We start from the raw sequence: 65,000 nt of genomic DNA on the forward strand, positions 1-65,000 counted from the left end.
CATATACAAACACCATGTGCCTCACCAGAACATATACAAACACCACGTGCCTCACCAGAACATATACAAACACCACGTGCCTCACCAGAACATATATAAACACCACGTGCCTCACCAGAACATATACAAACACCATGTGCCTCACCAGAACATAATACAAACACCATGTGTCTCACCAGAACATAATACAAACACCATGTGCCTCACCAGAACATAATACAAACACCATGCACCTCACCAGAACATATACAAACACCACGTGCCTCACCAGAACATATACAAACACCACGCGCCTCACCAGAACATATACAAACACCAGGTGCCTCACCAGAGCATATACAAACACCACGCGCCTCACCAGAACATATACAAACACCACGCGCCTCACCAGAACATATACAAACACCAGGTGCCTCACCAGAGCATATACAAACACCACGTGCCTCACCAGAACATATACAAACACCACGCGCCTCACCAGAACATATACAAACACCACGTGCCTCACCAGAACATATACAAACACCACGTGCCTCACCAGAGCATATACAAACACCAGGTGCCTCACCAGAGCATATACAAACACCACGCGCCTCACCAGAACATATACAAACACCACGTGCCTCACCAGAACATATACAAACACCACGTGCCTCACCAGAACATATACAAACACCACGTGCCTCACCAGAACATATACAAACACCACGTGCCTCACCAGAACATATACAAACACCACGTGCCTCACCAGAACATACAAACACCATGTGCCTCACCAGAACATAAACACCACGTGCCTCACCAGAACATATACAAACACCACGTGCCTCACCAGAACATATACAAACACCACGTGCCTCACCAGAACATATACAAACACCACGTGCCTCACCAGAACATATACAAACACCACGTGCCTCACCAGAACATATACAAACACCACGTGCCTCACCAGAACATATACAAACACCACGTGCCTCACCAGAACATATACAAACACCACATGCCTCACCAGAACATAAACACCACGTGCCTCACCAGAACATATACAAACACCACGTGCCTCACCAGAACATATACAAACACCACGTGCCTCACCAGAACATATACAAACACCATGTGCCTCACCAGAACATATACAAACACCACGTGCCTCACCAGAACATATACAAACACCACGTGCCTCACCAGAACATATACAAACACCACATGCCTCACCAGAACATAAACACCACGTGCCTCACCAGAACATATACAAACACCATGTGCCTCACCAGAACATATACAAACACCACGTGCCTCACCAGAACATATACAAACACCATGCGCCTCACCAGAACATATACAAACACCACGTGCCTCACCAGAACATATACAAACACCATGTGCCTCACCAGAACGCGCCAAGCATTTGTGCACAGCACAGAAAGTGTTTGTGTGTGTGTGTGTGTGTGTGTGTGTGTGTGTGTGTGTGTGTGGGCGTGTGCGTGTGTGTGTGTGCCAATGCTCCATCTTGGAGCCACAAAGCAGAGCAGAAAGTCAGGAGGAGGAGTGAGAAGAGTGGGGGGGATGAGTTGTGGCCAACCAAAAATCCTTCTCTCCTCTCATCCATTTGACCCCACCCCCTCCTCTGTAAGAGACTAAAAAGCCTTGAGGAAAAGGCCAGAGAAAAGTGTTATTTACCAAGATGAGCTGGGACAGAGACCACTTCCAAATCTGCTCCTACTTTGCGCACGCACCCACACCCACACACACACACACACACACACACACACACACACACACACACACACACCAACTTGTACGACTGTCGTTTCACCATGGTTTGAAAGGCAGAGGCAGAACCATATGAATAATAGATCAGCTCATACACCAGCAGATCTCATGTAGTTTGATTTCAGGGGAGAAAAATGAAAGCCCGTCAAACATAACGTAATTTTCTGATCATCAACAACACAGTAGTGAGTTATATCTAGACAAATCTATTCCAAATCTACCGGAAGGGCGAGCAAAAAACGTGTCAGTAACGTGTGGTACATGTACAACTTGCACAAGCCAGTTTGTTGGAGGCCAAATCCCGCCTTACATGAGACGTCCATGCAGTGCCCTGACCAGGTCACCTGGAGCACTCAGGACCAGCCTGACCAGGTCAGCCTGACCAGGTCACCTGGAGCACTCAGGACCAGCCTGACCAGGTCACCTGGAGCACTCAGGACCAGCCTGACCAGGTCACCTGGCGCTCTCAGGACCAGCCTGACCAGGTCACCTGGAGCACTCAGGACCAGCCTGACCAGGTCACCTGGAGCACTCAGGACCAGCCTGACCAGGTCACCTGGCGCACTCAGGACAAGCCTGACCAGGTCACCTGGCGCTCTCAGGACCAGCCTGACCAGGTCACCTGGAGCACTCTGGAGCAGCCTGACCAGGTCAGCTGGAGGGCTCTGGACCAGCCTGACCAGGTCAGCTGGAGCACTCTGGAGCAGCCTGACCAGGTCAGCTGGAGGGCTCTGGACCAGCCTGACCAGATCAGCTGGAGGGCTCTGGACGAGCCCTGGTGTGCGTGTGTGAGTGTGTTGATGTGAGTGTGTTGGTGTGATTGTGTTGGTGTGAGTGTGTTGGTGTGAGTGTGTTGGTGTGAGTGTGTGAGTGTGTTGGTGAGTGTGTGAGTGTGTTGGTGTGAGTGTGTTGGTGTGAGTGTGTTGGTGTGAGTGTGTGAGTGTGTGAGTGTGTTGGTGTGAGTGTGTTGGTGTGAGTGTGTGATTGTGTTGGTGTGCGGTTGTGTGCTGCAGAGAGGCAGCATGCTGGGTTTCATAGGGGACCCAGGGATCACCTTTAGCCCCCGTCATCAGTCAGACCTGTCATAATGAACAGGGGGAGGGGGTGAAGAGAAGGAACCGTCCACAAGGAGAAAAAAGGAAGAACAAATAAAATAAAAACAGAACAAGCAGTGATGCGACTTCTGATGATTCCCAGGTTAGTGTGTCACCCCTATGTGTGCAATATATGTGCATATCGGTATGCATTTGTCTATGTTTTTACATACAATATGAGTGTGTGCGCTACGCTCATAACGTGTGTGTGTGTGTGTGTGTGCGTGTGTGTGTGTGTGTGTGTGTGTGTGTGTGTGTGTGTGTGTGTGAACTATACACAGTGCCAGCATGTGTACACACAGCAGGTCTCATTTCCTGATTTCCCCGGGCAGACGCTGGTTTCTCTTTGAGACGCAAGCTCACAATGACATCAGCTTCCGCCAACACAGCAGCCGTCGCCATGGCACCGCACAAAGACGTGTGTGAGCCAGAGGGAGGGGGAGCATCATGTTTGACACTTTACCCATTATAGGAGGGATGGGTGCCCTGCTCGCCTCTCCTCTCCTCGCCCACCCCTCTTCTCTCCTCTCTCTCAATTGGTGTTTGTACAGCCGCCTGCACTGTTTACCAGATCATCAAAGAGCTTGCCTGACTCCCATGGTTGTAGCTCCACGGCCCTGGCCTGGCCTGCTCTCTACATCTGTTCACAGCATCTCTCTACCTCACTCTCTCTTCCCACTAATGGCTGCTGCCGTTCATCCAGGCCATTTGAAATCTGTCTTCCTCAGTCTTCTCTTTCTCCCTCCTCCCCTCTCTCTCTCCTCCCCTCTCTCCTCCCCTCTCCCTCCTCCCCTCTCTTTCCTCCCCTCTCCTCTCTCTCTCCTCCCCTCTCCTCTCCTCCCGTCTCTCTCCTCCCCTCTCTCTCCTCCCCTCTCTCTCCTCCTCTCCCTCCTCCCCTCTCCTCTCTCTCCTCTCTCTCTCCTCCCCTCTCCCTCCTCCCCTCTCTCTCCTCCCCTCTCCCTCCTCCCCTCTCTCTCCTCCCCTCTCCCTCCTCCCCTCTCTCTCCTCCCCTCTCCTCTCTCTCTCCTCTCTCTCCTCCCCTCTCCCTCCTCCCCTCTCTCTCCTCCCCTCTCCCTCCTCCCCTCTCCTCTCTCTCTCCTCTCTCTCTCCTCCCCTCACCCTCCTCCCCTCTCTCCTCCCCTCTCCTCTCTCTCTCCTCCCCTCTCCCTCCTCCCCTTTCTCTCCTCCCCTCTCTCTCCTCCCCTCTCCCTCCTCCCCTCTCCCTCCTCCCCTCTCTCCTCCCCTCTCCTCTCTCTCTCCTATCTCTCTCCTCCCCTCTCCCTCCTCCCCTCTCTCTCCTCCCCTCTCCTCTCTCTCTCCTCCCCTCTCCCTCCTCCCCTCTCCTCTCTCTCCTCCCCTCTCTCCCCTGCCGTCTCTCTCCTCCCCTCTCTCTCCTCCCCTCTCCCTCTCCCTCCTCCCCTCTCTCTCCTCCCCTCTCTCTCCTCTCCTCCCCTCTCCTCTCCTCTCCCTCCTCCCCTCTCTCTCCTCCTCTCCCTCCTCCCCTCTCTCTCCTCCCCTCTCCTTCCTCCCCTCTCCTCTCTCTCTCCTCCCCTCTCCCTCCTCCCCTCCCGTCTCTCTCCTCCCCTCTCTCTCCTCCCGTCTCCCTGTCAAATGGAGCCATGACTCCAAGGGCAAAATGCCCAGGAAAGAAGTGACCACCCACTGTGCTTTGTCTCACTCTCTGTGCCCTAACGGACAGAAGGTGTGTGTGTGTGTGTGTGTGTGTGTGTGTGTGTGTGTGTGTGTGTGTGTGTGTTACGGTACGTGCACATCTACAATGGCAAATTCGCTTTTCCGCTGTGTCGCAGCGTTTTGTGGGCGTGCAAACCAGCTTCCAGCTTGGAGCTGTAGCCTGTAGAAACGTTGTACACAGGAGGGTGCGGGGAGGAAATGTGTAAGAAGAGCTGTCATTGGGTAGCTTCAACGAAAGGTCCCGCCCTAGTCCCGCCCCGCGAGCGTGAAGCCGCTCGGAGACAAGCCGCCTCTAGTCTGCGACAGTGAAACGCTGAAACGCTGGGGGCGGTTCCAGCGCGATGTTGAAATGGACCAATCAGAATCGAGAATACAGCAAGACAGCCTATCAAGATGCAGCGTCAAAACGGCTTTTTCAGCAGGCAAGCCGCTGTGCCATTGTAGATGTGCACGTACCGTTAGAGAGACAGACAGACAGACAGACAGACAGACAGACAGACAGACAGACAGACAGACAGACAGACAGAAAGAAAGAGAGAAACAGATAGGCAGACCAACTGATGGAACATGTCTGGAGTATGATGGGTAGGGGAAAAGTACAGACAGTAGGGCTGTACTTTCAGCCCCACTGAGGCCCCACGATAGAAGATGATATCACTAGGGATGCACCGATATGAGAATTTTGGGCGATACGATAACCAATATTAACATTGCTGTTATGGCCGATAACTGATATTTACCGATATCGATATGATCTGTATAAAAACACGTCTATGATAATTAAAAAAAAATGCACATGCTGAAAAACACAAGTAAACACTGAATTTGAAAAAGTAATGCATTTCTTAAAACATTTGGAAATAGATTCACCACCTTGTTTCCTCTCAATGTGTACATTTTGGCCAATACCGATAACCAAGATTACCATTGCAGCATTGGACCGATGCCGATATATAAAAAAATGACTAATATCGGCCGATACTAATATGATTGCAGATATATCGTGCATCCCTAATTATCACCATACTTAAAGGAACAGTAGAAAAGTAGATATGCCTGCTAGTTACTGTAGCTTAGCACAAATGACTGGTAGTCTGCAGTATCGGGCTAACCTTCCCCCATTAAGTCACCAAATACACATTCCAACAGCGCCAAAACACTCATGTTCTCACATGTAGGTACATGACATGTTACTCGTGCATTCAGCACTTTATGAAATAATACCGTAAAATTACGAGATATTGTAATTTACAAAGAAATGAAGGAAGTACTTTCCTTAAGGAAACCAGAAGCTCTGGCTATGTATTTTGCTCAGTAAATTACAATGTCTTGTAATCTCACGTTATTATTTCATAACGTGGTGAATGCATCAGTCACATGTACATAAGAGTATGTTGGAGAAAAATATAAGTTCCATGCCATTTCCTAATCAATATTTCCTAATCAATAAGCTATAAGCTATAATTGCATACACATTATGACATGACTGCTCTGACCCATAGCACACTGACTTCTCCCCCAGCCCCATAGAGAGGACTTCTCCTTTTGCTTGCTGAGACCTTGTCCAGTGCATCGTGTACCATAACAATTGATACAGACAGGAGCCTGCACGGCACACACCCCCCCCTCTCTGCCTTTTTCCTCCTCTGCCTATAAATCTATGTTACACTGTCGGCCATATTGCTGAATATTTGACTCTGTATGACATATCAGAATTGTGTACATTGAGGTTCAGCCCTCTGTCAATATACATGTATTGCAGAGAATGTAAGCTATTAAATATACTTTTGTGTTAAACAGTCCTGGACTCAAGGCTCAATTCATTTGGTATTAGATAAGCTGTGATATACATTTACATATACATTTAAGCGGATGTATAGAATTCTATTCTCTATCAATTGGCGTGTCACGAACAGGATATCTACGGCAGAGCGGGTAAGTCTGAATTAATTTCATAATTCATTACTGAGCTGTCGTCTGATATCTAAAAGAATCTGAAATGTTTGCATGTTGTGGGTGTGTCAAAATGACATTGTATATAACTGTAAATATGTATATTAACCTAAGTTAGTATTTTGTGGGCTTCTTGAGACAAAGGAGGGACGCCCCAATGTAAATAATACAGATGACCTCAGGACCATTACAAACTCTCTTGACCGGCTGTATTTTGCAGTGACCAGGATGGTCCAGTGTTAAGCTGCACAGCAAGAGAGCCTGAGAAGCGTTATCACATATTGCCTGGAAAGGCCATAAGGCTGCATTAGCAGCGACTATTATAGTCCAGTGGGAAACTGCGGTGATTCTAGGCATATGCTTGATACGGTCTATAAGAACCACACGACATACTAAATAAAACCAAAAGATCTCCCCATAACATACCACTCACTCGAGGGATGTGTGTAGCCCCATGAAGCAATCATAGTTGTCTAACCAATATGGTTGAGATGTTTTTGAAATACCTACAATGTGTAACAAGCATGTAACAAACAAACAAACAAAAATAAGCAGCTGTTTCACTGTAAAACAAAACAATTTCTTAAGAAGCCTATTTTAAAGGAGTTGAACAGGAAGTTTGCAAAAAGTGTATTTTAGCCAATCCCAAAATACAGAATCAATTGTCCATCGAACAAATTGATCTGTCACCAAATTTGTAAATTCCAGATACCCCACACACGGACGGAACTGGTCAACAGGAGAACCGTCCCTCTGTCACCAGAGACCCCACATCGACTAAAAGGTAAAGTGTTGAAAATTACTTTACACACACGGACACTATCGAAGATCACAAGTAAGTGATAAACAAAAACAGTAGTTCTCTCTCTTAGTTCTCTCTCTCTCTAAAATACAGGTTTATTACTTTAGGTCAGTTTACTTCCAGAGTTTTGCCTTCACCTGAGAGGTCAGTTTACCTCCAGAGTTTTGAGTTCACCTGAGATGTGTGTTTACCTCCAGAGTTTTGAGTTGACCTGAGATGTGTGTTTACCTCCAGAGTTTTGAGTTCACCTGAGATGTGTGTTTTACCTCCAGAGTTTTGAGTTGACCTGAGATGTGTGTTTACCTCCAGAGTTTTTCCTGAGAGGTCAGTTTACCTAATCAGTGATTTGCCTTCTGCCAAAGAGAGAGAGAGAGAGAGACGTAACAGAATTGATCAAAACAACGGCTCACCGAGTCGTGTGTAAACTAAAACAAATACTGTAGATAAGCCTAGGCCTGCTCAGTTGTCTTTTCATACTGTAAGGAAGCCATCTGGTTCTGCTCTCTGAAAAAGCTATCATAATGGACGCTGAAGGGCTTTGTAGAAGGCCGGAGTGTGAAGGAGCCAGAGAGACAATTAGACAGCTTGAGATGGTTATCAGACAGTATGGAGATGAGCCCGTAAAATTTGACACAGGTACCGAACAAAGTGTTTTAAATATGGCCAAGCAGATACCTGTGAACATACAAACAGACCCAAATCATTTGCCACATCAGATGGTTCAGCATTCTATATCAGCTGACCACATGCCAGTACGCATAGACAATTCAGGAAGTTCCCCATATCAGTACACCATGCATGTGCCTCGAAACCACACTCGTTATAAAGGCTACGATAAATGCAACTACTGCGGAAAGAGAGGACATTACGTAAAAGATTGTAGATATAAAAAACGGGAGCAGCGAGTGGACAAACAGCCATCTTGTTGATTCAATTGGCCCAAGTAGCGATGGTCAATCTTCCCCTATAGCTGGCCCAATGTGATGGAACATAGCAGGCTGAAATAATTTGTTTATGTTCCCTTGGAACAGCCAGTCTTCCAACAAGGTTAAACTTAGCCAGAAACAATTGGATCCCCAAAACCTTTGAGCAAACAGTGAGCCAGCCACCGCATTTTTCTAGGTCAGAGAGATAAGCCCTGTATCACGGGTTCAAACCCCACAGTATTACACATTATGAAATTGAATGTCGAAACAAGCCCCAGGTTCAAACCCCACAGTATGTGATTGAATGAAATGTTTTTTGTTATGAATCAATAGAGTGAAGTAAGCTCTGCATTATTTAAAGTGCAGTAAGCAAATTTGAAAATCAATTAGAGTAAATAGACTGTTGATTATTATTTTGAAAATAAATCATAATAGAATGTGTTGTGAAGGGTGAAGACTTCCTGTGTACGATAATCTGAATCTGAAGTATTTTCTTAAACAGAAAAATGCACATTTATCAACCACCAATTGGGTGGATGAGAAATAAAATTAAGTGGGCAAACCAACATTTAACTTTTGGTTTGATATACACATAAGCAAAATTTACACTTAAGTACGGTGAGATGTTTTCAAAAGTATCTATAGATAAGCCAATGGCCTCTGAGGACGAGATTACACTTGAGTTTGCGTTTAGAGTATTGTTGTTTTGCCTCAGTCTGGGGACTGACCCACCCCAATAAGCTAGCTCTTAAAGCAGTTTTTTTTGGGAATTCATCCAGCCCACTCTCAAGACAAGTCCACGAAATCTGTAAACTTGAAAGGCAGACTCAAGGAGCCATCTTGTGTATGAGGTTCATTGCAAACAAATTATAAAATAAACAATTGAATATGTACTCACAGAGTATCTCAAAACATTATCTGCCGTATGTACGTACTTGTTGTACTAATAACTTGTAATGAAGTTATTTTGTCTAAAATACAGGCACATTGTGAAATCTAATGTTTATAGTTACAGGTTGTACGTCACAGAAAACCTTCAACACCAGCACAAATCTGTACTTTGAGTACTGTGCTCCCTAGTTTAGTAAACTACTGGAGAGAGTACGTTTAACTGTGCTCACTAGAGTAAAGAAAATTATTTCTATTTTTCAATATAAAATGAAGTGTTTTAAAGTATCATTTTAAGAATAATCAGTTATATGATACTGTGATTATGTTTTAATGAATATGATTAATCAATGTTATGAATGTTTTGCATTTTAGAAAGTTTCAGTTCATTATTCCAAACAAACCAATATTAAAGTAAACTAGAAATAGAATTTTATTCTAATAAAATAGTTCCCAAAAAGAAATTAAACCACTGCATGGAGATGGGCTATTAAATAGTTTTTAATAACAACAATTACAACAACAGCACCAGGAACAAACAAATAAATGAATGAACTAGAGTCATCACATGAATGATGAGAAAATATTGTTGTTGTTGTGAATACTTTGAAAATAACATGATTCCTTTTAGAGGAAGGTCCGAAGGACTCGAGCGTTGAATAAAGTGAAATTATACAAGTATATAAGAAGCTTCTTTTACAATAGTGGAAAAGATTTAAGTGTGATTTGGAACACACTGAATATTAAGTTCAATGCATTATATTATTATTAATTAGACTGTTTGCATTGAACCATATAGAGTTAACATTAAGGCCCACTCCTATATATTATAGCAGCAGTGGTGATGTAATTTTGTCATTATATTACTAAAATCTGTTTTCTCTTTCCAATAGATAATGGAGATGCTGTGATATGAGCTGAGACTGCGCTGGACTGCATATTGATCAAAAATTCTGTGTTCTTTCAAGTGTTTAATGTTTCCTATGTTTTCAAAACCCTGCCCCCCCCCCCGGCCCACAATTAAGTACAGATACAAGCATTATATTGAATAGTGAACTTAAATTTTGTTATTTATTGTTATAGTTGATGAACATAACAATTGGGTGGATTGTTGGAGAAAAATATAAGTTCCATGCCATTTCCTAATCAATATTTCCTAATCAATAAGCTATAAGCTATAATTGCATACACATTATGACATGACTGCTCTGACCCATAGCACACTGACTTCTCCCCCAGCCCCATAGAGAGGACTTCTCCTTTTGCTTGCTGAGACCTTGTCCAGTGCATCGTGTACCATAACAATTGATACAGACAGGAGCCTGCACGGCACACACCCCCCCCTCTCTGCCTTTTTCCTCCTCTGCCTATAAATCTATGTTACACTGTCGGCCATATTGCTGAATATTTGACTCTGTATGACATATCAGAATTGTGTACATTGAGGTTCAGCCCTCTGTCAATATACATGTATTGCAGAGAATGTAAGCTATTAAATATACTTTTGTGTTAAACAGTCCTGGACTCAAGGCTCAATTCATTTGGTATTAGATAAGCTGTGATATACATTTACATATACATTTAAGCGGATGTATAGAATTCTATTCTCTATCAGAGTACATGAGGACATTTTGGCACTGTTGGAATGTGTATTTTTGGTGAATTAACGGGGGTAGCATTCCCTTGACTACCAGTCATTATGCTAAGCTAACTAGCAGGATGGTCGCGTCACACTTTCTATCTTCTCATCTTACTATCGGGAATATGGCAAATAGGCGAATCACCCAAAATGTTGGAGTGTTCCTTTAAGTCACAATACAATAGTATTGCAATATGCTAGTATTGCAATATATTGAGTATTGCAATATTGTAGGCCACTGTCAACACTACAACCACTGCCATATCATTATTATTATTATTATTATCATAATAATTGGGTCACTTAATTGGCTTGGCCAAGGCAGTTTAGATGAATATGAATATGTCACAAGATATATTTAAGGCTTAAAAAGGCTGAACTTTACAAGGTCTTGCAGTGCTTCAGAGTTCAGATTTTGTGGGTTCCGTAATAATATGTAGCTATAGTCAATGATAATAACACAAAGTTGAGAAAGAGAGACATAAAAGGGATTGGGAAAGATCAATATATCATCTTCAGCATAATGTTGTAGGCTAAAATTTGGTGTCTTGAAATTAGCCCCAGCCCCCCCAACCCTTTGGCAACTGCAAACTGGTGTTGGCTCGACACGTGGGTAGGCTATTATTTGTGGCTACATCACATCACCACACGGCCATCTTGGTAGGAAAATAACAGGTGATTGTAATCAATTAACAGGTGATTACAAGTGAGTCGTGACAAACAGCTAATGAGCTGTGTGTATGGTGGCACCATATTGGTAGAAAAATGCTTGTGACATAATTGGGATACTATGAATTAGCTAACGCAAAAGAAAATCTGAAGCGGGTTTGGAGGACGTTTTGGAATGTTAGAGAAAGGCGCTAACGTTATGTGTCTAAACAAATTCCCCAGGTGTAGCCTATTAACCGCCTCTAAAATGTAAGATAGTTCTGTTTCTCCAACCGTCCTCAAACTCAAGCATTAACGTTACGCATTGTGCAGACAACGACACTGTACTACGTAGAGTGTATACATCTTAATCATGTCTCGAAGCAAAAACCGTGGCTTTACCTGCTTTGTGTTGTTCCTCCTCATCTTCTTTGTATACAACTTGAATTACCCCTCGTGCTGTTTGTTGCTGGTTGTCTGAGAGGTTTCTGCTCTGTCAAACTCTCGCCCTCTATAGTGGCTGCAAGTGGAACAACGACCTCCACCTCGATTGGAGATGATGTCATCTCTTGTGCAGGATTTCTCACTTTATTAGGGGTTCAAGCTAGCCTGGTATCCAGCCCCTATGAATCACAGTTTTCAGCACTCTTGGAATTTGCATGGCGATTCATATGATGAGATTATGAATCGCCATTCAAATTGCAAGAGTGCTGAAAACTGCTAGGTTGGAGTGAACTGAAACCCTCTTTGTTTTTGTGCTGGTTTATTATTGTATCTCGAACCCACACGTCACAATGCCTGAGTAGGCATAAACATGTTTATTCTGCATCCCTCGGGGCTCAAACTCGCAACCTTTGTCACCAATGGCAAGTCGTGATCTAGTTGAGCTACCTGATAAGAAGTGAGAAGATCATAGGAGGCTTCACACTATGATTTAGCCAACCACCAGCATGCAGATTTCAAACTAGTGTCAAATATTCTGTATTTAAGACAAACTTCTGAGAACTTGCATACTTCATCTAGACAACATGTCAAGATATCAGATTTTCACTTATGGAGCAATCAATCATTGATTGCTCCATAAAAAATGAAAATCCATGAAAATCTGATGTTTAAAGATGTTCTATTCCCATCGACTGCAATAGTATAGGTTACATTAGGGCAGAATTCAAAATACTGTCAACAAGTTTGTGAGATAAAATTCTGACATTTTACATAGTTCATCTAGGCTACCTAAATTTGTCATTTTTCTTCATGAACATTGGAGATTTATTTAGTGAGAATTTGCAGTAGATGGTTACAGTACTGTTTACAGTAAAAACATTTTGATGCACTGTGGGCTAAATTTCTGATGATTCAAAAATCTGTTTTTAGCATTTGTGTGGGACAATCTGAGAATGCAGATGAGATGCAAAAGTTTGGTGTCATCTGAACAAAAACTGATGTACATTTTGGTGAAAGTAGCACATACGACTCATTTGTTATGAATTTTCAAAGTGTAGAATTTAGAGCAGTAACTTTATCAAACTTTTTCACGTCAAGGACCCCTAAACTGACACAAATTAGATCACAGACCCCCATCTGATAAGATTTTAGCTTTTGTGATGACCCTCCACTCTGGCCATGTCTTGCAGGAACCTGGTGTTGGGATCGTTAGGCTGACAGAATGTAGCCTGGGTAAACCCAGGCTAGACAGAATGCACCTGGGCCCGGTGTACTCATTGGGCCTTAAGAAGACCTTCAGACCAGTCACTCTCTCCCTCCTCACTGATGCACCTATCGTTCTGCTTCTTTGCTTAATGTAGTTTGTATTGTCCAGTTATATCCCCTTAGTTTTAGTTAATAAATGATTGTTTTAACTTTGGTATGACTACCCAGTACCCTCCACTTTCAGAATCACTGCTTTAGACGGTTGCTGTAGCGCCACCATCAGGACTAATGGCCCCCAATTCCTGTTGAGTAAGTTTGGCATGGGACTGGACCTACAGTATGTGCAAAGTTTCATGCATGGGAAGTTAGATTTCCTCGGAAGAAGAAAAATGGCAAATACAAGCGGGCTACCCGGCCCCTACAGTAACAAAGCATAGGGGATAGACCTTATAATTCTATGACCCACTGCTGCTGCTACATGCAGGGAGAAATAAGAAATCATAACTCATTCGTACTGGTAAATCCATTTAAAAGAGTACAGCAATGGTTTTCACGAGTCGCATATCTCTTACAAGGCAGTCCTTCCGATATGAACGTTTTTCTTCTGGGATTATTCATACCAAAAGTGCTGGACTTTGCAGATGCTTTTCTGAGAGGTTGCTGAGCCATTAGCAATATTAGAAGTGAACACAAAAAGCTGTAGCTAACAGGAGATATGCATTTTCTATGAACAAGGACGATGCCATCCCCTTCATATCAACCCAGGCTGAACGAGCCGAGGCCCCAAAATAACCACCATCACTACCTTCAATAGTCACACATTGTTTTCTTGTCACAACATGCAAATTCAGACAGAATCACCAGCGCTGTGCCTTGGTATAGTAGTTCCTCGCACCCTTCCCACCTCACTCCCACCCTGCCAGCGTCCCCACAGTAGTGATCCAGCTCGCCCGGGGTCCAAGGTGAGGTGACACATTTCAAGCCAGCTTGACAGCCCCCAGGAAGGTGGCGTCTCCTCCTAGGAACACTTTGGCTGTGGAGCGGGGGATGAGCAGCTCCAGGCGGTCCCCGACACCCAGCTTTACAATACCTGAAGAGGAGGAGGGTTGGGGGGGGGGGGTGCAACAACACTTGAGACATTGAACTGACTTTTATATATTAGAGTCATACATTAGAGAACATTTACCAACCCCATCATAGACATATACAACTATCTCACAGGTGGCCATACACACTTTAGAGTGTAACTACAGGGGGTAACACACAGATTGACCTTCTGTAGCAGCTGTGGTAAAAAAAAGGGCGATCATTGGACACAGTAACACGGGCTCACCGCCTGTGTAGCAGGTGTTGAAAGGGTAGACAGGGTTCATGTTCTGGATGCAGCGGAACAGTTCAACATTGGGAGGGTCGCCCCCTACCACGTTCCTCTTCCTCCAGAACACCACGTGACCCATGGCAAAGGTGGGGTCCGTGTAGTACACCTGAACACAGACGGGGCCCAGCCATCAGAAACATGATCGAGGTGTGTGTGACTCTGACATGGCTTGCCTTTTACTGTAACATACTCTGGACCTACAGTAGCCTGGTATCCAGCCCCTAATGAGTCCTTCACCGACCAGCCAATCAGGCGTCTCGGACAGTATCCGAAATAACTGCCAGTGAATAATAGAGACAGTCGGCATGTCTGGGAATGCCCACAAAATGTTATACGGCTAAGCGCGCGAGTGGGGTAAAACCGCCCATATATCTCAATAGGCTGACTCACAAACGGAAGGTACTGCAGCTCTAAACTACAGGATTGGGGATATAGAGCAGGCAGGGCCGTAGCCAGGGATTTCGGGCCCCATGAAAGGATATCACATCGGGCCCACGGATGCCGCCGTCCTAAGGGCGGCGGCGGAAAGTTTTGGCCATTTGGGGCCCCTGTCAGTCAAGGGCCCTTGGAATCGTCCACACTGTCCCCCCCCCTGGCTACGGCCCTGAGAGCAGGTACATAGATGTCTGTTCAGATGTGCGTTTACTGCAGTGGTTAAATCCCCAATCGTGTCTGCCTGGGCTGGGCTAACTTTGCTGAATGGATAGAACGGGGGATTTACCCCACCCTGACCACGCCCCCAGCCAGCTAACCCAGCATCTATGACGAGACATCGCCTCAGCCTATATAGGCTTGCGTCCAGACCCATATGAATCGCTATGCAAATTCAAAGAGTGCAGGCTGGAAACAATGTTTATCATCAAATACAGTTCAGTTGGGTGATATAGTGCAAATCAAGTTTAATTCAATACGTATACATGAATCGCCTCTTTTTGACCTTTATTTAACTGACATCATCCTTTGAAGGTCTATCAGCGGGCTGCAAGCATGGATAGAGCACACCCTGCACTGCACATGTTCCTCTCCTATGTCAAAAAGGGGGGGGGGGGCGCTGGTGGTTGGCATGCAAGCCAGCAGCGCCCCCTTGTGTAAAGACCATGAAATGACAGCAGAGGCACCCACCTGACTGTAGACAAAGTAGAAGCCGTCCTCTCTGACTAGCATGCTGTCCCCCTCTGCCTCCAGTGCAGAGCCTCTCGTCAGTCCTGCCTGCCAGGGGATGCCTGTGTACTCCTGCGAGTCAAGTTCTAAACAAACACATGACATTATATTAATTAGCTAACAAGTCAAAGCACCCAAAGTCAACCATCTGACCCAAGAGTTGGCCTCTTTTTTTAATATAAATTATATATACTCATCATTACATTTGTTGCTGCTTCGGGTTTCTGGACACATTTTAATAGAAGTTCTTAATGTGGGACTGTGGGATATATTCTGATTTTCTAGGAGCCGAAAACGTAGCTACAGAAAAAGGGGCAGGAATGGAGGATTTTTGATGAAGGGTGATGAAAAATGCAAAAACTGGCAAAAACCCATCTGAAAATTTAGTCTGAAACTGAAGTCAAATCTACACGGCCATGCAAATCGCTAAACAATTATAACCCTGCTGATGGATACGGTACCTTTGTTGAATGTTTTCCTGCTGCCGTTTGCCAACATCTGCAGGCAAGGCTGAGATACTAGGAGAAAATAACAGAAAAGTTTAGAGGTGTTGAAAGAGCACGGTCAGCAGTTCTCCAAGGTTCTTTACAATGGGACTTTTGTTCATTCCATGGCTTCTTCTGACTTCTTCTCCTCCAACCTTCCCTTTCTGTATGATTTATAGAAGTTGTCAGCAGGAATATATTGGTCCCTGAACACCCTGAAGATTGCTAGAGATGAGTGTTGTTGTTCTGATGGTGTGCATCTTCACAACATCCATCCAGCTAATCATGCACTGTACTGTAGTATTATCATAGCCCACCGTCTGGACACGTCAAACAGCTGTCGGCAAATATACCCCAGACAAATTAAACATAGCCTCTGACATATGACTTGCTTATCACCGCGGGCTGAAGATACTTTCATTATTGGTTCTCTGTTCCAGCTGGGCACAGTGGTATGAGAAACATAATAGCAATAGGAAGTTGGGTTATGAGACTGGAGTCATGTTGTTTAAAATGGAAACAATCACTTTGTTGGGATCACTGTCTTGTCGCAATGGAAACAATGGTATTGCCCTCAGAGTGCAAACAATTGTACTCCAGGCAGACAGGTAATAACTGCTGCATTGCTTCTTACCTGACCTCTCTGTTTCACATACAACTCTCCTCTTCCTCGTCAGGGGAATAGCAGTCTGAGACTCCGGTCGGTCCGGGGGGGATCTGGGCTGCTTCTCATCTGCTCCAAAGTCTGGACAAGCAGAACAGTCCTCAGAAAAACAAAGAAAGGGGAAAAAACAGTACAGGTCTGCTGGCGCATGTTATGAATGAAATGCTGGAAGTCCTGTGCTACAGCCAGGTGTGGTGTTTGTTGTTGTGTCCCCAGGGGCCTACTCGTGCCTCACCTGCTCTCCGTGCCTAGCCTCTTGTCGCTCCGCTCTCCTGCGACAGACGTCCGATTTGAGCGCCTCCACCTCAGCCCTGAGAGCCAGCAGCTGGTACAGGGACAGGGCTGAAAGGGAGGAGGAGGTGACAGCAGCCAGGGTCAGCAGCAACACTAGCCATGACAGCCTCCCTTCACCTGGCTTGTGCCCAGTCCCAGGCTCCACACCTGCCATCACTGGGCCCATGCAGTCTCGCGCCAACTCACCCCGACAGCATGAGCGGGCCTGCTCCTCCACTACACAGCCTCTCCTCTGACACACTGGGTCCTGGGCTGGCAATGCTGGACGTTTGCTTTTCTTCATGGATGTTTGTCATAGATCCAGTTTGATCTTAATTCCTGCCTCTAGCCTCCACTCATTTCCTTCACTTTCGTTTTTGTCTTTCTGTGCCCTGTTCCACAGTTTAGTCAAGAGTGACTGCACACACAATAGAGAGGCAAAGTGACCGCCTACTTCCTGCTTCAGCACTGTACCAGAGATTTTCATCTGCCATTTATTTTCCCATAGACATTTCGTAAAATGCTTATAAAAAATAGTTTTGCTTGTTCAAATTAAACGGTTCAGATATATTTAGAATCGGGAGAGACCGTAGTAGACCATTTCACTCGGACCAAAACTTAAAAAAACAACATAGAAAAAATATTTTCTTTAAATGCGCAGTTTTTTACATGTTGGCCTGAGTGAAGTGTTATGCGCTCTCTCCTGTTTCTAAATATATCTGAACCGTTTGGTTTGACCAAGTAAAACTATTTTTATAAGCATTTTACAAAATGTCTATGGGACAATAAATGGCGGATGAAAATCTCTGGTACAGTGCTGAAGCAGGAAGTGACGTTTCACTTTGGCTCTCTATACAGTACAAAAAAGGGAAAAGCAGCTTCCGCCGTAACGTTCCTCTCAGCTAACCGCACAGTTTCCTGCTTGACCGGCGGCCCAGACAAGCCTCTCTCTCCTAACGTGTGCTCCTTTGAAAAGCATGCAGTAGTTACACCAAAGTCACAGTGGGTACAGCAGAGACAGAGGCTACACAATAACTCTGATATGAAAGTGGCATTCTCAAAGAGAAGTACAAGGCGAGATGTCACACTGAAGGAGGAATAGATTACCATTATTAACGAAACTGCTGCATTTGTATTAGACAGCAAGCGAAGGCATATTGAAAGAAGGAAGTGCAAAAATTTCCAAATGTCAAGAGCGACATAACAACGCAAAGCAAACACAAAATTACCAGAATATGAAAAGTGAAGTGGTGGTTATGATCAAATTTAGCACTACATGACTAATTGTTTTTAACTAGACAAATTGTAGATAAAATAAGCTTGTGTGTAAAATAAAATAAATAAAACAAAACAAGATAGCTGCATTTAATGTATTAATTTATTGCAGGTTACTGTACACAAAATAGAAAGTGAAAATGTGTGCTTAGAAAAGAAGTTGACATTGTTTGGAAATAGAAAAGAAACGCATAGATTCTGACATAAGTATGGAAAATGACTAAAACGGATTTCTTCATACTGAAGAGCACGAGTGACCCTTCAGTGTGGAGTGCAAGTTCTCGTGCCATTCTCTGATTGGTCGTGATGACATATTGCTATCAAGCTAGAGACAGTGTATCAAAATGGACTGACAGGTCACTGTGGATCTACACGCATTATGTCAACACTGTAGCGGATCATTAAATAATTAAGTAATGTATTTGCCAACACGATTACATGCCACCTTGCAAAATGCAAATCATGTCATCACACTCCAGCCCCTAGTTCTTAATAAGAGCATTCATTCCACTCCATTCACAAACGTGAACAAATATGTGCCATGGTTCATTTGCACCATAACCAGTCAAATTATTTTCTTTATGAAAAATAGGACACGCAAGACACATTCAGTTCAGCCTATTTTTTTTCTACAACAGGGTCTAGGAGATTAAAAATGTATTTAGCTATGACAAAAATCCAGTATTCTATCAAGAAAGTATTATCCATTTTGTTTTTCGGTTGCCCGTCAAGTGAGAGCGAGATGGTGCAATGCAAGCTAATGTCAGAAGAGAAGAGTGTGTAAAAGAAAACGTGCAACATTTTGAAAATCTGCATACACTCAACATGGCCAGTTTCAGACTCTACATTGAGCATTACCAATGCATGGGAGGTGGAAAACAAAGAAAATGTAATGTATGATCTGATCTCTGTTAATGCATTTGATATCACATACAGTGGAAAAGCCTAAAACTGCTCAAGGTGCTGTTGGTTCAGACTATAGACTGAAAAACTGTGTTGGCTCAGACTATAGATTGAAAACTGTGCCACCAGTGAATTAAGTCACAGGAGAAATGGAAAAGGACAATCTATACTACATTTCTCATAAAGCACATTGGTTAATTTGTACCCACACTGTACATTCATGTAGTAGCCTTTATACTGTATTTTAAATCGCTATTACATAACAAAAAAAATATTTGGTCTAAGTGTGTTTGTTGCATTTTGTTTAGCATACACGACTACAGTATCAAATATGTCTGCTGATGCTAAGCAAATCACCATTGGGTGTGACTGAATGGCTTAAGAGGCAGGCCACTGCAGTGCAGTGTGCTGCATTTGGAGAGTGAGAGCAGATAACAGTGTTTTACAGTGTGCTGCATTTGGAGAGTGAGAGCAGATAACAGTGTTTTGTTCCTCCAACTCTGCTCCACCCCCTGGAAGACATGCAGGAAAGGGCAATCAGCACATTAAAAGCCCTCCAAGTGAGTAAAGCCATTTTGCCACATAAGCATGGGGTGAGAGGACAACCTAGCATCATTGAATTAACAATCATTAACTTAATGATGATGCTGATGATAATAGTTAACAAATAACCCTGGCATTTTGGGGGGGAAAACACAGCTTAAAGCCGTAACTACAAACCACACAGTGCTAGTTCACAGCTGCCAACACTTTTCTTCGCGGGGGTCTCCCTATTTTTAACCCTTTGTCCTGCTGTGCTCTTGATTGGTAAAGCATTTCTCCCATTCATGTCCCGTTTTCAATCAAATGGCCGTAGCAGGTTCAGTTTTAAAGCCAGAGTGAAGTCTCGTCTCGGATAGATGAAACTAGATGACCCAAAATGTTGGCAAGGTAAAAACTGGCATGGCCATTTGCAAACGGGTCTCTTGACCTCTCACCTCAAGATATCAGAATGAAAATTGGTTGTATGGATACACAAGTTTCCCCTTTACATATAGGGGGTAACATGAAAATTTTTCGAATTTTGCAGTGTAAATTGACAGAACAACAGATCACATTTCTGACGGATCCGATTTTTTTCTGTGGCATTTGCCGATACCGGCCCAGATAATCTCACTCTTTTTCACAGCCTAATGTCAGCAGGTATGAATGCTCCATGCCAGATTCATTGGGGAGGTGAATATCCTCAAAGCAAATCCAGCCTGTGGCAAGAGTTAAGACCAGGTGGTTGGCTAACTGTTTTGTCAGAAGACGGTACTTCCAATAAGAGAGAATAAAAGGCAGATAGGATAAGAACTCAAGACATAACTTAATATGAATTGTCATAACCCAATTTCAAACAGTCTAGAGAACAAATGAAGTTTGCTATGGTATCAATAGAAATTACTACATTTTCAAGACATGCCAAGCTGTTGCAGGTATGCAATATCAGCAGGGGGGGGTGGGATCTGATATTTGCAAAGCTCAAATATCTTCTTAGCCGACATGACTGAACCTGAAACACTATAGTGCAATGCACACAAAATACATCAGTTATCATCACATAAGTCTTTGATTTTCATCTTTTTAGCTGACAAGTACTGCTTTCATTGAAATACTGCAGGTCCACATTACATGAGCAAATGTTTTAATGGTTTTAATTACGTTCAGTAAACCTTCTACAGCAAATTATTTTGTGGTGTTAAGAGTGTGAGTGTGTATTGTATGTGCCTGCGTCATCGTTCCTAAAAGGCCATAGATACATGCATTCGTAGCTGCAACACACACAAAAAACAATGAAGGCAATGTTACCCTCTCAAAACCTCAAATTATCCTTAATCTGTCCTTTCTGTTCAATATGATAGATTTACAGAAAGGTAAAAATAGTGAAATAAAATGCAAATGCAAACCCAGACAAATGCTTAAAAAATGTACATTCTGCCCTGCCCAAACTCAATTAAGTCCATCCAATTAATGTCAGTGACAGCCTTCACTCTTTCCAGCCCATAACCTCGTCAAGAGAATGATTTCCTTGACTCGTTCTTAGATAATGGTGACGCTGGCAGAGGACTGGACACTCTCCTCATGGACGTGGCTCTTCAGCAGCTCTTTGATAAACTGCTCCAGGCCAGCGAAGTAGCCCTGACACTGCCAGGTGTCATTGTGTGTGCCCTCGGGGAAGATGGCCAGCCGTTTAGTCCGCGCAGGCGATAGCTCATACAGCTGTTTCATCATTACTGGTGGGATGAGCTGGTCTGACAGACCAGACACAAACAGAGAGGGCATGCGGCACAGCGCCACCTGCCGGTAGGACAGGAATTGGTTCCTGTAGCACCACAAGGGCAGCAGGCGCATGGGCAGGAAGGAGAAGAGTGTGGATGCCATGTGAGGGATGCTGAGGAAGGTGTTTTCTACGATAATGGCCGCTACACGGTGAGGGTTGGCTGATGCCAACCGCACTGCCACAGCTCCACCTAGTGAGCGGCCAAATAGCACCACCTTGGTCTTGTCCAGATCCGGACGGGTCATAACATAGTCCAGTGTGGCCTCCGCATCTAGGTACAGCCCATCCTCACTGGGCTCACCGTCACTCTTCCCATAGCCACGGTAGTCCACCAGCACCACATTGGCTTTCAGGTTGACTAGCATCAGCAGGGCGTTGGGCACCCTGTGCCCAATATTGCCTGCATTACCATGGAAATAAAGGATAGTGGGTGGAGCACAGGAGGTGGGGGTGGTTTGATTGCCAGGGGTGACTCCAGGTGGGTTGTCCCCTCCTGTGTAGCGAAGCAAAATGAGGTTGAGTTTCACACCATCCTTGGTGCGAATATACACATTCTCATGTGGGATTCCTGTTGGCATGGGAACATAGAGGCGAGAGGAGGAGGGTTGGTCTGGGAAGTAGAGGAGCACATCCTGGAACTTGTAGAGGATGCCTGCCACGGAGGCCAGGATGAGAGCCAGGAGAAAGAATCCTCCATGGAGATGGTAGGTGAGGATGAAGGCCAGGAGGGAGATGCGACAGGCACCCCAGGACCAGGAGGCCAGAGCCAGGGTGCAGCGCTCCACTGCCCCCCAAAGCCTCCAGGGCTTTTCCATGGATACACACACTGAGAGCTGAATCACACCACACACACTCTGTAGGAAGGACAGGAAATATGCAGAGTACAAGGAAGAGAAGAGAATGGTGGTGGGAAATGGACATGAATGAATGCAGTTTTAGCAAGAAAAACCAACCAGTTTCAGTGGTTCTAATAACCCTGATTTAACAACATGTTGATGGAGAGGAAACACTGAAATTAGACCTTTTTATTAATTAACTTGTCTGAGCGCCATTCTTATCTGAACAAACAAGTAGTATATCAATGAAACGGACTGAGCTTCGGTTTCGAATCCTTCTTCTTTGTTAAAATTGGCTAAGTGGTGTCTGTGGCGGCAATGTTTGTCACTATTGCGATGTCATGATTGTGATGTCATCAGTGATGTCACTCGAGCAACTGCGGCACAGTTGCACGATGACGCCTAGGTGGGTGGGCGGTGTCTGTCAGTCACAATTTTGGGAGCTCGCGGAGCGGGCGATTTCCATAACTGCACCCATGGCGCATCATCTCCAGAGTCTCCACTCTCCACCCTAGGAATTGAGCGAACGTAGTATTACAAAAGACCCCAGTAATTCATAATTAAGAGGCATAAACCTGGTCATGTTATAGCAGTTGGGCGCCCTTAGACAACAGTAAACTGACAGGTTATTTTGTATTGAGTTTGGCATGATGCATAGGAGAGCGATGCTAGCGTGGGTGCTCGTTGCTAAGCAACAAGCCAGAAGTTGTCCCCAAGAATGGCAAGCACACAAGAAAAAGAGGGAGAGTATATTCGCTCCCTCTTGGGATCAACGCATAAATGTCTAATATCAACAGCCCCCTGAATCGAATCGTATCAAAATCGTATCTTGCAGATTTTGTGATATTGACAAATATAGCCAATGAATCATATCGTATCACGATCAAATTGTGATTCACACCCCCACTAGACAGCCATAAATCTTTAAACATCCTTATTCAGGCTTGAATCAAACGCTACTCAGTTATTACTCTGCGGTGTAGTGGTTGACTCTAGCCCTCCGTTCAGATAATAGAAAAGGGTGCATTTCCATCCTGTGTTATTATTTAATTGGCCTTAATCTATCCCTATAAACGGATTAAGACGAAACACTACACAACACTGTGCCCAAGTCTAACGACACGTTAGCCTGCTATTACTAGCTAGTTAACTGTGCAGGAGGAAGGAAGACTTCATAACTATCATTGGGGGTAGAAGAATGTCTCTCGACCCCACCTACAACGAAATGATAGTGCCAGCCTAAAGCAAAGCACAGTGGGGCGGGCTAGGGATGCTAGCTGTTACTGTTAGCTTGCGTAAATCGACGTAACGACATTAAAAACAAGCTGCCGAAACCGTTATGGCTAAGCTATCTTGCTGCCAGAGAAGCAATTGTTAATGTTACTAAAACCGAACGAAACCCACTTATATTTAACGTTGTGGGTCAGCTCAGAAACCGAGGCGGCTCGCTACGCTAGCTATCAAGCTAGCCTTTGCTATGCCTGCTGACATGTTCAAGCCAGCTGTCTCATCAAGCAAGCTAGCCACTTACCCTCCTGTCATTTTAGCGCTTCAGCTCAGCTGCGTACAAAGAACGAAAACAGTGACTCAGATGGCTCCGTCGCTGTCATTCAGCTGTGTAACGATTACCTGAATTACAGAGATAATTAGCTAGGTGGTGAGCATCCAAGCTGAAAGATGGCTGTTAGCGAGAACCCGGCGAAGCTAGGTGCTGCTAGCCTAGCAGCATTGTTGGTGTATCCGTGAGAAGTTCCGTCTTGAGCTCGGTAGTCGGTACAGAAAACATCGTTCCGGCCTGGACATCATTTTCCGTACAGCTGAGCACACTGGCGTGGTAACTGACAGCACCACTAACGACCACATATTTAGCTATATTATGTAATTCGCAGTATCCATGCTTCATAAATACAGCGGTCTTATCTACTGTCCACCACCACAACAAGTCCAGTTAGTTAACACACCACTGTCACTGACAACTATTATTTTTGCCCACCAGGTGCTGCTCTCAGAATGAACATCCAACAAGGCTCACCATCTGGACATTTATTTTACATGGTAAGTAAACAAGTCCCTGAGAAGTAACATTGCTCAAATCAGAATACTATTGATGCAAACACCTTCCTTCCTTCCTTCCTTCCTTCCTTCCTTCCTTCCTTCCACCCTTCCTTCCTCCATTCATTCATTCATTCATTCATTCATTCATTCATTCATTCTTTCCCTAACCCCTGATCCAAACCTGACAGAATTATTGATAATATGTGCTTAACCTTAACCCAGTGATTCCCAACAAGGGGTACAAGTACTTGAGCATCTTGCATCTCGTGGAATGATTGGGGATTACAATTTATTTCCAAAATGATAAAAAAAAATATTCAAAGTCATTTCATAAGCCCATTGCTAAAATCGTACATGCATGCGCAGACTGCGCACCGCAACTAGTTCCAGAGGGGTCATGTTCACGCATGTCAAAACTGCACACAAACCAACTAGCAAGCACACATGGATACATGGCTCAAATAATATAGCCTTAAGTGTCCCCCCCCCCCCACCCACTGATTACTGATAGCTGAGAAAACAAATAAACGTGACAGCTTTGATATCAGGGAGTTTGTGAAGAAAGGAAAAAATTATATAATATTTTTTATAGTGCTTCATGGTGGTGTGTGTGTGTGTGTGTGTGCGGGGGGGGGGGGGGGAGATTTACCTGTACATCCGTGGATCAACCGCAGCTACAGTGTTGAGGTGAGGGGGTACTATAGACATGGCAAAACAGCTCAAGGGGTAGGCTACATAGTCATAAGACAAATAAGGTTGGGAACCACTGCACAAACTGACACAAATTAGACTACAGACCCCCATTATTGTTAAAATTGTACAAAAAAAAAAAAAAAAAAAAAACTTGTACAGTTTAACCTTTGAACTATGTTTGTACTTCACCAATAAAATTGCTTTTACATGGCTACATCTATCTATATTTTTATTATAATTAAGTCAAGTCAAGTCAAGTCAAGTTTATTTGTATAGCCCTAATTCACAAGCATGTCTCAGAGGACCTCACAGAAAATATGTCTAGCTAAATCTAGCTGACACAACAGTAGCAATTACAGTAGTAATAATAACAAGATTGAACAATCATATGATAGAGAAAGGGGAGAAAATGGGGGTGGAATGTGGGGGAGGAGGGAACAGGGAAGGGAGGAGATGGGGAGGCTAATGGGAATGTGGGGGAGGGGAGAGCAGGGAATTAGAGAAGTGTCCGTGTGTGTGTGTGTGTGTGTGTGTGTGTGTGTGTGAGTGAGTGAGTGAGTGAGTGAGTGAGCAGAATCTTGGCCGGCCACGGCTATGCCGTTTTAAGTACGATCGGGCTGAAACTTTCAGGGGGTGTAAAGACCACCCCTGCGGGGGACCTGATGGAGCCAGGTTTTTTAATTAGGTGATTGCCCTAATTACCTAATGATGTGATGTCATCAGTGATGTCAGTGATGATGTCATTAGTGATGTCATCCTTCCTGGCTGAGGCTAATAAGTTCAGTGATGATGTCATCAGTGATGTTATCAGTAGGGGTGCTCCGATCCGGCTAAGCTCCGATCCGATCCGATTCCGATTCCTGGGGTCACGATCCGATTCCAGAATTGATTCTCGATTCCAACGATTCTCGATTCCAGAATCTAGAACCGATTCTCAATTATGTAGTTTTATATTGCAATAACACACAAAGGTAAATATAAGACAAAAAATGACAAATGTCTTAATGCTGAACTTCAAATTCAATTTCTGTATTACAGTCAGGGCCTAAATTCATTTTGCAAACTAGGGGGGAATTCCCCCCTTATGTTCTTCAGATAAGATGGATTTATAGGCTGGGGGGGATCTGTAGACTTTGAGAAGGATTTATAGATTTTGGGGGGAATACACTAACCAGAGTTCTTAAGTGCAAGAGGTTGTGGCACCGTGGCAGTACAGTACACAAATGACATGAACATTTGGACACTTATTCAGCCGGTATCTTGCATGTTGCGTTCAGGTGCACTGTAAAAAAGATTTTTTTTTTTTTTTTTTTTTTACAATTTTAAGAATCGATTCTTGGGAGTTTGGAATAGATCCAAGAATCGTGGCATTAAGAATCGCGATCCTTTCAGAATCGATTTTTTTGGAGCACCCCTAGTTATCAGTGATGATGTCATGTTCCAGACCAGGGGGGGCCCAACTCACGGGTCCACTAGTATATAAAAGGGAGCTAGGGCTCTGTTTATTTGTCTGTTTGTCTGTCTGTCCCACTTATGACAGCATCAATGATGTCATAAATTCACTCACACACACACAAAGTCCCAGTGATAATGTCATAAATTGTGACATCATCAGTGACGTCAGAGGCATTGGTACATCATCATTGATGTCATAAGAGGTTTGATGTCATCAGTGATGTCATAAGAGCGAAATCAAGTCCCAGGGGCAGACACTGAAAGAAGTGGGAGTCTGCTGATGGACATGATCTCTGTTATACAGATGGAGAGACTCAGGTCCCTGAGGACCAACTCGCTTTGAAGGTTCTTCTCAACTATCTGGGACCCTTTTTTGGTCTACTTTGACGAGGTTAAGAATGACGAGTGACTGAGGTTGGGGGTAGTGCTGCACGTTTTGGGGCAAAGGTGCGATTAGCGATTATGGTGGACAATATTGCGATTTGCGATTGTGATTGCGATATAATAAACAAATGGTATCTAGGGATGTGCGGGCATGAGTTTTTGACGGTATGATAACCTTGGACAAAAATACCACGGTTTCACATATCACAGACTAAAATACATGAAATATGTTACAATTTAAAATATATTAAAACTAAAAAAATAAAACAATATGAAATAAAATTATCTTTACAAAAAAATAAAACATTTTGAGACATTTGCCTGTCCCAAACATGTAAAAAAGAAACACCAGACAAATAGAAACTGCACTGTGTTACAGCACATAGAAGATGGCTCAGCAAAGTTGCAGTTAGTTACATGTCTGTCCAGTAATACCAATGATACACCCCGTTTATTTCTTTTGTAGTGACAGATGGCCTTAAACGCCACACTCAAGTGACGCTTCTTGAGAGAGAGGTGAGGTAACGTGCATCTGCAGACTTTATCGAGGGACCATGAAGGCGTCATATGACGTCAGGCTAGCTAGGAGCCTGGAGAGGTGCTGCTGGCAGCTGCAACAGTGTTTTGCTGCTATCAACCTGGTTAATCTCGTTATATTCTTCATCACAGCGAGTCATCCCCACTGTGCACTTAATCGTGCACTAGTTCTGCATAAGCACCTGCAGCTCTCCTTATTTTACTGACGTTCTCACTAATCACACGGCTGTTTACATGCGTTTCTGAACGGCTAGCTAGTAGCTAGTTATTAGCATAGCTTGCTGTTAGCGATCATGAATGTTCTCTCTCTCCCTCTCGGTAAGATTATGTAACCTTGCTGCACATAACATTACTTATTTGCGGGAGTGCATGGGAGAAGTCTCCCGCTAGTGTTGATGCCCAGTGTGATGGCAGAGAAACGTGTGTTTGCTGCGTCACGTGTAACGTTAGTTTAGAGGAGGCTCTCACACACACACACACACACTCAAAAAGACGTGAAAAAAATAATAATCGCACACTTTTGCGGTTATGTAATCGCACGTGCTGACATCGCGATTGCGATTCGATTAATCGTGCAGCACTAGTTGGGGGTGACGGATTGTTCGCCCGGCTGGTATCTCATGGACCCCTTGCGTGGGATCCCATGCACATTATCTCTTGAATCACATATAAGCACCTTATGCGGCTGATAGCATCATGTTGTAATGTTGAATGTTGATCTTTTTTTACTTTTTCTTTTCTTGTGTCTGAGCCTGTTTGTCTTGTTCGTATATTGTTGTATACAAAATAGAAATAGAAAATATATTAAAAAAGAAAAAATAAGTGGGAGTCTGGCTTCAGACCCCCGTCTTCAGCCATGGACAGCTGTATGTTGCCAGCTCCAGGACAGGTGATCCAGCATCCCTGAAGTATGCCATCAAGTAGCAGCCAGGGCGAGCATATGCGAGCTGCAGGGCCAGCTTGGCGAGCTGCAGGGCGGGCGAGCCCGTGCAGCGGGCGAGCCTAGGAATCGAGTGCGCATAGCACGTGAGGTGCCTAGTCAACAAAAAGGGAACTGTAGCAAAATAACAGAGAATTTGACCTGGTTGATTTGATTGCACTTACCAACCGTGACGATGAATGTATTAGCATTCAAATGATGATCTAGTAAAATACACTGAAGCAATCAGAGAAAAACATGACAGGAAGAATAGGTTGCTAAAGACATATGATTAATAATACACATTTTAATATAGCTAATTGTGTGTTGAGGTTTTCCCTTCTTCCCAGGTAGCCTTTGTGGCATTGCTGTATTTAACATCTTGCACCCACTCAGTGTGACCTTGGAGGAGACAGACTATGTGCAGACCGGCACAGCTGGTGGCCACTCAGCTCTGTCCTTGAGCTTGGGTGATTTGATTCTGTGGTGTTGAAGTCGGCATCAAAACCTTTAAATGTGCCATGTTGTTCTCTTCTGTTGTGACAACTGTATGCAGTAAAATAATTCAGTTACCGTAAGGAGGCGCGAGTATAAAAATGTACGTTCACATAAACGATTCAAATACAGTTAGGTTATATAATTGTCCCTGAGACAGAAAGCAGTGGCTGGTGCTTGGTGAGGGGGAGTTTGGAGGAGGTGGACAATCTGACCCTGCCATCCAATATATGCATATGCCAGGCATTGAATTATTGAATGTACATGTACTTCCGGCATGAATGTATTTATACGCCATTTCCGCCTGCAGCACAACGCTGATGAAGGCCTCGTGCTGAAACGCGTCCATACCATTGTCTGTCCCAGATGCCTATTAAATATTGAAAGGACAGGACATCTAGAGTGCTGGCCTGTTCCTTTACTCATGATTTGTTTTGGCCTTGCACCTAAGTTGAACATTTGGATCGAGTGTGCTGTGCTCGCTATTGGTGAGTTGTGAAACAGGTAGGCCATTCAACGTGGTCAAATGCCTTCTCGGCACAACGGTGATGCAGCAGGCCCGAGGCTTCAGCCGAGGTCCATACGGATCACTGAACTGCCAATAACCACGGTAAAGTACACCCTTGAGTGTAATATTGCAATTATACAACAGTTACCAACAAAATACAAGCTATAAACAAAAGGTGTTCATATTTTGGGGCCATTTGCTCTCAAAATAACGTTTTTGCCGAGTGTGTTAGTCCGAGACAATAAATAGTCCCCGTTGAATCAACCAGACGTCAGCCAGCCGATATGCTCATCACATTAGTTAACTGTAACAAACACCTGTGCAGAAACCAGCATCTAGCTTACAGCGTTGATGCAACATTGATTGTTTTGTTGTTAATTTTAATTTATTTGGCGGACTTACTGTTGATGAATGTTTGGAAGAAGAGATCAACAAACAAGCTGCTGGTTTCATCTGGCAGTCAGGTTAAGACGGTAACGTATCAGACTGAAAATAATACTGCCTGTCTGAGATGAAAGAGGGTTGAGAGGCGGGCCATAGCGTGTCCCAAATCGAGTGTGTTCTGGCGCTAAAGTGAATGGGTTCCGGGACAACCAGGCTCTCTGGCACACGCCAGTTACAGTACGTTAACTTTAGGAGCAGTGTGGTAAATACAATATTCCTGAAATGCGAGTTTAACGAACCAGTTGCATGTCTTATGCATTCTACATCAAATGAAGACATTACTTTGTTTTATTTTGTATGTTACATACTTATTGGCCAAGTTATTAGTTAGTTTATGGGCTAGAAATTCTGTGGGGTTACAGGCAATATAGGCGGCCATGTTGCCTGCAGAACTTTGGCCGCTGCTGTTCTCTGCTGAACAGCTGAACAAATATCACAGATGAGGCCGTTCTCAAATGTTCTGCTGTTATGCTAATTTGAGAACGGTCCTTGACCAATCAGATTGCTTGGTCGGAATTACATGTTGTATAATGGACGAGGGATCCCACACAAGGGGTCCATAAGATACCAGCTGGGCGAGCCATCCGTCCGTCACCCCTAACCTCAGTCACTGGTCATTCTTAACCAGACCATCTATTAACTGTATTGTGTCTACTAACCTGCGCATGTTGTTATGTGAATTACAATCTTTAATAAAAGGAGCACTGGAAAGTTGCATTTTTCACTGAAAGCTGAAACAGTTATGTTTGTCTCATTTGTCAAGAGACTGCACTGTTATGGAAGAGTTCAAGGCAAGGCAAGTGTATTTGTGGAGACAAAAAAACTGGAGATGAGACTGGAGATGGTTAGTCTCCCCAGACTCAAATGTTACGTTGAATCGCTGCGCTCCGCATACTACATAAGTGAGTCTGTGCCAGTTAACAGCCACTGCTGGTTTTGAAGGCGGGTTGAAATTGAATGAGTGACAGGTTGTAGCACCGATGAGAGAGCGGTTCGAAAAATGGGCTGCGCCTCCCGTGTTGTCTGATCGCAAAGTCGTTACTGATTGGAGAGGACTGAAGCCATCACTGGCATATGACTGGCCAAGTGAACGGTTCCCTCCCATAAGCCCTCTGAGGGAAAGTGTCCCAGACACAGAGAGAGCTCTGCAGCATGCAGTAACGTAGTGTATCAGCGTAAGAACTCTCATGGGTCTGGCCTTGAGACTAGGAGATGATGTGCCATGCTCTGCGGGGTCCCAAAATCGTGACTGACAGACAGACAGACGGACAACTCCCACCCACCTAGGCCATCGTGCAATGTGCGCCATCAGCTCATCACAGTTGCTTGAGGGACATCACTGATGACATCACAATTGCTCAAGTGACATCACTGATGACATCTCAATCGTGACTGACACCACCACCGACACCGCTGCCACCCCACTTAGCCAAATGGCTTTACAGTATATAAAAATTAAAGAGCAGGGTGTTACAAGGTAAAAATGTCACAGCGCAAACATTATTTTTTCAATGTTCAATGTGAAGAGACATTACAAGACTTCATACCAGCGATTGTCCGGCAGTGAACGGGTGGATAAAACGAAACCTAATGAACTATTGATTTAAGCTAATATTATAGTGCTGGAAAAAAAAACTTTGAGTGCAATTATATTGTATAATTTTTTTTTAAATAACCCATATGAGGCTGGCCCCCAGGTAGTTTCACATTATCTAATCTAGCCCCCATTCAAAAAAAGTTCCATTCACACGCATGGCATATGCTAATTACCATAGGTGGGTAAATAAACTCTGTTACCCCCAGAGAAGGCTGTGTGTATAATCTGTATACTGGGATTGCACTATAGTGCCTGCAAGCCGTACAGACAATCTAGCAGTCAAACTGCTGGATTTGATGCGTAGGCATATCATGCCTGTCGGTGTTTAGTTGAATTTTGACATTGCTGACATTGAGCTCAAACCCGTCAGCCCTTTCTTCTGGAGTGACAGCTGATAAGCTGGCCCAGCCCAGGGACCTCATTGCACTATTGTTTACTGTATATCAAAGTAGGGTTGGACAAAATAGCAATATTATATAGATTCTGTGATATGAGACTAGATATCGTCTTATATTTTGGATATCGTAGTATGGTGATGTGGCATACGTATTGTCTTTTCCTTGGGAAAAGCATGGGGAAAGCATGGTGATGTGATGTGTAGTGATGTGCCATGATCGTATCCGTCTCGTAGCAATCAGTGCCACAGCCACACCAGGTGTCTGTGTTTGTCTCGCGGCCCGTCACCGGCTCCAACACGCTAACACGAGACCAGATATTCACCTTAAGTAGCCCTGCCCACTTGACCCATTGTGTCACGACTTCCTGTTCAAAACGCAGACTGTTTTACCTGCTCAAACTAGTCTGACTCACCTGGTCAAACCTAGTTTGGCTCACATATGAGTCAGACTAGGTTTATGAGTCACAGGAAGTGTAAACACAATTGGAACTTCCAATTGTGTTTAAACTTCCTGTTAGTCTCTCAATCCAGACTGTCTCTTCTACATAAGGTTCCTAGCTCCACCTATACCTGGATCCCCACACTACCCATCATTTTTCTCATGCTAGAAAGAAAAACACCTGTCAACGGCACCTGCCCTTGGAACTATAGAGGGAATGCACCGACGCCACGCCCCCTCCCGAACACGTCCCCTCAGCCGGACTGAGCAGCACTGAGTGTCAAATTTCCAAAACAAACGTGGCTTCCGCCAGGGGTAGTAGCGAAACCACGGCTAATATAAACGATTATCTGCTTAAATTAAAGGCAGTTGGACTCGAATGTGACCCTTACAGCTTGCCAAAGAACCAGTGGTCCATGGACGTAGACATGTGGCCAGGAATAGGGTTTCCTGACATTTATATGTACTTAATACCGACGCCGGGGAAATACACAAACCAAAGCATGAAAGCATACAAGAGCCTGGACGCGTGGTCGTACTTCAAGGCTGGATTTGTTGGCGACATTAAAGTAACGAGGACAGCAATGGATATTCTGGTTGTATGTGGAGAGGTAAATATTTATTTTATTACAACTTTTATTAAGAAAAATATAGCATACGCTGTCACTAACACACGCTAGCTTTGTTCATAGTGAACACTGTCACTCATGTAACGTTATATCTGTGCAGGTAAAACACAGCCAGAGAATGAATGAGCCCTCATTGAAACCCTGGATAGCTGCAGAGAAGACCGGGACCGTTTCATTAGCTTTCGGCAGGCTGTAAAAAGATACCTCCGACGCCTTGTTGAATCTATTTTTACAGTCAATGGCACAACAGCACTTTCCCATTTTCGTTGTTTTCTCGCGGAAGCTGAACGCTAAACACCGTGACCCGGCGGCGCCACCTGGCTTGTTTAGACGTTTTGACACTCACCGCAGCTGAGTGGGCGTACCCGCACTGACTGTCGCGTCCGTGACGTCACGTGCATTCCCTCTATACTTAAGCTGTATAGCACAGTCCACTGTACAGTCCTGTCAGTGCTGTATAGGCTGGTTGTTGCAGCAAAACTGATTATGTAATGCAGTCTATATGAATGGTTCTATTGCTTGTTTGTGGCATTGCTGTGTATGTGGCACTGTTTGTTTACATGACATAAACCATTAATGTGTCTGATATAGCACATTTTTGTAACTTGTGACTATAAACTTGATTTACCATCTAGAATTGTGTGCTTCAGCTCATTGAAGCACACGCATGTAAATGTTGGGTTGGGGATTTGGCTCTCAATGGAAAAACAGTGCCCCTCCTTTTGTAGCAGTATAGCCTAATTCACACCCTATGCCTATCATATTATTCAAATTTTTATATTCTATGGGATTAATCTATATAATTAATACCATGTTTAATTTATTACTTTATTTCTATTTCACTGATTGTTGTTATTGTCACTGATAGCCCATTGCTAAAATCGTACATGCATGCGCAGTCAGACTGCGCACCGCAACTAGTTCCAGAGGGGTCATGTTCACAAACCAACTAGCAAGCACACATGGATACATGGCTCAAATAATATAGCCTTAAGTGTCCCCCCCCACTCACTGATTACTGATAGCTGAGAAAACAAATAAACGTGACAGCTTTGATATCAGGGGGTTTGTGAAGAAAGGAAAAAATTATATATATTTTTTTATAGTGCTTCATGGTGGTGTGTGTGTGTGTGTGTGTGGGGGGGGGGCGCAAATCAAATCTTGCCTAGGGCATCAATATGAATAGAGCCGGCCCTGACTACAGATCCTACCCCAAGGCATGTTGTAACAACGTGAATGCAAGGTGTGCACACACACACACACACACACACACACACACACACACACACACACACACACACACACACACACACACACACGTGTCTCTCTGGGTGATAGGGCATGCTGCATTGTGATGGATTCATCGTATATGAGACTGACAGCTGGGCGAGTTCACTCTCTCTCAGCTACGACTCACTGTCAGTCAAAACATCTATTACACACACACCCGCACGCACTCCCTCACTCGCACATGCACACGCACACACCCACACATACATGCAAACCACTCACCCACACATTCACGTGCACACGCACACACTCCTCACTTCACTCTTGCATCCCACGACTCAATTACTTGAGTTGTGGCAGTCTAAACAGCCGGAGGGCCCCAGCTCAATAACACAGTCAGCCTCTATAGGACGAGGAGTGACTGTGATGGCCCAGGCCCATCACGCCCAGGCACATGCTTGTCATTCACCTCATGCCACTCTGCACAGCCAGTGGCCTCATAGGGACATCAGACTGATAGAGCAGGATCCTAACCAGGGAAAGGAGACCTGTGACAAATGAGAAACATACTGTACTTATGCAAAAGCCAAGTCACTGATATACCAATCTGGGAACCCATTGGTAAAAAAAAATATATTTTTTTTTTTTTCTCTCACCTCTGGGGGCAGCCTCAACAGGAACTCGAGGGGCTCTGCCGGCAGCGGAAGAAAATCCCTTTCTGCTCCCTGCAAGCTCTGCCATTGGCTCCAACCGACCGGCTCTGACCATTTATGGATTTCCTTTCCGCTCCCTGCGTGTCGCTCTCAAATCCGTCCGTCGCTATGAAACAACAATAACAACTCTAGCTCGTTGCTAGTAGCAAGTAGCAACTTGGCTACAAGCTGAAAATGGTAAGTTTTTACTACACACTCGGTCACGTCCACTCCATTTTGATCGGGTAAGGCGCAGCATGCAAGCCTGCACCAGCTTTTCATGGCACTTGCCGACAGATTTTCGATGCAAGTCGAAAGTCTGTCTCGAGAGATTACTGTTATACCTACACACACATCTGTTGTCACCGGTCCGACGACTTTCTCTCTTTCTTTTTTTAAAGATTTATTTTGAGGGGGGAAGGGGGGATTTTTGCCTTTATTCGACTGGACAGTGGGTGGACACACAGATTGAAACCTGGGTCGGCTGCGTGAAAGGCTGGGCCTTTGTGATACGCGCTCTACCAGGTGGGTTTGTGGAACACATAGTTGAGTTTGTCTGACATGGTTGCAGGCAGTGCCTCTTTGATTTGCACGTCAGTGAATGCTACGTGCAAGGTGATAGATGTGGTGTCCATGACTACAGTACAATGAATGTGTCACATTGGAGACAGAGAGCATAGAGGATGGATGCATACTAGACGTCTCATTTTAAAGCCCCATTATGTAGTTTTTTTTTACCTTACTGTAACAGCTTTTTAACCATTTTGAGGGTACAGTGACTTCTAATATAAAAAGATTGGAAACCTGTATTGTAAACCTGTGTGCTGTTACTGTATCCTCAGTATTGTATCTTATCTATATGAAAGTCTGTTCATTTCCCTTTACAACGCTGTCTCATCTGTAAGGATAGAGACACTGCATGAAATAGGCCACGCCCATCATGGGGGAAAAGCTCCGTTCATTTCCACACACCAGCGTCATTTTCCTTGAATTAAACATAGCTAAAAGCTGTTGTGTGGTGGGCTGCGCAGACAACAAATGTAAGAAATCGCCAGTTAAAGTTTTTTTGTACTCCTGAGCAAAACAAGGAAGCCATTGAGAATTGGCGAGAAGAAAAATGGGATCTAGCTGTCAAGAAGTAAGTTGGAGTGTTCATCTTCCGTATATACAATCTTTTTGTGCAACACGCAACCATGCACGTGACATAGGAGAACACCAGGATTGGAGGGGGGGTTTCCGTTTTCCCCCGTCTTGGGCGTGGCTTCTGAATGATGACACATTACGCAGTGTCTCTATCCTGCTTTTGTAGGATGAGCCGCACATCTGATTATGCGAGTAGCACCAAATTCACAAGTGACAAATTGGCCTGCCAATGTCAAACAGTGTGTCCTCCTGTTGGTATTGACTCTATTGTTTTGAATTGTTTGGGGGATTGGATGATTGAACTCTCTATCAGTAACAAGGAACAAACAAACAAGGCATATTGGCAATTTTACACTTTATTCATTGAACACAGTCCGGAGGCTCAGTAGCGAGTGGAAGAACAACAGTCTGGCACCTCCTCCTTCTCATGCTGGTCACCAGCCTGGTCACACGTTGCTGTGGGATGGAGTTTGGAGATGGTACCACATCTTACTCCAAATAATGCTGCAACTTGCTTCTGGGGAACACCAGCTTGAACCTGCTCTATAGCACGGGCCTGGAGCAGACACCAAATAAAATGACCACTTTGGTAGAGAGCAGCACGCAGCAGGATGCTCCAGCTGCTGCCAACCAGGCCCCATTTAAGCAAACAGGATGCTCTAGGTCAGTGGTTCCCAAACTGTGGTCCGTGGACCACCCGCGCGGGGCTCTGGCTGGTACTAACCTATCACAACATCATCTCTCAGGAACACTGCTAATGGTTAAGTCAAGTCAAGTCAGGTTTATTTGTATAGAGTTCAAGGCAAAGCACAAACCATCTATTTCAGACATAGAAAAACAACAACAACACACACGCGCGCACGCACGCACGCACACACACACACAGGGCCAAACAGGCAAATGACGCAGGCCCGCCTGGCTCCACAGTTATGTTTTTCTCATTTGCCAAGAGGTCAACGCAAGTCAAGTCAAGTCAAGTCAAGTTTATTTGTATAGCACATTTCATACACAGAGGCAATTCAAAGTGCTTCACATAAAATGGTTGACAGGAAAATAAAATAAAAGAAGAGAGTAAAACGGACATTTAAAAGCATCACAACAAAACTTAAAAAAAAGAGTATAAAAAGTGTATTACAGGAAAATAAACCAAAAGAAGAAATAAAATGGACATTTAAAAGCATCACAAAAAAACTTTAAAAAAAAAGTATAAAAAAGTGCAATAGGCAGCAGGCGCAGCAGTTGCAGAAAGAGCTAAAACTTATAGAGGACTCATTGGGTTTGCATAGTAGCTGTCAGCAGTTAAAGGCGACGGTAAACATAAAAGTCTTTAGTCTATTTTTAAAAGTAAGTAAGGTTGGGGCAGATCTGAGGTCTTCAGGCAATTTGTTCCAGCTAGCAGAAGCATAGTGGGTAAATGCAGCCTTCCCGTGATTTGATTTGATCCTAGGGACAGTTAATAAGCTGGACCCTGTTGACCTAAGAGTTCTAGATGGTTCGTAGCGTGGGAGCAATTCAGCTATGTATTTTGGGCCTAGGCCATTGAGTGATTTATAGACTAATAACAGTATTTTAAAATCTATTCTCTGACACACTGGCAACCAATGTAAGGACTTAAGAACTGGAGTGATATGATCAGCTTTCTTAGTCTTCGTTAGTACTCTAGCAGCAGCATTCTGAATGAGTTGAAGTTGCCTAAGTTCTTTTTTGGAGAGACCAGAAAAAAGGCTATTGCAGTAGTCTAACCTACTATAAATGAAGGCGTGAATTAGTTTTTCTAGATCCTGTCTGGACATGTATCCCCTAATTCTTGCTATATTTTTAAGATGATAAAAAGCAGATTTTCTAATTGACTTGCAAGGCCAATTTTGTTTATTTGTATGGCACATGTCATACACAGAAGCAATTCTTTATATAAACTGGATCAGAAAAGAGCAGAGTGTTTACGAGGTAAAAAGGTCACAGTGCAAAATTATCAAACAATTTTCAGTGTTCAATGTGAAGAGACATTACGAGACTTCATGATTTTCGGGGTAGTGAATCGGTGGATGAAGCGAAACAGCCTATTGAACGCAGTGGCGAACCGGGCCTATCAGAACCGGGCCTTCTATGCGGTAACCCCCCCCCCCCACACACACACACACACACACACACACACACAATATATAGCCTACTGTACGTGCAAGTCTGAGGTCTCTGCGCGCTCCGTGTGTCTTTTTACGCATTGATGAGGGCGGACTATTATGAGTTGTCTCCACAGCCAGGTTCTTTAGGTCGCTGTATCGTTACAGTCTGTCAGTAACACAACCACAGTTTAACAATTAGCTCAATACACAGAAAGACTCCGAAATTACAAGCACAACTAAAACCCGCGGACAGGTCCAAAACTCCCCCTGCCCACCGACATCAGCTGCCCCAGCCCCCAGCGCCACCAGCAATAAAATAAATGTTTTTAACTTACCAATGACGTTCACTTGATGACAAAACCCATTGTCTTGAAAAGCAACAAGCAAGCCCTCCAAGCTAGCCTGGAAATGGCAAAAATATAGCTTGACAGCACCAGATTAAATCCTTTGAAAACTACCGCTGCACGTCCATTTCCTTATCACAACCCCATCAGAACCCCTCCCTCCTTGTCGTCTGTCTCGTGTCCTGGTTGGCTTGGATTCGCGAATCCCTCGACATATCCCACCCACAACTCAACTAATTGTGATTGTCTAACGCCACAACTAAATGATATTCTGATTGGTTAAGACACCTGTCATCAAAATTGTCATCCTCATCATGTCATGACTAGAGTCGGTCTTCGCGAAGGGTTGCTGTCAATCAATACCATTTGCGGTGGAGGCTGGTCCAAATATTTAACCCCATATTTGCTGAAACAAAGTGAGTCTAAGATCTGAACAATTTAGCGACAATATTACTGTTATTTCAGTTAATACAAACTAATAAATAACAAATACAAATAATTTATTAGGGGGAAATTCTTTTCTTTTCTTTTCATTTTTTCATTAATTGTTTTATTCTTGGGTATTCAGTGAACCTAGAAGGCCCTGACGGTTCGCCACTGATTGAACGATTGATTTAAGTTAATACTATGGTGCTGAAAAATAATAATTTGAGTACAATATATGCTAGCGGGGGCTAGCTCCAAATTTAAGGTACATTTTGCCCCCCTCACAATTTTTAACTGCCCCCTCAGTCACTTCATCCTGAAGCCGGCCCTGAAATGATGTAAGCTACCTGTCAGGGCAGTGGGGTGGAGAGTTATTTTCTCTCCAATTAATGCAGATTCATAATTAAGAAAGTGAGATCCGTTGTGGCCAGGAAATTGCTGTATGTCTCAGGCAGCAATTAGGAGGCAGACATTAACTAATAAAGGCCACATGTTCCTCATTTCCCTTGCAAATGACCCCCCCCTTTCACACTCATTTTTTTAACCTGCATGTGTGTGTGTGTGTGTGTGTGTGTGTGTGTGTGTGTGCGTGCGTGTGCGTGCATGCGTGTGCGTGTGCGTGCGTGCGTGTGTGTGTGTGTGTGTGTGTAAAGTTTGAGGGTCTTAATAAAGTGCAGGGGACTGATAGGATCTAGTGACCCTCAGGTCAAATAAGCCACTACCAAACTTTTAATGTCTCATTTGCTGCATTTGCATGTATCTCTGTATGATGTCTCACTGAACTTCTTTCCTTAACTGCAGTAACGGTGTAATAATAATGATGCCAATGGTGAAGGAAGGACGGCCATGTTTATGGGACAGCGTTCCCCTAACTGAGCTGGATTTGAGTCATGTGATTAATGGGCTGCTTGCTGGGGATGGTGTAGTGGTGAGCAGAGTGCCACACTCACAGCTTCACTGGACTCTGCCTCTGCTCACGTGCCTGTCTCATTTGAGCACACATTATCACCATGATAGGTGGGACATTTGTGAGCAACAGAGAGTCCACACTCTCCATGAAAATTATACAATGATTATCTCTGGCATCTTTGGAGTGTGAGTGGTGTTATCCCAACCCGTCACTGCGATCTCTCCCTGTCTCTCCCCAACTTCATCTGACGGTAAAGATCGATATCTACTAATTAGCACATTTAGTAGCCATTGGGCCAAAGATATAGATGAAAGGGGTTTCAAATCAATTACTTTTAGAGAAGGGTTTCTTTGACTCCCCAGACACTTGAACAGCCTCCATAATAACGTCTTGCCAGAGCAGTTAAATCAAACGCCCCCGAGTTGTTTCAAATATTTGTAACTCATCCAAGTGTTGTTTGTTTTCTCACATTGATTTTAGGCCATTCGACAGACCGGCATTTGTTATTTACCATTTTGTGATTTGGTACAACCATCACAATGTTAAAGTTAGTTACTACCACCACCACCACCACCACCACCACCAGAATCATCATCATCATTAATGTAAAAGAATTGAACCATCAGCCCCTTAATCATTCACTTAAATACATACACATGGCCTAATACCTTCATATAAACATCTCTCCTTAACATTCACACACTTTTTCAACTCACTGTACACACCATTCATTTCACATGTCCAACTGAATCCTAATCTATCACGAACTGTCCTGATGTCCTGCCATGTCAGTAATGTGTGTCTCATCACACGTGACATGCACTCTCTGTACCACAGCTTACTGTGTACTGTGCAATGGCCCTGTGTGGTGTATCTGTGCATCACCGCAGCACATCACATGCTGTATCAATCCTTTCCTCTTTGCAGAACTGTATCCGTGCACCCTTGATGCTTGTTACACCTCTTCCTCTCATGAGACCTTCAATCATATCAAATATATTCAAGTACTCCGAACTTCGGACTCAAGAACTTTGACTTTCATTATTTTACATCAATCATCATCATCATCATCATCATCACTATAAGAACAGACTCCCAAGTGTTGGAAGTCTGTCCTGTTTTGGGAAAAGCCAAAACGTGTCCTTCTCTGAAGGGCATCCCTCCCTTTAGAGGAGACGGGGGCTAGAAATACTGTGAGAAGCAAACCCTGTTCGAAAACCCCCAATTTCAAGGGCGTGCTGTAATTACAATGTGTTCAGTTTAGCCTGTGGACACTTGACTCTCTCTGCAGAGGAACAGAACCCACTGCCCTTGTGAAAGACAGCCCTGCAGTGTCTGAGTGCAGTTGAGGTGTTTCTCAAGGTAGGGTAAATAAACTGTGGGAACTTTAAATCATATAGGGTCATATTGGTTACGGCTATCCATGTAAAGGGCAGACTCACTCTATTTAGAGAGGGCACAGTCACTTTCCGAAGGTCAGTCAGCCCAGTAATAAGTGCTTGTTTGAGTTGTTTTGCGAGATCACTCCACAACTGAGCTGATTCCAGAGGACACACAGACTCTGGTCACTGGTAGAAACATACTGTACAGGGTTGTGGTCCAGACTAAAGGCTACTGTTTTATCCTGTGGATAAAGAAAGTCCATCTTGCTCATTTCATAGTGTGTGTCTGTGTGTTCTGTGTGTCTGTGTTGTGCAGGGGGATGACAGGCTATTATAGGACATGGGGGGTGGGGGTACAGTGTCTGTGTTGTGCAGGGGGATGACAGGCTATTATAGGACATGGGGGGTGGGGGTACAGTGTCTGTGTTGTGCAGGGGGATGACAGGCTATATAGGACAAGGGGGGGTGGGGGTACGGGGACGTTCCAAAATGAGATATCTGCCATTTTGAATCAGTCTCCCCTGGACACCATAACCTTAACACTAAGACCAACTCCTTCTGGACGATGAGCCCGACGGCGTACTTGACCTTTGCCTGAACCCACAGGTGCGGAGTGGTGCGTTACATCAAATGCAAAAGGCACGTGACAAAGAGGTGCTCTGGGACGAGTTCGTGAGAATGTGTTGGATACCCGCACTGAGCTGTGGAAGGAAGGGAGCAGTTACATTTGATTAAAATGGTCACTGTGAACTGACTATGGAGTGCGATGATATTATAGGAACTAGAAATGTTGTGTGCTTGGTGCACTGAAATTATTTTCAAGTGTGTGTGTGTGTGTATGTGTCATGGACTGATGACATACTGATAATATCACAATTGCTCAAGTGACATCACTGATGACATAATCACTGATGACATCACAATTGCTCGGGTGACATCACTCATAACTGATGACATCACAGTGCATCATATACGATTGGGCTGAAACTTTCAGGAAGTGTAAAGAGCACACGTGCGGGTGACCTGACGGAGCCGGATTTTAGTAATTGCCCTAATTACCTATTGATGTGATGTCATCAGTGAGATAAATGTACATAATTGGTGATTGGTTACCAGTGATGTCACTGATGACATCATCATCGAGTGCTCGTGTGACATCACTGGTGAATCCCCAATTCTATACAAACATTCTCAAACTATTTTTGAGCTCAGCAGTCCCAACCTTAACGTAGACATGGGAGGAAACGAAGGAGCAGGAGACAGGTGGAGCTTCTTTAGAACCCGGCCTGTGGTGCAGAATTCCCCCACTCACCACGGCTCTGATAGGAGCACAGGCGTCAATCTGCAGAAGGCCAGCACCATGGAGGACATCAAGACACAGGTCAACCACAAGGTGGAGGACCCTCCCAAATTCAAGCCCCCCAAGATCGAGACCTCGGGCATCGATGCCAAGCGGGCATGGCCACACAAACTCAAACCCCGGGACATGAATATTCTGACACCTTGGGGCTTCTGATGCCACCCCAGCCCTTAAGTCACCCCTCTATACCTCATCCTCACTCATTTCTGCCTGCCTGACAGCAACCTCCCCAACACAGAGAAGATAGAGCACCAACAAAGCATTAGTTCTTGCCCCTGGACTTGTCAACCACAACAGCTGGCGTTGGAAGAGGAGGATCTCTGATATGATGAGTTCACATTGGCTCCGACTTGCCGGATTGCCCCCCTCATGCTCAAATCATTGTTAATGGGGGTAGTGCGGTAATGCTCCGGTGCTGGGCGTTGCAGGGGGTCCTGTAAAAAAAGGGAGCGACCATCCTGATTTCTGATTACCGTATACATTATTTCTACTTGTGCTACAATTAGCATGGCTATCAAATGCTAGCAGCATGAATGACCATGAATGACCAAAACCCAACGGCGTGTTAAAGTTCACAACATGACGTCACACAGAACAGTTGTAGTGTGGGTGGGGGAACCCCGAATAATGCAATAAAAGGGTCTGATTTGTGTACCAATTATTTCAGATATTGTATCAAATATATCTGTCCAGAAATAAGTAAATGGGCAACACCAAAACAAGTGAACATGATTTGAATTAAGTCAATTAAACTTTTAATTGCAAGTGAAGACAGTGTGCGGGAATCCTCCATTTCAATTCAGTCGGCTCTTGCCCTTCCGACGCACCTGTCGTTTTTTAGGTGTGCAAATGCTCTCCTCCTTCCGCTACTGTATATAAATATAAAATTGATTGGTTGGTTGGTTGATTGATTGATTCATCAATGATGTCATAAATCCTTCCCTACTGAGGTTATTGGGTGATTTATTGTGCTGCTGTGAACACAGTCTTTGTGAGACATTACATGCTTCAAACAAGGGATCTCATTTGGGCATTGCTAGTCACGGGGGGGCCATTTTGTGTCGAAAACGCAGGGTAAACACAGGTGCAAGCAAAACTAATGAGGGTTTCCAACTTCCATGATTGGAATTTGGAAACCCTCAGTGTTTTGCTTGCACCTGTGTTTATTCAGCCTTTTCGACACAAAATGGCCCCCCTGAAAAGGCTCTATGCAGCCACACTCCAGGTGGAAATCATCACGACACAAGCTGAGGAAGTCAGCTCAGCCCGAATGTGTTCGTGGAACCTAAGATCACCTACCTGAATAACCAGACTGCCATAGTGCTGGAGGAAGTCACACTGACCTGTGCACCCTCAGGCGTCCTGATGCCCCCCATCGCCTGGAGTTTTGGATGCAGGGTTTTCACAGGAGAGCAGACCGTGGATGGAAACATGGTGCGCAGCCACGCAGGAGTGTCCAATCTCACCTTAGAGTCCCTCCAGGTCACCGATGCCGGCCAGTATCTCTGCACCGCTCACAACTCCATTGGTCAGGACAGCCAGCAGATATACCTGGAAGTCCTCTATGCTCCTTATGCTCCAGGGTGATGTGAAGGTGTACGCCTGGGAGGGAAACCCAGCCAATTTCAGCTGTGAGGTGCTGGCCCAGCCAGGAGGAGCCTCTGTGCTTTGGTTCAGAGATGGCCAACAGCCAGCAACATTAAGATCTACAACACGCCAACCATCAGCTACACCTGCAGATCACTCCAGGTATGAAAAGAACACGGACTGTATGTGCAAAGACCTTAATAGCCTGGTAGGGGGGGAATAAGCCAACTAACTGCAGACATTGCTTCTAAAACCATTAAGCTGATTCATTTGTTGAGGTTGTTGATGTTGGTGACAGTGGCGCTTTAACGACAAAGAAACAGAACATGCAGTGACTGAACTCAGACTGAACTCGAGAGATGAGTGACTGACTATTCAAGCTGCTCAACCAAACGGAATAATGATAATAATAATAATAATAATAATAAATTCAATGAATTTAGCACACTTTAAAATCATGCATGATAAAAGCAATCAAGGAAAAAATAAAAACAGCTACTAAAAGGATAAAAAGATCAAAACATAACACGTGTAAAGAGAGAGGGAGGACCCTAGGAGAAAGCTAAAATAAATAAGTGGGTCACCCATGCTTGCCAGTTTGGTCCTAGGGACAGAAAGGAGGTTGAGCTGCGGTTGTTAACCATTCGCCATCCAATTAGGACCCTCAGGCAAACAAATAACTGGAGCAACTGACCAATGAGAAGTAACATGAAATAAACCCCCATAAAGTACACAGCCAATCACAGAAGCTTCTGCTTAATAAATACAGAGGAAATGACTTGGGCCTGAGAGTCAGACAGCAGACAGCACTGCACAGCGTGTGTGTTTCACAGAGTGACATGTTCACAGTCAGGCCTCAGGCGAGAACTGGCTACATATAAAGAAGGGCTGGTGGTGTCGGGGAAGGAGAGAGATAGTGTGAAAAGTGATCTCGGGAAGAGAGTGGGAGAGGGGGAGAATGATGAAGTGAAGAGAGGAAGGGCCAACTTAGACGGTTTTCACGGAATTGTGTTGCTAGGGAACAGTTTTTCCCCCCTGCCAGCTATTTTACTAGCAAACTTTTTTTTTTTTTTTTTTTATACAGGGGGGGTCTCACTGAGAGCAATGCTCTCTTTTTCAGGAGTGCCCTGTTCACATTCACACACACGTTCATACCTGGAAGCTGACCAGTACAACCACAGTCTGATCTGCTGGCCACTGATCAGCTCCACTGGAGCAGTTGGGGTTTGCTCAAGGGCACCTCAGTGTTGGTAATGAGGGAGGGGCAAGCGCTGCCTTTTCACTTTCCCCACCCAGATTTATCCTGCCGGCCCCGGGGATTGAACCGACGACCTTCCGGTCACAAGCTCGCTTCTCTAACCATTGGGCCACCACTGCCCCTTGAAGTGCAACAGGAAGTAAGCTAGGGCCCGGCAATCTAGAATGTTCATAATTGTCAAGTTAAAACGGTCTATCCACCTTATTTCTAGCTGTCATGATGCCTTACGTGAAATATGGGTGCTTCTTCCGGTGCTCCTCCCACAATCCAACCCGTCTGTAAACGATGTTTCAAAGCTGCAGGCAGGCAAACGGAGCAAAGCGCATCCAGCTTGGCCAAGAATCTCGCCGATAAATATCCCGAGTTGTTCAAAGAGCAACAGAAATAGCGGATGTGATAGATAATATTATTACATTCCCTCAAATAAGTCGTCAAACAAGTGTTATTTATTGTGACAAGCAACTTTTTTCCCCAGCATCGGAGTTTTGAGGAAATGCGCCAGCTGCAACAATCAGTCAGGTTCTAGACCGGACCTTGCACCCATCATTATTTGACAGCGGGACATTAAAAAATAAGGTGGATAGGTCCTCCATAGCGATCCATTCTCTTATCACCTGACCTAATTGCATAGTGATATATCTGGCGTCCTACATCTCTGACTCTCTGCCGCCATATGACCCCGTAGTACGTCAGTGTAATAGCTGTTGCCCTGGGAACCATGTGATTTAAAGACTAAAGACTCTAAACCTATAAGGATCTGGATGATATACGTATCACTGCCTCACCTCCTCATCCATTTCTCCTCGCTTTGCTCTGGGTTTGTCTGTTTCAAGCTGTTCTGTTGTTCCTTTTCTCCGTCTGTGTTTGTCGCGCACACAAACAGACACACACTCCCAGACACCTCTCCTCTTCGCCCCTGAGGCTTGCACAGTGAGAGCGTAATGAAAAGGTACTTTGCACTGGCTGCTGTGCACTATAGGGAGACATCTTTTAAATGTCACTGTTGATGGGAGGTATCAGCAGAGTGCAGAATGATGAGTCTGTGTGTGAACGTGTGTGCCCTGATGACAGCGTGCATTAGGCTACCTTGTTATGGGGGGAATTTGAGCTAAATGAGTTTTAGTTTACTTATTGCGGCGTGTGTGTGTGTGTGTGTGTGTGTGTGTGTGTGTTATCACCGCTCAGCGGTATATAGCAGCAGTTCATGCGGTTGATTCATGTCCTCCAGGTCTCCCCTCACCGGACCCTGGCTTGATTACAGTCTCACTGCTGCAATGACCATGACCCCGCCGTGACCCCATAAATTAGCCCTGCTGCATGATGGGAGCTCGCAAAGTCAGATGATGCCGATCTTCCCTGGCTGATTGATTTAAGTACAGACATACTTTCATCATTTATTCTCCTCTAGTCTCCTTCCTGCAAATCGAGCCTCTCGGTGGTGTAATGCATCACAGCGCCAGCGAGCCCAGAGGACCATGGTGAGTGGGATTGATGCTTTTCCAGGGAACATTGCTATGGGGGTCTTTTTAATGGTTATGCTAGTGGGGTACATGCTTAGCGGAAAGGTGTTAGAAAAATAAATGTGTATCATGCTGTTCTCTAGCGGGTCAACTCAGCTAGGGCCCACTTGAAAATCTAAATTTTTTTCGGGGCCCACGCCTGGCCCCATAAAAACATACGAAGGCCAAATAATACGTTCTCAGAGCACCTTTTATTTTATTTCCCACAGACACAGCATCTTGCAATACCTCTGCGGACCACCAGAGGGCCGCGGCCCACAGGTTGGGAATCCCTGCCATGTTTACCTTATACTGTATGAGGGATCAGCATGTTGGTAAATGCTAAACAAAAGGGCAATACTTCCAGGTGGAAACAGGGGTTACGCGCAGAGTGAGGAGCGGAAGTCGCCGCCATGACAGTCCCACCGCATCGATACAAATTTTATTTTAGAGCCACAATATTGTTATAAATATCAACAACTAGCCAGATATCAACGCTGGTGGGCTTTATGGAAAGAGCATGACTCGAACTGGTTGACTGTTATATCAAACCGGTCATTCAGTGGCGTTTTACTGCCACACAACTAGCGTTAGCTCAGAGCTAACAGCTATAGCTAACAGCTATGTTCCAGCTCTGAGCCCCATGGATGGTGCGGATGCATGTATTTACATAGGGGGGGACACGCATGTACAGGGGGGTGGATTTGCTCCCTGCTCCACCCGGGAGTCAGGTGTTTGTTATCGTCGTGACGTCACACTGATTCCTCGTATTGTCTCAGCTTAGGAAACCGTAATACAGTGAGGTTGAACGCCGGGCACTCCCTTGTGCTAAGCTTTTTCACTGAGCCACAGAGTAGACAGGACCAAAATCTGAATTTATTCCTTTTGACCTTTTTCCAAACTTTACTCAGTCTGCAGAAGATATTTACTGGGCCTCACAGAGGGGGGCGGGGCATGACTGATGGAGGGAGAGGGATGATGAATGTCCGAGAGAGAGAGAGAGAGAGAGAGAGAGAGAGAGAGAGAGAGAGAGAGAGAGAGAGAGAGAGAGAGAGAGAGAGAGAGAGAGAGAGAGAGAGAGAGAGAGAGAGAGAGAGAGAGAGAGAGAGAGAGAGAGAGAGAGAGAGAGAGAGAGAGAGAGAGAGAGAGTGTGACTTCGCCCGAGGGAAGGCAAGCCTCATTCACATCACAGCTACATTTAGAACAGCAGTTAGGAGCATCACCAGAGATGCACAGCAGGTAGCAACACAATTCACAATGACACAATCTTTATTATTTAACATGGTCCCAGGTCAAAGGAATTGCTAGCCTTGTGCCTAAAAAACAACTTGTGAGAACTAGACAATGGTTTTGCACTTGTCCTGTGATTGTCTCGCTCAGCCGTACGTTAGAGCCAGTACAGTCGTGTGTTGTGATCAGAAGTAGAGCAGAGCGCTACAGGGGGAGAGGGAGAGGTTTGCACGTGACTGGTAGACTGCAGCTTAGACTGCAGCGTGTGTCTGCAAAGTCATCTGAGGTCTGTGATGAGATAGATGATGCAGAGCAAGGACCTGAGCTGAGCACAGCATAATGCCACACAGGCACTGGCTCACACAGAGAGAGCACACTGCCCTGCATACCGGATCACACAGCTATTGAACCTTGGCTTTCTTTGCAAAGAGAGAAGCGAGCGAGGCGCTAAGCTACAGTAAATGCTAAATATAAGCAGGCAGGCTGTTCAAAAAGAGCAAACAATGGGAAGTAGCAGGCTGCCAAAAATGTTGCTATAGCACATGTTGATGTACAGTATATCAACACACATCATCAGATCATTTCTCACAAGGACAACATGGAGAGAGGACACTGAGGATAACAATGAAAAGGAGATTGTAGAGGAGGGAGGAAGTGCCATGGACCACTGCCCCACACACACACACACACAGAGACCCACCAACACCCCCTCATTCCATATTCCATTTTCTTCCAGATGGTGGGAGCAGACCCCTGGTAACATTCACTTGAACCCCAGTGTAAACAGTGGTAGGAGGCAGGATCTTCAGGAGCTCCGGGGCTGAGGCTCCACACTCCAGTGGAGAGAGTTGAAGCCCAGCCGGAGGCTCTCATCACCCTGCACACCTACTGACAGCAGTAGCCTGGTCTGGGCCAGCCAATAGGAGAGCATCATACAAACAGTGGGCATGAACTTGGCCAAACATAAGCACAGACAGGCACTCTATGGCATTCACGTTGTTACGACATGCCTTGGGGTAGGATCTGTAGTCAGGGCCAGCTCTATTCATATTGGTGCCGTAGGCAAGATTTGATTTGCGCCCCCCCCACACACACACACACACCACCATGAAGCACTATAAAACATATATAATTTTTTCCTTTCTTCACAAACTCCCTGATATCAAAGCTGTCAGGTTTATTTGTTTTCTCAACTATCAGTAATCTCTCTCCCCTTCTCTCTCGCTCTCCCTCCCTCCCAATTCAATTCAAGGAGCTAAATCAATCAATCTATCTATCTATCTATCTATCTATCTATCTATCTATCTATCTATCTGTCTGTCTGTCTGTCTGTCTGTCTGTCTGTCTGTCTGTCTGTCTGTCTGTCTCTCTGTCTGTCTGTCTGTCTGTCTGTATGTCTGTCTGTCTGTCTATCTATTTATCTATCTATCTGTCTGTCTGTCTGTCTGTCTGTCTGTCTGTCTGTCTGTCTGTCTGTCTGTCTGTCTGTCTCTCTATCTATCTATCTATATATCTATCTGTCTGTCTCTTTCTTATTCTTTCTATGCTCCCTCTTTGTATTTTATTTCTTTACATTTAATCCCACTGAATTATAACTATAACAGGTGGCAAATAGAAACGTTGTTTCCCCTCTGCGCCTGCATAAGCCTGTTGGTATCACGTGTGCATTGCAGTCCTCCATAATGTGAACAAAGCATTGAAAGCAAAGCATGGTATATAAGAGCTCAGTGTGTGAGCAGCGAAAAGGAGCCTGGTGTTTCTAAAAGCATTTGCCTCTCACACTAATCTGTGCTGTCAGAGAAAAGCACGTCCTGATGAGAGGGATCTGTCTGCCCCTGGATCCAGCAGGAAAGTGGGGGGGAATTGTAGTGCAGCCTTTAGAACTGGGAGTCAAATCCAGGCTAGCACAGTTTCTGAGCCGAGACCCAGCCCCTCCCTCAGTAGTAGGAGTGCAGGTTCGCAGGAATAAACATACAGCTAGTTCCCAAATGGTACTTAAGCCAGTGCTGGAGTGAAGCCAGCACAGTCTGCTTCAATCCCCCAGCCTCGTCTCTCCTCTCTCCTCTCCTCTCCTCTCCTCTCCTCTCCTCTCCTCTCCTCTCCTCTCCTCTCCTCTCCTCTCCTCTCCTCTCCTCTCCTCTCCCCTCCTCTCCCCTCCGCTCCGCTCCGGTCCTCTCCTCCCCTCTCTCTTCTCCTCTCTCTTCTCATCTCCCCTCTCTCTCCTCTCCTGTGAGAAAATCAGCTTCACTCATGGGGCAGCCAGAGAGTTAGATCAGATTGTGCAATATAATACATAATCTCTACTATACAAAATGCCACTTGTTTATTGTGTCCTGTGCCTCTCCCTTTTCCTACTTATCATCATTAACATCATCATCATCAGTGATGATTATATCAGCATAAATATGGCATCAACAAACCCACCATAGCAGAAGGATAAGTCTGAGTTTTCTGTCCCATGTTTATACACATGTGGCGCAGACAGCATCCTTCTTGGTGCTCAGAGAAGCAAAGCCTCTCCAAGGTTATATAACGCTAATGAAAGTAAGAAGAGTCAAAAGAGTTAAACCCACTGTTTGATTCTCCCAGCAGTCATTTCAACATGCAGCCGTCTGGACCCTCTGGACCTTTTCCACAGAGAGCAAGGATTCTCTCCGTGCAAGAGATTGTGTAGAGGTTGAGAGAGTATCAGGATGCAGACTCATACCATCAGTGATGTAACATCAGGGTAAGACATCTGGAAGAAGGTCTTTTCCAAGCATGTACTCAAACACAGACACACAGACACAGACACACACACACACACACACACACACACACACACACACACACACGCACGCACGCACGCACACACACACACACACACACACACACACACACACATAGCCTACGCATGCATGCATGCATGCACGCACGCACGCACGCACACACACACACACACACACACACACACACACACCCCCCGTAATTATTTTCTATGAGTAATGAATGAATTAAAAAAGATATCAAATTTATTGTGATTGTTATTATAGTAATACAGTACAGCAGAAATTCAGCATGACCAAAAATGCATAAGACTGTATAATGTAATGTTCTGTGTCTAGTCCCTATCGACACGTGAAACAATCCTAACAATGTATGTCCTGACTTCAGGGCAGATTCTATTCCCACAGAAACAAATTCCCTCCTTCCCTGCATTTGTATTCTGTATGTTTCTTTGGCAGGTAAAAGCTGTCTTTCCCGACGGGCACATCTCCTTTGAAGTTGGGGGCTGGGTGTACATGGAAATATAGGCCAGGAAGCATCATGGATATAGGAAGAGGCAGTGTCCCGGGATAGGAAGGTGCTGGAGATAAGCTGGGGAGGGATTCCTGGAATGGTAATGGGGTGAGCCAATCGATCATGAGAGTAAAATCCAGGGGGGTGGAGGTTGTGTGTGTGCGTGCGTGTGCGTGCGTGTGTGACTGTGTTTATTAGTTGTCCCGCTGTGTGCATATGTACGAGTTCTGGGGATGCAGTTTCTGCAGATATACGTGGCTGGCTCTCCTCTCCTGCTCTGTTAGACGTGGCTGCCCTCTCCTGCTCTGTTAGACCAGACGGGCATCGGGACCCTGCCAAGAGTCTCGTACCACCTTTGCTAGTTTTGCAATTTGGTCCCTGCTGGCCGCCTGACTTGTTGCAGCGCCTGAGAGGTGCAATCAACAGCATGTGTGTCTGGCACACCAGAGAGCTGTGTGTTTATACCATGCCCTCACAGTAACAGTAAGGGCTGGCTGACATGATTCACCATCCATGCTGGGGAGAGAGAGAGAGAGCGAAAGAGAGAGAGAGAGAGAGAGAGAGAGAGAGTGCACACTCTAAAATAGGTTGGTGCATGTGCAGGATTGATAGTATCATCTCATTGTTCTGATAGCTCTCATGCTAAATCAAAGGCACTTTGCACTGCTGAGGGCATTACCTCTTGTATTTCAGTTTCTAGCAACTCAAATGCAGACAATAAGTGCCATTCAATATCAGTATCCCTTTGATCTCTAATAGCATTGTACTGTCTGGTTTGTTTCAGGGAAGCCAAAGTGCATTTGTGCCACTCAGATTTAGCTCAGCAAATCTATTGAAGGCAGAAGCCTCATATCATTCTTGCACCAAACAGCCTGAGATAACAGGAAAATGCATTTCTAAACCTTGAATGACCCTCTCAGGGAATTTGCTCTGCACAAAAAGAGTAAAAAAAAAGAAGAAGAAATGTAACACTCCAGGCACAAATGTTACGTCAAAAACATGTCATTCATATCCTACAAGAAACTTGACTTCATGCTGAGAACGTCGGAGCTCTGACAAGCCATATTCCCAGAGCATTGTCGGGTATGTGTGTCACAGATCCTTCTCCATCCTCATGTCTCCACCCTCCAGCATCTGCCTGACGGAGGGAGGGAGGCAGGGAGCAAGGGAGGGACTGGGCCTGCCACCGATGGGTGGGGGAGGAGAAGAGGGAGGGTGAGAAGGGATGGGTGACACACACTCAACGGCGCACAGGGCCATTTGCCAATTTGTGTTAAGTCCACAACCTTCACACCTCCTACACACTGTCAGCATGGAAATGGCCCTCTTTACTGTAAGTAGACCAGGCACATTATCTCTACTCTGCTCTTTACGGCTGGCTTTAGGTTGCATCCTCATGTCTCCCCTCCACATTCACTCTTTCTGCAGCTCATTTGCTCTCCGTTTCCTCCTCACACTGACCTGATAGCATGCCTTTCCTTTTTCCCACTGCCTCTCTCTCTCTCTCTCTGTCTCTCTATCTCGCACTCTCTTCTTTTCTCCCACTCAACTGACCCTCTCCCTCTGACTCTCTTTTAAATACTGTATATCACTCACGATCTCTCTCTTTCTCTCAGTCTCTCTCTCCTTCCCACTCTGTGCTCTCATCTGCTTGACGTCAGAGAGAAGTGAAGAAGTAAAGAGGTGGAGCCATGCTGGACGGAGGCAGGCGTCTCTGATTGGCCAGCGGAGCCACCGACGCCGACTCCCTCTGCCTTGGCGTGCTGTCCGAAGTGGATGTCAGGAAGTGACAGAGGAAGTGTGATTAGCTGTGGTCTGACACTCTCACTTTCCCCTGCCTGCTGCAACACACCTCTGTGCATTCAAATATGCCTTATAGTGATATATGCAATTGTTGTTGTTTTTTACGCCTAATAATATGGCCTATTTGCTTCTAACAGCAATACAATCCACATAGCCTAGGCTTAGTACACACATTCTTTACAAGTACAGTTACTTGTCTAAAGAAAAGGCTGGTAAAAGTAGAAGCACTGATTCAACTTGTTTGCTCAAGTAAAAGTAAAAAATGACTGAAAAAATGGCTCTGTATCAAGTATAAATCAAGTATAAAAGTAAAAAGTATTTCTACCGGCTGTTTCTGTGCAAAGCTAGCTGAACCTCACGTCATATTAAGATAAATAGAATTTGCGTGTGCTGTGTGCACTCAATTCTGGGGTGGGGACTCATGGAGACGATGAACCGAGCACACATGGACACACTCCAGAACTAAATCTAGGAAATGAAAATAAACTGACAGTCCTTCAAGTCAGTTTTGGTGGAGCACGAAGTCCTTCATCACTTGTGTTAGTGGTAGGGAGTGGATCGTTCAGGCAATGTGTGCCCAGCGCTTGGTGAATCCGGGTACGACACATGTGGGCCAGACTGGGAGGACATCTCTTGGCCTCCACAAAGACCCTGAGCGCCTCCCAGGTCACCCCAGCAACACCTCCAGCAGGCGAGAAGCCATGTCAGAACGCTAGTGGCCTGGAGCAACAGGCGGAAACAGTCCAGGTGGTTGTGTTCAGCACTGATGTAGCACTTGAGGGTGTGATCACTGTCTATGTCAACAGGAACAGCACGGAACCTGATGAGTTCCTGCAGTATGTCCAGCCTTCCATGCCAGGCAGCCCAGTATAGACCGGGGTGTATGAGCCGTTTATGCTTCTGTTGGGGTCGACCGGAGCGCACGGCAAAAGAGAGGCGTCCAGTCATCCTTATCAGCTAGCTCTACCTGGGCTCCCTGGGTGATTGATCAGGTAGTCCACACAGGCATGACCCTGCCAGGCTGCCTGTCCGGCTGCCCCAAGGTCGAAAACCAACATTGCTCATTGATCTGCTTTTTGAAGTGGTCTTCCTGCAGCAGGCTCCTCGGTTTGTCCAGTTCTCCTGCACAGGTGACATCGTGCAGCCACCTGTCGCCATGTCCTGCAGTGACAGACTTGTACACTGTCTCAAACAGAAGGCATTATGAAGGGACTGAATGTGGGTTGGACATTATGACATCATCACATTATGACATTATGACATGACATTATGACATAACATTATTACATCATGATATTGTAGCATAGCATTATGACTGATGACATCAATTACTGATGACATCACAATTGCTCGAGTGACATCACTGAGGACATCACTCACTGATGACATCACAATTGCTCGAGTGACATCACTGATGACATCACTCACTGTCTGATGACATCACTATGCTCGAGTTACATCACTGATTACATAGCAATTGCTCGAATGACATAATCCGTGACATCATCAGTGATTATGACATCATCGGCCATGCCTTATTTAGACTCCGTGTCTTAAACAACGTTTTTGTCTGTCCTGCATTAAAATGAAAGTAACTAGCAAAATGTAAGGAGTACAAAGTACAGATATCTGTTCAAATTAATCTGAAAAATAAATACTCAGTAAAGTATGGGGATTTTGCTTAAAAGCATGAAATAAGGTCTGTGAAGTTTATGAAACAGCAATGTTTGAGGACCACTTTTATGACTTTTGAAGTGTTTTCTGAAAATCGTGTTAAAAAAACTAATTTACGCTTTGAAAATCATAAAAGTGGTCCATCTTATGAAAATTATCTTGCTGAACACAAACGTTGTTGTTTCATAAACCTTTGTTAACCATAGACTTTATTTTCATGCGAAATTCCCATATAAAAATCCCATTGACGTTGACACGTAAGAGCCGGAAGTGCTAACGTCCAGGTCTTCCGGACTCATTCCTCTATAATTGCTAGCCTGGCAAACCGTCCGGTCAAGTGAACTCACATTTGTGTTTCGTTCTGCGAGACCATGGCCGTCGGCCCGGGGCGGGTGTTTTCAGAACCCCCAACACAGACAGGCCAGTCAGGGACCTGCCTCGTAGTTGACATTGTAACTGGCCAATCAGGAACACCGCTGGCAAAACAGTAATGCTGCCTCAGAGGCTCTCCGGCTCGAGCAATAACGTCAATGTTCATCAAGGTTACACAGCCATAAATGCAGTTATTGCCGAAATAGACTCAATAACAACAATTAAACAAAACAGAAGTATGCAACAGTGGAGTTTCTCGGCGGAAAAGACGTTTTTGCCGTTCTTCCGAGTGGATTTAAATTTGAATGGATCCGATGCTGATTGGCTGAAGGACTGGCTACTTCCACACACTGAAATTACTGTGCACAGCGTGGGGTCCAGATGGATCCACGGAACGAAACAGACTACTCTATTGCACCAAAGGATGGTGTTATGGAAAACGTCTGTTGTGCCATTGCTAGGGGTACTTGTGTGCTCATCACTGGACATCATGGTCCACAACTTTACTCAATCAGCTCTCAATAGCTGTCGACCTAAATGAACGACTTACCGGTTTTCTGAAATACTATGTTCTAATGATACAAAACTGGTTGAAAATCGGCGGAGTGTCCCTTTAACATTGTATCTTATGTGTGCTTGCATGTGTGTGAGGGGGGGATTGGTGAAACATAATTATGTCGACTGTTCAGTGTTCTAGTGGTCATGGGAAATGAGGGATTATAGGAGATGCCATCCTACAGTTCACTCCTGCCCCCACTCCCCCTCTACACGCACACACACACACACAGACACGCGCACGCACGCACGCACGCACGCACACACACACACGCACGCACGCACACGCACGCACACACACGCACACGCACACGCGCACGCACGCACGCACGCACACACACACACACACGCACGCGCACGCACGCACGCACACACACACACACACACACACACACACCCGCGCGCACGTACGCACACACACACACACACGTACGCACGCACACACGTATGCGTTGCGCACACACCAGACAAGGACACACAGACGGGCATGTGCAAATATGCTCGCTCAACTCCACTCCACTCATTTTGGTTATTGAATGGAGGCAATGCATTTACAATGTGTATCATTCGCACACGTAAAAGCCTAAACAGATCCACAAAATCACATTCTCTCTATGCATAAGCACACACACTATTTCGCTCTCATATCAGGGAATAGAGGTTCAGACTCCCTTGAGTGTAAATACGTCATCCCTGTGATGCCCTATACCAAAATTCAGGCCAAGGGAAGTTTCCGTTTCCATGACTGTCACTCAGAGGTGAAACAGAGATGACTGTCACTCAGAGGTGACACAGAGGTTAGGTTGGTGGGCGGTGTCAACAACACAGAGCAAATTGAGTTTCCTGCAGGCCCAGTTTTACAGGGGTGCAAAGGCACGCATGCACCCTGATTTTAATTGCCTGCATGCTCAGTTGAAAAGTTTTTTTTTTTTTTTTTTTTTTTTTAATAAATGCTGCAGCTGCACACTTACGTTTAAACGTGATTATAATTGTTGTTTTTCTTTGTTCTTTGATGTGAATTTATGGCTTTTTGGCACCTATATGTAACCTTTTAAGGTTGAGATAATTGTATTATCATTATATGGTCCAAATATTTCAGTAAAGCACTTGAAACACTTATTCTTGCTTGGCTGGTATCATTCTACTTGAAATGATGGTAAAATGCATTATTTTTAGTAAAATAACACGTCAAATTTTTAGGGCGGCCATCCGGCCACCCGGGTCGGCCCGTGCATGTGCACCCCTTCCTATCTAGGATGCATCCCTAGTCATCTTGTTCTGGAACCGGCCCTGGTTTCTTGTGAGTCAGCACTCACTTGGTGATAGAGCAGCAAGTAGTGGCATAATGTTCCTTTTACTCAAGGCCAGGTGGAACTAGTACACATTAGTGGCTGGGTCCTTGAAGTTGACCCAGCCAGTGACATCCACATCACCAACTACAGGTGACGAGGTACAAGCCTCTTTCGATAGAGTGTGTGAGGGCAGAAAGGCTATTTTAAAAAGTAAACCTCTGGGACAGCCAGGAGACCTGGGATTACAATAAGGTCAGTGTGCGCTATCCATGGTGCTGAAATGTGTTATGTCACTGACTAAAAGAAGTCAGCTAGCCTAAGTCTACTGTAATTACTCTAACACAAACAGAATTTAAAATTGAATTGATATATTGTTCAGTATGCTCTTGTATCTGTGGCAGAGGGATACTGCCCTAAAACTATTCGCTAATTGGATTAGTCGTAGACAAGCACTTTTCCCTCTCCACAACAGATGATTAGATTAGATCATTCTCTATTGTCTGTTGGTATATACAGACATTTGTTTTGCTCAGAGCAGACGATACTGTATTAAAAAGCAATATAAACTAGAGAGGACAGATGTGGCCGACATGAAGGAAGCGCCTGGGACTGTTTGAAAGATTGACTGTTTTTGTTTTCATCTGCATTTTTTTTGCTTCTTTATTCCATTTGCTCTCTATATTCCATTATATGTACCTGTACATGAGTCAAGATGTAACTGAAAAAGTGTAAGTTAAATGAGTCGGATATGTATGGGATGTTTGTATTGTAATTTGTATAGATGTTTAAATGTGTTATTTGAAAACAATAAATACAATGTTGGAAGAAAAAAAAAAGCAGTATAAGACATTGATATAGAATAGACAGGCAAACAGTGACATCTCCACAAAGTCCACAAAAACTCCTCCTTGCCCTCTGGGTCCTCTCTTATATCCAACCACAGGATACATGACATCACCATTCGTGTTGGAGAACGCACAGTCCCAGAAGTCCAGGCTTGTGTTTATATTGCACATTCCCTTGTCACAGTCTCTGTATGTTGCACTGACCCACCTTAGTTAGATGGAACCTCATGTTACACAATGCAACCATCACTTCCTAAGAAGCCTCATTAAGTTTGGTATGAATGAGTTTGAGTTTTTGAATCTTTTCTGCTGATGTGATAAGCTGCCTTCCGCCGCGTGCTACATACAAATTAATCTGATAATCATCTCTTGTCTTACCCCCAATATACCGGCCGTTAGCATTAAGCAACGCTCTTTGGTAGCACTCCAAGCCATTCCTGCTGACAATGATTTAGTGGTTTTAAGGACAAGGATAAATACTGTAATTTACTTCAGCAATTCTCTCACTCCCCCCTCGACACAGACACACACACCCCCCCCCCCCACACACACACACACACACATGCAAGTAAGCAAGTAAGCAAGCAAGCAAGCAAGCAAGCACATGACTAACTGCATAAGACCATACTGTATATATGTTTGTTTTAATAACCCTTGACCAAACACAACAGAATTGATAACACTGCCCCCTCTGTTGTTAAGCCTATATGCACAAGCTGTTTTTCAACTGTTCACATTTCTCAATGCCTGCATCTAACAGTTAGATCAGGTTAGACTCTAACCTACTGTACATCTTGGTTTCACAACCTTATCTGTGAGGGGAGAAAAACTCTATAAGTGATTTTCATTATTTCTCACAACATATAGAAAGAGACCGGAGCATCTTGTCACATGGGTAGGGTAAGTTGTCACACTGATCATATCTCCAACAGCAGAGGGCACAATCTAAAATATCTGACTGTTGCATGCGTCACTCACTGTTGTGAAGTAATTTTGCTCTTGACATGCAGCAGGTCATGGTCAAGTTGTTCTTAGTGCTTTCGGGACAAATCATCACATGTGACAAGTTGCTACCGGGGCGATATGCAATTGTCAACGTTCACTAAAACCTTTATTTCACAGCCTCTGTAGCAGATAGAAACATGAAATGAAAAGCATTCGAGAGCTTAAACCTTTAGCTTTCATTGGAAATGATTTGTAATGTTCAAGAACATTTTTAAAAGCATTAATGAACATTATATAGGGTAAAGGCAATTTCCAATGAAAGCCAAAGGTTTAAGCTCTCAAATGGTTTTATTTCATGTTTCTATCTGCCACAGAGGTAAAGTCCCACTGATTGTCACACAATGTGTGAAATGTGTTCTCCGCATTTGACCCATCCCCTGGGGGAGCGGTGAGCGGAATCATATGGTGATCTAACCCCCCAATTCCAAGCCTTTGATGCTGAGTGCCAAGCAGGGAGGCAATGGGTCCCATTTTTATAGTCTTTGGTATGACTCGGCCGGGGATCGAACTCACAACCTCCCAGTCTCAGGGCGGACACTCAGACCACAAGGCCACTGAGCTGGTCTCACAGAGGGTGAGAAATAAAGGTTTTAGTGAACAGAAACCCTCACCCAAAAATATAATGTGACAATATATACCCCACATAGTGTGACAACTTACAGAGTAAGATGCTGCTCTATATTAATTAGAAGTAAAACATCTAGATCAGGGGTCAGCAACCTTTCTGATATGAAGTGCCATTTTAAAATTTGCTTGTCAGTCAGTGTGCCACACCAAGATTAATGATTCGCACATCAAACAGAATGTAAATCTCCAATGGATCTGTAATGTTATTCCATCAGGACACCAGAATGAAAGCAGTATACACGCACGGCCTTTCGAGATAGATGTGAATACATCATTTAAGCGGTGCTTTGTGCAACTCGCCCCTGGTCTCCCCGACTGGCTTTTATGTTTATGTAAGGGGGCTTTCTGAACACAACTGCTCTCCTCTCCGTGCACACACCATGCGCCTACATAGGCTATAGCGTAAACCAATTGGATAAACTATAGTTTCAGTCCAAGCACTTAGTCTAGGGATCAGGAGAAACATTATGATTTCGTATCTGCATTGTTATTGTGAATGGTCTCTCCTGCACCAAAAGCAGGATGTCGACAATATCCAAAGTGTGCTTACTTTATACTCCAACAAGACATAATTTTGAGACTATTTTGCTCAGCAGAGTGGATAGCCAGACACCAATAGCCACCTGCCCGCGTGTGTGTGTGTGTGTGTGTGTGTGTGTGTGTGTGTGTGTGTGTGTGTGTGTGTGTGTGTGTGTGTGTGCGTGTGCGTGCGTGTGTGTGTGCGTGTGTGTGTGTGTGTGTGTGTGTGTGTGCGCGTGCTTGTATGTGTGTGCCCGGGCGCGGTGTGTGTGTCGGTAATAAGCTGCTCCGCCACTGCGCAACGATGGAGCTATCGCAGCGATGGAGATGACGCAAACGGACCCAGCTCCCCCAAAAAGTATTTCAAGACGAACATGGCGGCAACTTAACCGCGGTCCAAGATGACAATGGCCAAAGGGAGAAAAGATTCAAGGCTTTACGCCCAGGTACGGGAAAGAGAATCCAGCCAGCATGCATCGAAAGGGCTCGTCGCTTTCCTTTAAGTGAATCTGCGAACCAGCGCGCAGCATCAGCACCGAGAGGCTCGCAACAGCTGGTCTCTCTCTGCGCCCCCTACGAGAGAAACAAACCCGGGGTGGGCCATGTAGCGAGCGGGACATGCGGTCAAAGAGGACGCCGTTTCCCCCCGGAGAGCCATGGAGAACCGGGATGCGGCAGCGCGAAGCATAATCTGTGCGGGCGCGTTAATTGGATCGGAATAGCACCGGGCGCGATAGAGGAACGTCCTGGACCGGCGGAGCGGAGGCACGGCGGCGCCCCACCGTTAACAGAGGAGAAACAACCGGAGTCCATCTCCCCGCAAGTCAATGAGTATTGTGGCAGAGGAGCCCCCACGGTGGAGTCGGCCAGGGCTGCGCTTTTCCTAAAATATGACCAGGGGTGCTTGGATGCGTCGGCAGCATGATGAAGGCTTAAAATACTGGTTTGCACCCCGAGAGAACGAGAAGCCATTCACCGAGTCGGAGCGGGCCCAGAGATGGCGCCTGTCGCTGGCCTCTCTGCTGTTCATCACCGTGCTGCTCTCTGATCACCTGTGGTTCTGCGCCGAGGCCAAACTGACGCGAACCCGAGACAAGCGATCGCAAGAGGGGCTCGCGATTACGGACATGGGCGAGCACCCAAACTCCCCCCTCCTCCACCACCACCACAACCACCACCACCATACCCCATCATTACCAGATGATGCCAGAGAGCCAAATGTTATTTTTCTAGGGAATTCTACCAAACCTCTGTGGCGAATGGACACCTGTCACCCCGACAGCGTGTCCAAAGACTGCTTCACTTTCACGGACGCGGAGACGGCGTGCCTGGGCCTCTCCGGTGGAGAAGAGGGGACGCAGTCGGCGTACGTGAATCTGAGCGATTTGTACCTTTCTTTTTGTAATTCCTACTCACTTTTTGATTTGTTTTACGGGTTTACGAGTCCGGGCGATATGAATTGCACCCTGGATAAAGTGGATATGGCCATGGGGGTGAATGTGACGGGATGCAGCGAGTGTGTCCGGGCTTATCAGCTGCTGGACCAGAAAGCAGAAGAGGACTACCAGGAGTTTGAGTTGCTGGTTCAGAAATACGAGACGGACGCCTACTCGGTTAGGACGTGCATGGAGGAATGTAAGGTAGGACTAACGAGGCTGGGTCTCTCTCTCTCTCTTTATCTCTCTCTCTCTCTCACACACACACACACACACACACACACACACACACACACACACACACACACACACACACACACACACACACACACACACACACACACACTGAAATCACAGTCGTCATGGCAACCGTTAGGCCTATCTGTCAGTGTGGATGTAATTTTTTGGCAGCTAGAGTTCATCATCAGGCCTATCCGAGTTTGCACATTTGCACCATCTGCATGACATGCATGGGGGAATGGAGGATGGGTCAGCAGAGACTAGTGCCCCCTCTCTCTCTCTCTCTCTCTCTCTCTCTCTCTCTCTCTCTCTCTCTCTCTCTCTCTCTCTCTCCCCAGCATGGATGTTGGATGAGTCATGTCTGCCAGCCCTTATTGTTTACTGTGATGGCTACAGATTGCATGACTATAGAAATCTCTCTCTCTCTATCCCTCTCTCTCTCTCTGTGTGTGTGTCTCTCTCTCTCTCTCTCTCTCTCTCTCTCTAAATTGGACTACTTTGTGAATTGTGGAAAGTTGTAGTGAGGGCCTAGCTTGCCACTGTATAGGTCTGTGTGAGGACTGTAGGCATGGTACTCATTTCAATCACGTTAATAGCACGCCAGTTATTTCTGCACCTAATCCACTGAGAAGCTTTGCATTGTTCCCGGTTTGCTTGGTCCAATAACATGGCAGCCTATACAGTATCTCAGGCAGGCTCTGGTATGTCGTGGGCCGGTACAGGCAACAATACAGCCAGCATGCCAAAAGATGTCTTTCATATCCAAATACAATGTGTGCAAAGGGAACAAGCATTTCATACAAGCTCAACACATTCTTGGGCCTACATTCACATGCACATTCACGTGCACATGCACGCAGGCGGCCGCACGCACGCACGCACACACACACACACACACATACACACACACACACACACACACACACACACACACACACACACACACACGCGCGCTACCTGCCTTTGGCATCAAGGCCCTCTGGGCTGCGTTGAACAAATAAAAAATAAATAGCAACACACAGGTCAGACACATTGGTTAAATTACACTTCTATCTGTTCCATTTGTTGTGCGCTAGATTGTTAGGCTCCCTTTCTCCCTCAGCTGTGTGTCCCCGTGTGTTCGCTCTCCATGGTGCTGAAACAAGGCTGTGTGTCCCCGTGTGTTCTCTCTCCATGGTGCTGAAACAAGGCTATAGGCTTTTAGGGCAGGAAGTGGTCGTTTCTTCGGCTGCTTTATTATCACCGTAAATCCAATTGTCTCGATGAGTATGATGGAGCAATACGGCTATATCGTTTATTTTATTGGCGCAAAGGACAACCACATCAATCGGTTTTATGCACAGGCATGGACAAGAGCTTTAATAGGCTATAGCTGCTGGTACATCTAAAGAGGCTATTCCTCAAAAAGGGGTTCCCCTCTCTCTATCTGATGTCAAATGTATTTTGTCTTACATCATTTCCCCCTCTGGACTAATATTGGTGAGTCACTGATTCCTCTGTGAACTCCCCTCCAAAAGTGCCTCCTCAGGGTCTCCTATGTCCAGAAGTGTTGTTACAAAAGGTCATTAATGGAGGAGAGTAGAAAGACATGGCAGTATTTGATACTGCACCCACTGCTAGATCTGCCTTTATTTGTCATGGGCAGTGTTAGGGATGGGTATTGAGGTATGGGTATTAATTGGTACCAGTTCCGGTTTGGTCGGTACCAGGAGTATCAATAAGGTCCTGGACGTTCGGTGCTGCTATCAGTATTTTATTATTCTTATTCTTATTCTTATTCTTATTCTTATTCTTATTCTTATTCTTATTTTTACTGCTCCCCAACGATGATGAAGCGGGCAGAACCAGGCGTTTGACATTGCATGTTTACACTCCTGTCCTGTCACTACGCTTGTGACAGGTTTAAAAGATTTCAAACATCAGTAGTATATTTGGATGAAAACTAGTTTCATGACAGGAGGCATCACGCTGTTGAATCACACAGTGTCTGAAAGATATTAGCGAGCGACTGCCAAACTCCGCCTCACATTGCAACAAATGTCACGGTGCTTTTGTTGAACCTGACTTTTTTTCCGACAGAATATTATGTGGACTTTGCCAACTTCAATACAGATCAACAACAAAAAGCGACGTGTTAACTTGACCTGTAACGTTACGTCCAGATCCAGCCTGAGCCTTCTATTCAGATAAGTTGGTCCATAAACTCCACATACTCCATCATGCTGGTTTGTTTCATAATCCTTTGAAAACGGGTGTGATTTATCCAGTGTGATGAACTCCAAACAGTCATGTTATTAAAGCTGCATTCAGCAATGTTTTTGTGTTCAAATAAGTGTTAAGTGACTCTATATTCTGACAGCAATCATTGAAATAGAGTGTTTGGTCAGTGACTTGAAACCCCCCACCGCCCACTGTCCTCTATCGCTCTCCTGTAGTCCTGCAGGCAGGGCAGACGTAGCTCCGCAACCATACTCAGGGATGGCGCTGTTGGATTCGGGGTGAAAAAATACATACATTCCTTTAAAGGCATCACAATTGGACCTTTCGTTTTCTCAGAAAATGTCAACTTTTCTCTGATTGGATCAAAATTGATAGCATGTGTGTAGGGGGTAGCTGGTGGGAGCAGATATGGAGGATGGACTTGGAGTCATGTGCTGTTTGCATGTGTGCTGTGCTTGTGAGAGAGTGGACCATGCATTTGTATGTGCGTATTCTGTGTGCATGTGTGTATGTGTGTGTGTGTACGGTATGTATTTCCTCTAACATGCTGGGGCCGTTTGCTTCTTCTGCCAGCTCATCTGTAGTGTGCATGTGCACTCCGCCTCCTGGCTAATGGAATAAGAGGCAGGCAGCTATAGCAGCCTTTCAGACCCTTTAGCCCAATCTGCATTGCTAATCTGCTCCAGTGTTGGTGTGACCTTTGTGGAAGCGCAGCACTCCGGGCCAATCGCAAGCCGGCACTCCCCCAAAGCACAGCACTCCGGGCCAATCACAAGCCGGCACTCCTCCAAGAAGCACTCTGCCGGACAATAAAGAGACACGAACCAACCGGAGACAATCAGCCTTCCTGTTCACCGCCCTCACCTTTAGGTCTCTCGTGTCACCTCTCCTCCCCCCTCTTGTGAAGTCACCACCATCAACATCAACATTTCACCTTTCATTTGCCCGGACAACAACTGCTACAGGTTTGTTCTCAAACAGTGTGACTGAATTACCGAGCGAAGGAGAATAATAAGCGGAGGATGCAGGTTAAGAGATATATCGTGGGCTAG

General features: G+C 45.1%; 3 protein-coding genes across 4 annotated transcripts in view; 1 reads left to right on the forward strand and 2 right to left on the reverse strand.

The window, feature by feature from the left end:
- Positions 1 to 13,597: 13,597 nt before the first annotated feature.
- On the reverse strand, positions 13,598 to 17,385 carry tnfsf13b (TNF superfamily member 13b). Of its 2 annotated transcripts, XM_083638830.1 has the most exons (7): positions 17,237 to 17,385; positions 16,992 to 17,098; positions 16,727 to 16,856; positions 16,069 to 16,125; positions 15,569 to 15,693; positions 14,402 to 14,552; positions 13,598 to 14,158 (listed from the first exon to the last, which is right to left on the reverse strand). In XM_083638830.1, exons 1-7 carry the CDS (start codon positions 17,331 to 17,333, stop codon positions 14,046 to 14,048), a joined length of 780 nt encoding a protein of 259 aa, XP_083494956.1. In that variant the 5' UTR covers positions 17,334 to 17,385; the 3' UTR covers positions 13,598 to 14,045. The 2 variants fall into 2 exon arrangements, with proteins under 2 accessions (XP_083494956.1, XP_083494955.1); XM_083638829.1 differs by having other exon boundaries at positions 16,992 to 17,385.
- A 1,033-nt stretch (positions 17,386 to 18,418) lies between these two features.
- Positions 18,419 to 23,996, reverse strand: abhd13 (abhydrolase domain containing 13). The gene is made up of 2 exons (XM_083638584.1): positions 23,877 to 23,996; positions 18,419 to 22,363 (listed from the first exon to the last, which is right to left on the reverse strand). Exon 2 carries the CDS (start codon positions 22,322 to 22,324, stop codon positions 21,269 to 21,271), a length of 1,056 nt encoding a protein of 351 aa, XP_083494710.1. The 5' UTR covers positions 22,325 to 22,363; positions 23,877 to 23,996; the 3' UTR covers positions 18,419 to 21,268.
- A 36,946-nt stretch (positions 23,997 to 60,942) lies between these two features.
- nalf1b (NALCN channel auxiliary factor 1b) overlaps positions 60,943 to 65,000 on the forward strand; it is a gene marked incomplete at both ends in the record, with an annotated part of 148,620 nt that continues 144,562 nt past the window's right edge. The window contains one exon of the mRNA XM_083639389.1: positions 60,943 to 61,692. Within this exon, the coding sequence (XP_083495515.1) occupies positions 60,943 to 61,692 (750 nt within the window). The remainder of the gene's footprint in view (positions 61,693 to 65,000) is intronic.

This window comes from Poromitra crassiceps, assembly GCF_964638095.1.
Source record: "Poromitra crassiceps genome assembly, chromosome: 6".
Classification (NCBI taxonomy): domain Eukaryota; kingdom Metazoa; phylum Chordata; class Actinopteri; order Beryciformes; family Melamphaidae; genus Poromitra; species Poromitra crassiceps.

Excerpts from the sequence above, each read along its gene's own strand:
- tnfsf13b (XM_083638829.1), bottom strand. The coding sequence starts at position 17,333 with ATGAAGAAAAGCAAACGTCCAGCATTGCCAGCCCAGGACCCAGTGTGT. Across the intron at positions 16,126-16,726 it reads ATGTGAAACAGAGAGGTCAG|TATCTCAGCCTTGCCTGCAG; the intron begins GTAAGAAGCAAT and ends ATTTTCTCCTAG. Across the intron at positions 14,159-14,401 it reads CAACACCTGCTACACAGGCG|GTATTGTAAAGCTGGGTGTC; the intron begins GTGAGCCCGTGT and ends CCTCCTCTTCAG.
- abhd13 (XM_083638584.1), bottom strand. The coding sequence starts at position 22,324 with ATGGAAAAGCCCTGGAGGCTTTGGGGGGCAGTGGAGCGCTGCACCCTG.